Source organism: Squalius cephalus, assembly GCF_949319135.1.
Source record: "Squalius cephalus genome assembly, chromosome: 18".
Classification (NCBI taxonomy): domain Eukaryota; kingdom Metazoa; phylum Chordata; class Actinopteri; order Cypriniformes; family Leuciscidae; genus Squalius; species Squalius cephalus.
Window position 1 is genome coordinate 35,486,775 of NC_137139.1, and position 72,089 is coordinate 35,558,863.

The window sequence follows — 72,089 nt, forward strand, 5'->3', positions numbered from 1 at the left end:
CTATAATAACTTGTTAAATAGTTAATAAACAGTACCAGTAAAACATGTGGGTTTTCCTGATACTGTACTTCAAAATGTAACTGTAAAAATTGCCACACAGAATAAAGTAACTGTTCAAGATCCATTGGTAACTTATAAAAATAATGTCATATTTGCATAAACTGTCACTACCGTATATCCCGACACTAGCACATTAAGATAAGCTATGAAAAAAATCATTTTCCTCTGCCTCTTTCTGGTTAAATAATGTTTATAGATGGGTTACAAAGTATTTATTAAGTAAAAAGACTGTTTGCTAACAGTTAAATGACAATTAACTAAAGATTAAATAACTAACAATTTCCCATCTATTAATGATGGTTATTATAAAGTGTTACCGAAAAGATATGTTAGCATTTCCATATTTTCATATTAGAAGGGAAGGGATGCAGCTGCTTTCACAACTACCAATGCTTAAAAACATCCCAAGCTAATGTTTGATGCACGGAATTTATTGTGTGGTTTTCCTAACCCCCATTTGGTAAATAGATTAGGCTATCACGGTGGAATAGTTAGTATAGCATGCTATGCCACTTTCATCAAAATCTATTACAAAGCTATAGCAATGTCATGTCATTAAATACGATAAACAGTGATTCTGGAACAGATCTGCGTCTTCCTTATCCCGTTAAAAAACATATTACAGTATGAAACCATATTCCGTCCGTTCGAAAAAAAAAGTTGCACTAACTGTTTGTTACAAGCAGCATTTGCCGTCAGGCAGGTAGCTAACATAAACATATTTTTGCTAGCCTACCTGCTGCAATATTACACCATTTGTACAAGACAAGTAGAGCTATTTTATCCAGTGTAATTTATCACTTTTTACCACTACCTTGTTTTTTCTTTTGTTTGATTCCTTTCTCTTCTTTCTTTTCTGGCTTCCTGAAGCATAATTCCGCTTCATGATGACTGCCCGAGGAGGTTTTGTATTTTGCCGGCAGCAGAGATCACGTGGTTGGCTGGCTGCTGTCAGCGACTACCCTTGAGGGGGATCCCGATAACAGTGTCATTGCACTTTTCTGCATTGACTATCAAAGGGGCGCTCACACAGTTTGTCGTTGCATTTTATTCTTAACCAGTCGTTGTCTTGGGGCCCCAGGCCAGCTCGGGGCCCCAAGCAATTGCTTGGTTTGCTTGCCTTGTCGCGACGGGCCTGCTTGTACGATGTCTTCCTTTCTCAGGAGCTTGTAAGAATTTTCTCCGGTTACATCCTCATCCGCCCGGCAACCAAACAGCTCCTGAGTGACAGAGGTCAGGACCAGCGGGAAGATGTGTTCGGGATGACCTGTGGGGGAAGGAGTCACTGAGATCAGGTTTATAGAAGTAATACTGAACAGGGTTATGAAATTGGCTGTATTATATGTCAGTCAAGGCAAACTAAAAGCTTGTGAAGTTAAAGCTGGTTCATCTCAGTGTGGATTTATCACAGTGCAAACACAGTCACAGCTATAAAAGCAGACGTGTGTCACATTCATCAGTAAATCCGGAGATATCTGCTCAGATCCAGGAACAGTGAACGTCAGTAAACACGGCTCATCTTAATGACGGTGTGGATGAAGCTCAGGGACACAAGCCCCTCAGAACACGTCTATACAAACAACCTCCTCAAAGTGCCGCTTTTCTGTCAAGTCGAGTCTCCTTCATTTATACAGCGCTTTAACAATATAGATTGTTTAACAGCAGCTTTACAGTGATAACAGGAGATTACAGTAACAGAGATTGTTTAGGCTTTACAGCAGCTCTAGAATAAAGTTATTGTCCAGATAAAGTTAGTTTTGATTGATTCACTTCCATTGCAAAGATCATTAGTTATTAACTTAGGCCTCGCTAACACACACCGTTCCAACAGAAGACAGAAACTTTTAATGCGTTCTGGCCGTTCATTCACACGATAACAGTGTTTGGAGCTCGAGAACACACCTTGAAATAGTTTCCAAAGATGCAAGCGTTGAAATTTTTTTAATAAAGTTAAAATCTCTGTGTAAACTTCAAAAATGTGAATCTGTGTAAACGCTGACATGCGTATTACGTGTTCAGTCTATAGGTATGAGCGTTTGAATATATATGTGCGCTGGCGTGTAGTCTTACTCTACAAATTGACCTCAACAAATTCATTGTCTGGCCTTCAAAATTTATAATACAGAATTTTTTATCGCTTCCGCATATCCATGTGAACTGGAATTAAGGCCATTGCACACCGAGTCTGAAATTCGCATCCGAACGTTAAAAAAAAAATTCAACCTCACGTTATGTCAATCACGCTTGCACACTGTCTACGAAACTTTCGTCCGTAATAAAAAAGTTCGGATCGGGTTCGATTTTCTGCGTTTTTCGCATCCACAGCCAGTATTTTGAGAGGTTTTTTGACAATTCAGAGCCACCGTGACCGTACAAGCGAACGACAAAATCCAGCTCAGTTCTGTCTGCCCAGCGCTTCCGCCGGCCGTGTGTGTGTGTGTCCATACCATAGACCAGGGATGGGCAACTTCGGTCCTGGAGGGCCACTGTCCTACAGAGTTTAGCTTCAACCCTAATCAAACACACCTGATCAAGCTAATCAAGGTCCTCAGGATTACTAGAAAATTACAGGCAGGTGATTTTTTCAGGGTTTGAGCTAAACTCTGTAGGACAGTGGCCCTCCAGGACCGAAGTTGCCCATCCCTGCCATAGACTGTAAAAAAAATACCATACCAAAAACTCCATACCTATATTGCCAGTCTCTGTTCAGGATCGATTGGTTCACGGAAATTGGTGGTCTTCTTTTTAATATGTGGCTCCAGTTTCGCTAGCAAAGCATCAAACTGTTCCACTGACATTCTGAGGTAAATTTTGAATCGCTCTGGATAATTTCGCAACTCCTTGATAAGGAGGTGAAACTCTCCTTCCTCTCGGCGCAATCTCAGGATTGGATGGACCCAATATTTCCTCTTTCTTTTTCTCTTTTTAAGAAGAAAGAGGGCAACAAAATCATCCTCACTGCTTGACGAATCCATTTAGTATTTTTTGCGTTTTTTTCCGCAAAGGTTTAATAAATACGCATCGGACTCAGTGTGCAAGGTTTCTGTGCGTGACGAATTTTAAGGCTGACGAACACGAAAAAACGCATACAAAAATTTCGGACTCAGTGTGCAATAGGCCATTATCACGCTGATACGTAGTACTTCCGCATTCAGTGATCTTTGTGCACTGCCACTTCCAGTGAATCACTCATCACTCTGGCGAACCCACAATGGACGACCCTAAGTTTAGTTATACTGCATCCCTGGTAAATTTACCCAAAATAACTTTTTCTGACGTACATCGACTAACTGAACAACATTCCATCACAGCCCGCTCCAAAGTGGACAAGGGATACAGTTTCTTTTTCGAGAACTTCATCTACGATTATGAAGGTGAGTGGCTAACGTTACTAGCTAGCTAACATAACATTGTGTAGCCAGGCCTTTTCCTGTCTGGTTTTCCCAGTGCCTTCCCCTTTTCCCTGTCCCACTGTGTAGTGATTCGCCCTGCCACTAGTGGCGCTCTAATGAAGTCATGGCGCCTTTACGGCACTTCCTGTTTCACCTCCGATGCTCCCAGCTGTGGACTGTGCTTTTCGGGTGATTACAAGACCCACAGAAAACTAATAATAACTTTGTGGAAATTAAACGGAAACTTCTCAGACTCGACGGTGAGTTTCTAACACTTATTACCGTTTGCATCCTTTAGTGTGAGCGGCATCATTTGTGTTTAAGTGAGTTTGTTTGTTGGAATCGTTACTTTCGGTTTCGCAATGTTCTATAGTTTCAATGTTAATTCTCCCGAGGAGGACCGCTGTTTGAGCCTTGATTTTAAGAGTTTGAGAACTCAAACTTGAATTTTATTATTATTTGCGTCTAGTGTGATGTTTAAACTGCCCTCACATTGATTGGTGTACGGAAATTCTTTTCCGTTCTTTAGTAATGTGAGGTTGTTTGAGCGCTAACATGTGCTAACGTCAGTGCTAAGTAAAGCCATTTACATATATAGAGAATTGGTACTGCGCTAATGTTATTGCTAACCAGAGCCGTTTTTTTGTGAAGCGGTGATGAATTTATGTTGCGCAACTGAAAAAAACCCTAAGAAACTGAGAAAGTGTTTTAATTAGGATTTAAATTATTTACTGTGAAATGAAATGTATGAAGTATTGATGGGATTTACTCCTGAAATGTTACTAGTAACTGAACTTTATTATTTTTGATATTTTTTGATATTTGTGTTTATGGTGTGTTTTTCCTTTGACCTTGTTTAGGTCAGGTTTTTTATTACCCCTACTGATTCCTCTGCAAGAGGTGGCGAGCCGATACTGGTAGGACTTTTCCTTTTTGTTTTTCCTTGCCATTGGATGCCAGAGCTGGATCCCAACATAAAGACTTTTTTTTTTTTGGTTATTTTGAACCACTGACTGTATTTTAAGTTTTTGGACAAGAACCGTATAAATCGAACTGAATCATGAGTTCTGAACATGGACCAGATAAAGGATCATATGAACTGAATCTTGCTCTCTGAACAAAGAGTGCACAAAAGGACTTTTTTTTCTTTTTCTTTTCCTCCCCTTGTTTTTTCCTTTTCTTAACCCTCTGAGGTCTGAGCTGTTTTCTGGGCCCTGGAGGTGTTCTGACATGCTCTGACATTTGTGGTTATTTCTGTTACTTGTGACATTTTCATGGCTAAAGTCTAATTACACTGTATTCAGCACAAACTCTGCTACAATAATATATCAGCAGCATGTATGTAAAAGTTTGTAGTTTTGAGATAATGACATTTATGCGTGGTTTGTGAAAATACAAAAATAAATTCTCACTGAAATAAGGTCATGAAACCCATACTGATTATTTCTTCACAAGACTTTTGAAAATTGTATGACGTAGCCTAGAATATTTGCTCTAAAACTATGTGAGAATCACCCTGACTGCTCATTCAGAGAAGACAATATATTGATTTAAAAATTTTACGACGTGTTTTGTGTGATAAAGCAATATGCGAAGGGGCGGATCATCTCATTAATATGAAAGCTTTCCACACCTGAGAAAGACAAAGAACCTCCCTAATGGCCCTATTAGGAGCTTATCAGGGCCCATCATTCTGACCACCCTTGCACAAAGAATGAGGAGATTTAAAAAAGAATGGCTTTTAAAATTGTTTGGATTTATTTACAACACAACATAATCCAAAGATACACAACAAAAAAGTACCATGTTCATGTACAGAGACATGTACTGTGAACGTTGAAGTCAGCAGGACTCAGTGACATCTAGGCCCTGAAAAAAAAAAAAAAAAAAAAAAGTGAACATACTGATATCAAGAGAAAGGCCTGCACGATTTTGGGAATACATTTTAGATTTTTCTTGTTAAAATTGCTTTTTAAAATTCACAGAATACACACACACACACTCACACAAATGTTTCCAACAATATATTATATAATGAACACCATTTGTTGTGCCTTGTAGGTATAGGCTATGCGCAGTGCTGCATAAAATAATAACAATATAGCAGCCTATATATATTTTCAAAAAGATTTCAGTAACAACTAAGCTAGAGAAAAATATATTGATTATCATGTTACTTCAAATGTTTCCATCCGTTATGATGATATGAAATGAGATAATAATAAAAACATGCAGCCGTTTGGTGCGTTTTGCTTTCATCCAAAATATGATACAGTACATTCAAACGCGATCGCGCAGGAAAATATGATACATTCAAACGCGATCGCGCTCAAATATAAAACATTATGGTTACCATATACATATCTACGTTTGAGCAGATATCCACAAACACAGTAACAGTAAACACGGGTCTAAATATGATAATATTCCCCATATATCTAGCAACAGTTCAACTGCAACGTGACATTTATGCAACAATAACAAACTAATATGTAAGAATTTCTTACCTTACACCTTTCTTGTCTTCAAATCGCGTTCTTTTTCTTCTGAGGTAGCCTACATCCAATGTAAGCTCAGGCACGTCTTTCAAACTCGACGAAAAGTGAAGTGAAGTGTTTTGTTGTTGAGGTAATGAGCGAGACGCGGTCCATGTGGAGATTTGCATGTGAATATCTTTTGCGCGAGTGGGCGTGGCCAAATTAACTGTAATGAGGAAGCGTTTGAGAAGCTGGACATCTTGTTGGTTTTATACAAATTACTTAAACAGAGAATAGGGGAGCGCGGGGCACAACCTAACGCGGGGTTAGTTGTAACACGCTTGTTTTAAATACTTCCGCACATGCTTGGATGACGAAACTTCGTTTATTTACTAGTTGCCATATCAACACTTATAGAAAAAAAAAATCCGCCAAATTTTTTTTTTTTTTTTTTTGGAAGATATCCATAGACATTTACTAAACCATAGCAAAAGTAAATTTCTTACTTAAGTTAATTTTTCATCTCTATTTTTTGTGTTTATTTAAAATAAGACAAATCTGATATTATTTTAATCTCCAAGATGTTATTTAACAGTTGAGATTTAATTGAGTTATTTAATGCTTCGCTAACTAGCAGAAGACACTAGCAGGGTTTAAATCCCAGTTGTGCAGGCGGGGCATGTTGTAACACTGCGTTACAATGTGCCCCTATTAGAAATATGCTATTATATTCTATACTTTTATTAATTTTATTGAGAAAACGTGAGAAAAAGGTGAATAAAGACTGAGAGTCAATGTTCAGAAATTACTAGTTATTTATTTGTTTTGAACTATGTTGTATAGCTGTGTTTTCATGTGTTCGTAGTCAAAACTCAAAAATGAGTTTATATTTAATTATTAAAAATTGCCATTATTTTATATGAAAAAGTTTTTTAATTGTATTTTATTTAGAAAATATTTTAGTTTGTTTTTTATATTTTTTTTATTAGATCAGATAACATTTTAAGCTGCCATATGGTCATGTTACAATGTGCCCCACACATGTTACAATGTACCCCACCTATGGGGCATGTTGTCACATTTCACTTCCAATCTTTCGGGGTATATCAAGAAAAAAGTATATACCGTATTAATAAAACAAAAACACATAATTGTACTAGACATGTGGGAAATTAATGTGGGAAAAAATAAATACTCTGAATCATAAGTAGATTTACACAAACTGAGAAAGTCAAAAAGCGTTAGGTTGTGCCCCGCTCTCCCCTATTTGTTTTCGTTTTGAATCCGATCATTTAAAAGTACACACTTAAATGTTTATAAAGGTGTATGGCTCATAAATGTGTGACAAGTATTCGCTGAGTTTTGTTTCAGTTTATAGACGTGCTCAAGAAAAAAAAGTTCACCGCGACAGAGAGGCAGAACGCACACCCTGTTTATTTTCTTTATTTTACAAAAGCACAATGTTTTGGTTTGATTGTAAGTGGACACATACAAAAGGAGAAATATCACAGATTCTTTTTTTATATTTCTTTTTTCTGTATGACTATAAATGACTGAGTAATTTAAGTTTATAGTGCTACAATGTGGAGAAAATCCAGCAAAACGCGCCCGCGCGTTTGTCAACCTCAGAGGGTTAATAAGAGGCCAAGGAGTGTGGCCATTGTTGTTATTGGTTGTTGTTTTTTGGTGTCTGTTGTATTGTTTTATGTGTTGTGCGTCAGTTACAATTTGCAAATATATATTTTTATATGCATTCTAATTTCGGTCATTGGTGGTTTATTTCTTGTTTCATTCACAACGAGCTCCTTAGTGAACCAGCGACTGTCAGATGGTTGTTGCAATACTAAGCCCTCTTTCCTGCATTAATTCTCGCAGAAGCATTTGTTACAATTGCATTAGTAACGTTAGGTTAGCTTATCCTAACGTCAGTTTGGCGTCAGCTCAGATGTTCGTATGGTTATAAGGTGTTTAACCTACGTCAAACACAACTAAAGTAAGATTATTCACATTTAAATGAGGCTGAGTCAATACTACAGAGTCCGGGAAGTCATCACAATCCATTCCCCCGTGGACACGGTTTATGAATTTGTGGGTACAGATTTCAAAAACTGAAGGCACGGTTTACAAAATCTGAGAGCGTGGATTATAAACTCGTGGATACGGTTTATTAATCCGTGGGCACGATCATTTGTTAAACCGAGGGAACAGTGAGAATTTGTGAGTACGGTTTATAAACTGAGCGAAAGGATTGCAAACCGTCGCCACGGATTGTTTTTTTCTCTCCGACAGGTGACTTCCCAGGCTCCGTACTATTCACCCATTTCATTTGTATTCTGATAGGAAGAAAGAAGAATCCACAAATGCATTAATTATAGTTTTGTCTACCAGTGTCCAACATCATTGGCAGGGCGGTGGTTGTCAGGTCTAGGTGTTACAGGTCGATGAGGAAGAGAGAACAGCCCCATTATTTGAAGGTTTTTTTAGGAAGCTAAGGCATAATGGCAAGAAGTTTAACCCCTTCCACTGTTGCCTGTTTACATTAAGTTAGTCAACAGCCATGTGCAATAAATTGCTATACCTTTGTGACATACGTACGGAATGCAAATATCAATATCATGATAATGTGACTTTGCATTTAAATTCTTTAATATCCTGTTTGTTGAATCCAACATGTTAATGGTGTAAGGGGTTAACTACTCTACTGCGGTTGCAGATTTCCTAGAATTTTTTGTTAATTGAAATGCTCTTTCTTAAATTTCTATATTATTCGCAACAAGATTTTCATTTTAGTTTAACTTTATCAACTAAAATTATTAGTGTTGTGTCTTTAATGTAGATTGTTTTCCAAGCTGATGCAGCCGAACTTCAAGAAACCTCATGCAGCTGTACAGCAGGCAAGGTTCTGTGCAACCATCTAGTGGCCTTGTTGTTCCAGAGTGCCCATTACAGCATGTTGCAGGTGAGGGCTGTGGTCTGGGATAATGTTTACATGGGCAGGTTGATTGGAGTGACACTGGTTCTAGGGGTCTACTTTTGATTGTTAACAAGTATATCCTCAATCCCGGTTTGCTGTTCTATCTCTTGTTCTGCAGTTGAGAGCTGTACCACCGCCTGTGGCCTGCACAAGCTCTCTGCAAACATGGCATCGACCAAGGACAAAGGTAAGATTGTAGCCGCGCATTGCTGCACCGCATTGAATAGACTTCCAGTCTATTTTTCAGCTGTGGCATGAGCTGCTCCGCGTGCCACCCTTCGCTCCGCGAGCAGTGTGTCCCAAACGTTACACCTGGGAAACACTTTTCATGGAGCGAAGCGTGGTGCACGCGGCGGCTGAAAAATAGACTGGAAGTCTAAAGCGGTGCAGCGCGAGGGGCTGCGCAGCTGTACGTTTGGCTACATTAACATGGGGGTGAATTGGAAGCGTTGCCACTCCACGTGGCTACCGCGAGCGGTGTGTTTACACCATTACAAGCAAGATACTATTACAATCATGGCTACTTGTTAATATCATTCCCAGGGGATCCATGCAGAGCCGGTTCAGGACTTGGTTGTTAGGAGACCAAAGCCATCTGCCAGGGAGTGTATGCAAATCAACACTCTATCAAGCATACACGGGTAATGTAACTACTGTAACTAATATCATACTGTTGGCTGCCGTATAATACATAATTGTATCTTGCCACTTTTATACACATAGATTATGTAGCAAATATAACACTGCAGTGAGCAATTCTCCAGAAAAACTCTTAACATCAGAATTGAAAACCAAAACAAGCTTAGGGCTGGGTACCGACCGAATTGCCTCGATACTATCGAGTATTGAAAAATTACTTGTTTTTCGGTACCAGATTTCGATACCTAAGTGAAGAGATACCTTGTTGATCACTCTGACAGTGTTTATATTGCAATAATGACATACTGAATGTACACTGCCGTTCAAAAATGTGTTGGTTTTCAGAATTTTTTTTCAGTAAGGATGCATTAAAGTGATCAAAAATTACCTCAAGTCAAGTCATCTTCATTTATATAGCGCTTTTAACAATGTAGATTGTTTCAAAGCAGCTTTACAGAGATAAACGTATAATTTAAGGTAACAGAGATTGTTTTGGCTTTATAGCGGTTCTTTAAAGTTATTTTCGAGCTAAAGTTAGTTTTGATTGATTTGCTTCCGTTGCAACAATCATTTGTTATTAAATTAGGGGCCGCTAAGACGACACCATTTTCTCTACACAGACTTTAAACGCGAACCTGTGAGAAACGCTGATGGCGTTCACATGCGCATCATGAATTAATTCTATAGTTATGTGCGTTTGAATATATGTGCGCAGGTTTGTAATTCCCTACAGACCAAGTCTAAACAAAGTACAAGCTGCAAGAGATGTGTAGATAATTTAACTCTTACTGTTTTTAATTTTACATTTCAGGATCCCTCCCTGACCCGCAAGTGTTGTCTCTTGGGAAAGGACTGAAAAACCTCAGGCAGCAACCACTAATATCCTCAGTGCTGCTTGGCTTGTCTCAACTCTCCATGGTCGACTCCAGGTTCGGACCTGTGCCGCGAGGTTCACCCCTGTCCTACCAGTGTCCTCCTGTGGTCAAACACGGAAATTATGTCCAACACCCAGATACACCAACATTCCCTAAACTGCCTTTAGAGGGGTCAACATTTCCCACTACTTTTCCAAACTTTGACCCAAACTCCCAACAGTTTCTCCATTTGGACAGCTTAACTGTGACGCACGAGATGGCAGCTGAGAGAGAGGAGCAGACACATGAGCAGTCTGAGTGCCCATTATGGCAAGCCTTACGCAAGCCTAGAGTGACAGCTAGTAGGTTCTATGAGGTTAGCCATGTGAAAGGGCCTTCTTCTGGCCAGACCCTGGCAGGGCGGATACTTAAGGGAGTAGGCCAAACTCCCGCCATGAAGCGGGGCCTTGAACGCAAGCCACAGGTACTGGAACAATATTCAAAACATTTTTATGTAAATGTCTCACGCTGTGGATTTGTTATCCATCCTGATGCTCCTCACCTCGGGGCCAGCCCCGATGCAAGGGTATATGACCCTAGTGCAGTTCCCTGTTTTGGGCTTGCTGAAGTTAAATGCCCAGACATCTCTAGCATTTCTGAGGCAGGACATGTAAAAATGGTGAATGGTCAGGCAAAACTGAAGCAGAATCATAAATACCACTGGCAGGTTCAAGGTCAATTGGCAGTAACTGGATTGAGTTGGTGCGATTTTATAACAGACACTGAGGGAGACTTCACCGTTGAAAGAGTCTGGAGGGATGATGAAATGATCAAAGAGATGAAAAAAAGGTGGACCTGTACTTCTTTGGCACGTATATGAATGTGTATCTTCAACAGAAAGTGAATTGAACTGAATGAATAAAGGATTTTATTAATTTCCTTTTTCTGAGTACATTATTTACAACATTATTATATATTTACATCATTTTGAATACTTTCAGGACAGACTGACCTGAATTGATTATAGATGAATGACTTCTCATTCAACTATATACATCTCATTCAATTATATACATCTCATTCAATATATACAATGTTTTCAGTATACAGTTAAATGCATGTGATCGGGGGAAACACTATTCAACAGGGATGTAGCCTTTTAAATCAAGTGGTCCCTGGAAGTTGGTCATCACACAGCAGACGGTCCACAGCTGGTTGACTGTCCCAGACAAGGTTAGAGGGACAGTATGTTGCCAGATGCGGTATTCCTTGACTCTGCGTATTGCCCTTTCCACGAGGATTCGAAGTCGGGCGATTGCTTGTGTTTTTAGAGCATCCTCTTTGGTGAACTGCGCTGTGGTTAGAGATGAAATAAGTTAATTTCTATTATTTCAGTGAGTGCCTCAGCACTTTATAAACATTTGTCTGCACATCTTAATGATTATCATTTTGGTCACAGTTTTAATTTGAAATGTTCATTCTTTTCATGCCTACCTGTCATCTTGAAGGGTGGTATAACCAGCGTTGCCCCACGGTCAGCTAGCAGCTTCTCGATGGTGAAACCCTTGTCTGCCATGCAGCCATCTCCTGGCTCCAGTAAGTCGAGCAGTCCACTTCGTTCAGTCAGCTCTCGGTCAGAGATGGAGCCGGTGAAGAGACTTGACACAAAAGTCACAGCACTACATGGGGCAATTCCAATTAATCCCTTCAAGGTTGTCGTGTTTTTGTACGATGAGAAAACCTCTGACTGGAGAGTGAGGGATGATGGATTCTGGCATCGCACCTCGGTGCAGTCGATGATTACCCGAACATCTGGACTGTACTGCACAAATTTGCTTGGCATGGTGTTCTTGACTTGCTGTTTACTCATCCAGATGGGAAGGGAGCCAAGGAGCAGGTAAAGGTAGTTGGCCCACGTTATAACAACACGGGAGACAGTGGACACACTGACCTGAAACATGTCAGCCAGCACCTTCTCTTGCAGGCCTGCAGCAACTCGGCAGCAGAAAAGAAAAAACTCATCAACCAGTTGCAGTCTACGCGTTGGACTGGGAGAAAGGGGTTCAAATGTCTGTCCCTTTTTCTGAGCTTTCGACCAATAAACCACCATGGAGGCAGATGGTTGAATAGCCTCCCAGAAGTCACAAAAAACATATCTTGAAGTGAATCTTGTGTAAAAAAGGATGTCCTTGTCTGAGACACAAAATCGGTGAAAAAACACTTGACTCACTTTCAGCTGTGACAGCTCTGTTGTCAGCTCCTTGATTTCATCTTCCAATTGCTGTGTGCGTGCAGCAGCAGCATCCAGTGCACCTGTATGAGATGAGAGAAAACATTTATTTATTTTGTCTTTGACTTGCATATTGGAAGTAGTTTGGACCTCTAAAGCAACATGAAATAGCTTTTTATAGCTCAATATACACCTTTACGTTTAACCCTTGTGTGGTGTTCATATTTTTGTTATTCAGCCAGTGTTCGTGGGTCTGGTGGACCCACTTAATGTTTGGGTTTTTAATTCAACATAAAAATTTTATGTTAAAATACTCAACAGATGTTTACTTCATCCCAATTACAAGCAATATAAACTGCATATATGGTTAATATTTTCTCTTTACCTTTGTTAGATCACATTTAAGAATTACAACTCTGTGCGGGAACGGCAGGGAAACACAAAACTCACTCTTGCACTCACACACTCTCATTCGCGCGCGCGCACGCACACACACACTCGCTTGGATATGTGGTTTACGGGGACTTTCCATAGGCGTTATGATTTTTCTAATGTACAAACTGTATAATCTACCCCCCTACACTAACCCTACCCCTAAACCTACCAATCACAGAAAACTTTTTGGCCTTTTTTGAATGTCAAAAAACACCATTTAGCATGTTTTTTTAAGCCGTTTGGTTTATGAGGACACAGATGTCCTCATAAACCACATTTCAGAACACAAGCAAGGCGGCAAACAATGACATACCTGGTTTAGGAGCAGAACCATAATCATGTTCAGTCATCACCACCGCAGCTGCGACCTCCTCCATCGCCTCTTCCTCACATGGCAGGGACTGCTCCAGAGGAAGGGCTGGGCAAACGTCATGGCCTAAGCGAATTGATGCTCTTTTATAAGCGGACTCCCTTCTTGGCAGTCCCCAGTTGTTCCACTGGAAACGGGAGGGCACAGACCCGATTTTCAGACGCTTGATGCGACCCCGTTTGGTAAAGTTAGCCATGTCAGCTAACGCTAGCCTGCTAACGTTAGTGTAGTAGTCTGATTCACTAAAGTGCCGGCTACAAACAAACGTGCTACCTTGTTTTATTTTAAAGTTTGGCCCTTCATCCCGGCGAACCGCTTTAATCCACTTCTTCCTTAGACTCAATTCAGTCGGGAATCCATGAAAACTTAAGTAGGGTTGGCGTTGATTGTTAGATTTACAAAGTGGAACAGAGCAGTGACATCTAGCCTTCGTTTCAGCCATTGTTGAACTGCGCCGGAAGTGGACATGCACAGAGTTGACAAACCCCGCCCATGAAACCCGGAAGCGTGATAATCCCCTATGACCTTTATTCTGATAACGTTTTATCTGTACAGACGGAAGGGAAGGAGCGTATACTGTCTCCGAGCGTCTGGAATCACAAACGGTTACTACTGGTTACGGAGGCAGAGACTCGTGTGATTGACAGACCGCACAGCCAATCCTTGTGTTGTTTAGCGGTAGCCCCGCCCCCCTTCACATGTTGACTTGCTGGCACTCATAGATATAATATAATATAATAGGGACGTTTCTCAATATGCGTTCTTGTCTGTACTTGTGTTCTTGTGGACTTGTGAAACGTCATCAGTCACTATAGTACTGTCCCAATACACAAGTTTGCATTTTGGCAAGAACGGTTAAAAATCCCGGAAGTGTTCTTGACACGCCCATCAAACCGAGGATGCATAGGTTGGTAACTTGTGTGAACTTGACGGCAGAAATATCCCAGCATTCATTTCGGCATTCGAGGAACGAGAGGTCAATACAGCAAGTCGTTTTTCTACAAATTCGTATGCTATTTCATCACTAAATTCACTTCTGAGAACATTTGATGCGAGAAATCAACTGTGTACGTTAGATTTCAAATTGGCATTTTTCGAAAATTTATGGCGAATCGAAAATGCGCTCAAACGTTTTCGGAAGTGAGAATCTCCAGCGTAGGTAGCTTTATTGTTATGAATATACATTACATAGTGTACAGTAGAGTAATCTCTTGAGCTGAGGGTAGGCTTAGGCGGTAAAGCCTGGCTGTTATCGTCAATAATTCTCGTTATGTTTGGGTACTGCAGACGGCGTCTGTGCGGGGGTATTATTGCGCAATACCAGCAAGAACACATCGTCTCAAACTGTCAGCAGCGTTCTGTGTGCTCGTCACCTTGTGAGTTCATTCTTCCAAGAACAACTAGCAAGAGCGTTCTCCCCAAGAACACAAGTCCGTTCTTTGCATTCTTGGTTTTGAGAAACACCCATCATGTCGCCTGGGCTACGGCAGTTCATTGGAACGAATGCGTCAATAGAGCCGCCATCTTGGAACAGGGGAGCCCCTCCTCTAATGCATCAGCGTCAATGTAGGCAAAGGTCTAACAGAAATAAAATCACCATAAATCGTCATGAATGCGATTTTCTAGTTTTTATGGTTCATTCCAACGGTCAGACATGTATTTATCATTGAGTCCAGAGGAAATTTTAGGTTTTGATAATAAGATAATTATTTATTTTTCAAAATATAACTAGTAGGCCTAAGTTTATTAGTCACATTCTTCCACTTTAGTAAACTTAGAATAAACTATCACTATATAATATATATATAAATGAGCAAAACTTGGCCACTAAATATTTAATATTCAATTATTTTAATGATCACAATTAAAGTTTTCATTTTATTAAATTGAACAAGCGCAACATTCAGCATTCAATCAAATATTCTAAAAGATGTTTTTATTAATAATAATGTTATTTCAACATAATATCTCGTTATTTCGACATAATATGTGTGCGGGCAACAAGCAAGATGTGCATTTGTAAATCCGGTGACGCGTGCATTGATTTTTATTAAAGGAGAACTCCGGTCAATTTTAACATTGAGCTCATTTTTTTGTACATTTGGAGTGCTGTCAGTACAGAGAACAACGACAAAAATCGGTGTTGCCTACACCGAGTTATTCTATTTTTAAAATTTGCACCCTGTTGACTTCAATGGGGCAAGTACTAAACCTGCTTTTAGCCTCTTAACATCCTTGATGTATCATTACAAGTGCATTACTCGATTGCCGAGTTCACACGCGTGATCATAGGTAACTAAACCTATGCGCGTGAACTCGGCAATCGACTACTTTGGACTTCAACCAAAAACAGGATGTAAACACAGGTATTTGCGCTAGCTTAAATAACATCATTTTTATACATATCTTTCACATCTACTGCAGTCAGATTCACTCGTGTTCACTCAGAAGGAATCACTCACATTTTCTGTGCACTTGTAATGACACATCAAGGATGTTAAGAGGCTAAAAGCAGGTTTAGTACTTGCCCCATTGAAGTCAACAGGGTGCAAATTTTAAAAATAGAATAACTCGGTGTAGGCAACACCGATTTTTGTCGTTGTTCTCTGTATTGACAGCACTCCAAATGTACAAAAAAATGAGCTCAATGTTAAAATTGACCGGAGTTCTCCTTTAATAAACTTCTGACAGTGTCGACTCGGCTGCAGAGATGAAGTTGACGATCGCCATCTCTGTAGTGAACGCGCCTGTAGAGAGAAATGCACATAATGGATTACGTAATCAGAGAGTAGCCCTTTTCTTTCGTTTTGAATTATTTTGCTTAAAGACTATTCAAGCTTTGTGTATTTGATGTATTTCTCATGTCTGTGTGAGGCACACACTGAGTTTCGTTAAGTTGGGATGAGATGCGCTCCAGTTAACGTGCAATGCAAGTGACCGCGCGCCTCTATGATTATATTAACAGGCAATTTGTTGATGAATAAAATTGATTAAATTTAAGATACAATTTATACAAAACGAAATTCACTTTAAAGAAAGGCTTTAAACAGTTGACCTTTTCACAAATTCCAGTGTCCTTCCACACCTCCATCCCCAGTTTGCAAGGAAGAAACAAGCCGTGTGCAAAACTCACACATAGCCTACATAAGATTTGTGGAATTCTATGTATAGGCCTAATAATCATGGATGTACTGTTTGAAGATTGACAGGGAGAGGACAAGCATACTATTGGGACTGTACTTACAGGTTACAAGCGTCACACTGTTTTTTTCCATTAAAAGGTTTGAGTAGCCTACAATCAGTAAAAAATCAAAAGTTAGGAACAACACAGCACAACAAAGCCAAAAGTGGGTATTGAGGATCAACTCCTGCATATTGTACATTTTAAACACAAGGGTTATTTCAAATAATATCTAAAGAGTACAGCACATTCAGTTCATTTTCTGTGCGAGAATCACAGTTCATTTTCTTCCTCCAAGCAGAGAAATGTACACTTAACTTATAAAAAAAACAACTTGACTACTACCATCCACAGAGTAAATGTAATCCCATGCTGTCTGGTTAAGATTTCGTTCGTGTGAACATCCATACGCAGCAAAAGTCAAAAGTGCCAAAAGTCCGGCATCATCCATGAATTCGAAGTACAGGCGGAGATAGCAGCGTTACCTACTTCCTATGACAAGACCCCTGTTCAAAGATGGCGGAGGTTTTGACGCATGTTTAGAACCCCAAGGCGACATCTAGTGTATATATCTATGGCTGGCACTGAGCGCGTATGAAACACAACGTACTCGGTTACCTAACGTAACCTCAGTTCTCTCTAGAAGCAGTTGCTTACGCTTAGGGCTGGGCGATATGGCCAAAAAAAAAAATCACGATATTTTTTTTTATATCAGTCAATATTGATAATTATCACGATAAAAGTCAAATCTTTATTTCTTTCAAGTTTAAAGGCAGATTTTTGCTCCTAAGTGAAAGTTGTAGAAACCAGAGCGTTAATTGTGGTTTTAAATACTCTTTATTGTCAAAACATATCAGGACAAACACTTGCCAAACTGGTGAACATTTCAAATCTGAGGTAGAACATTCAAACATTTGTCATTTTTCCTAAACAAAATAAATATCTTTATTGGACAATTAATTTCTTAGTTTCTGCATGTGCTAATTTTTATTTGGTCAAATGTAATATTCTGACTGTTTGAGTTTTATTCAACTTAACCATTGGTCATCCAGTGTCATGCATTTAGATCATGATAACCTCACTATCATGGCAAAATGTAACTTTATGGTTTCTAAGGTATTTGTATGAAAAACAGTAGCCTAAATACATTATTAAATACTGTAATTATATTCCATTAGTCCTTTAATACATTGTCTACATTAATAATATAATACAATTCAATATGTATATTCCACATTTCATGGTGCAGTTAATATTACTAGGCTAACGTTACAGTAAATCCATGGCAAATGATGGGAATTTGTAGACGGAAAAGCCTTCTGACCGCACAGTGTTTCTCCTGTTTGTCAGCGCTGTTTCATCTGCCTTTAAACTGGTTTAAATCACTGAGACACTGTGTTCTTCGCTGAATTCAAGCGCTTCTCACTGGATCTCGTGACGAGAGCGATCAGAGTAAACGCATCGGCTCTAGTGAGCTCGCGCTGCGCTGCCGTTTGGACTTTGAGCTGAGCGGATTAATGGTCCGTGTGGCGCACGGTTCAAATGAGTTTCGTTCCGCTTTTGGCGCATAAACATTATCGAACATTTATCGAACTCTTGATATCGTTTTATCGAGAAAAATTATATCGCGATAATTATCGTTATCGTTTTATCGCCCAGCCCTACTTACGCTACAGGTAAAGTCATCTTTTCTCGAGATCTGAAGCCAAAAAATTATCCTTAATTTTGTATTTATTGTCAACACAGTGCGGCAGCCAGCAGACCATAGCAAGCTGTATAAGCGTGCTCATTGGCTGACCTGCGGCAACTGCTGCAGCCTATCGGTGAGCCCCGCGTGGCGTCGCTCCCTCTACGCATCACAGCCCGCCAGAATGGGTGTGGCTTAGCGTATATAAAGACGGGCTCAACAGGCTGAACTCTGGTTTTCATTGACTGAAGCGAATAAGCTCGTGGCGCGAGCACGGCAGGTTACGCAATACTCGTTCCCTCTTCTAGAGAAAACCGAGGTTACGTTAGGTAACCGAGTACGTTCTCTTACGAGAGGTTCTCTCGTATTGCGTAAGTTGCTTACGCTACGGGAACCCCTTGTCAACGCCGTGCGTGCCAAGCATCACTGCTTGAGTCCCAGGGAAGCCCGGGGGACACAACATGCGGGAACAGGCGGCCAGCAACGCGGGCCAGCACAAGTACATAAGCACATCACAGGGAAAAAATAGAACGGCTCCGCCTGTCTATGTATAGAGAGTATCAACCCTTTGTGCAGCTGTGTGGAGAATAGGCGGCCAGCAACGCGGGCCAGCACAAATACACAAGCACATCATAGGGAATACAGAGCGGCTCTGCCGGTCTATGTAAATAGAGTCTCACCCATCTGTGCAGCTCAACCAGAAGAGCTCGTAGTGACATGAGAGTGGCCTGCACATGAATGTCTGGGCAGAACATACACATCACTTAGACTGATAAAAGTTTAGCCTCCAGGGCGGGAACTTCCAGGTTATAAAACCTCACGAATGTAGAGGGGGAGTCCCAGCCTGCCGCCATACAAATGTCGTGAATAGAAATCCCGCTGGACCAAGCCTACGACGAAGTCATGCCTCTAGTGTAATGGGCCCTGATGCCCCTCCGGCACTGCAGTTGTTTGGACGCATAAGCTGCTGCGATAGCGTCCACTATCCATCTGGACAGGCTATGTTTCGAAGCGGCGAGACCCTTGGTGCGCCCACCAAACGAAACAAAGAGCTGCTCAGAACGCCTGAAGGCGGCAGAGCGCGTGATGTAAGCTCTCAGCGCCCTGACGGGGCATAGGAGATTATCACTGTCCTCGCTATCGGATGCTGGCAGAGCCGATAGGGAGATGATCTGCGCTCTAAATGGAGTGCCAATCGCCTTGGGGATGTAACCATGTCTCGGTTTGAGGATGACTTTAGAGTCATTCGGTCCGAACTCGAGACATGTGGGGCTAACAGATAGCGCGTGTAGATACCCCACTCGTTTTACTGATCACAGAGCTATCAGAGAAACGGTCTTGAGCGAGAGGTATTTTAGATCTACGGAATCTAACGGTTCAAAGGGAAAAGCCTTCATGGCCACCAGGACCAAAGAAAGATCCCAAATAGGAACCGAAGGGGGCCGCGGGGTATTCATCCTCCTGGCTCCTCTAAGGAAGCGGATGATGAGCTCGTTCCTTCCTATCGCACGGCTGCGCGTCGGCTCAGCGAACGCTGCAACAGCCGCAACGTAAACTTTAAGCGTGGAAGGGGACCTGCCCTTGTCCAACAGCTCTTGAAGGAAGGAAAGCACCCCCGAAACCCCACACGTGCGTGGGTCCAGGCTCTTGGTAGCGCACCATTTGGAGAACACTGACCATTTAGACAAGTAGAGCCTTCTCGTAGAAGGAGCTCTAGACTGTGTGATCGTGTTCACGACCCCTTCTGGCAAAGCAACGGGTATCCGTTGATTATCCATGCATGCAGAGACCAGCGCTCTGGATGGGGATGCCAAATTGATCCACCGGGCTGAGAGAGAAGATCTCTCCTCACCGGGATCGGCCATGGGGCTCTGTGCGACAGCCTCACCAGCTCTGGGTACCAGGTTTGGTTCTCCCATTGCGGGGCTATGAGGAGCACTGAGTGGCGCATTTCCCTGATCCTCTTGATTACCTGTGGTAACAGCGATATCGGAGGGAAAGCGTACAGCGGGCGGCTGGGCCAGGTTTGGGCCAGCACGTCCTCGCTCTTCGAGAGAAATCTCGGGCAATGAGCTTTGTCTTTCGACGCAAATAGGTCGACTTCCGCTTTGCCGAAGAGGCGTCATAGTAACTGGACTGTTTGAGGGTGCAGGGACCATTCTCCCGGGGGAATGTTGTCCCTGGACAGTCTGTCTGGGCCGACATTCCTGTGGCCCGGTATATGCAAGGCTCTCAGCGAGCGCAATGAGTGATGGGCCCACACGAGAAGGCGTTCTGTCAGTTTGCAGAGGTTTCTGGATCTGACACCGCCCTGGTGATTCACGTAGGACAACACAGACATGTTGTCCGAGCGGACTAGAACATGGTGGCCCCGTATGTGTGGGAGGAAACGCTTCAGCGCGTTCTCGACCGCTATCATCTCTAGACAGTTATATGAAGGCATTTCTCCTGGTCTGACCACAGGCCAAAAACCGGTTTGCCTTCGAAAAGAGCGCCCCAACCCAAGTTGGAGGCGTCTGTCGAGATAACTTTTCGGTGCGAGACGGCTCCCATTGTCACTCCCCGCTGGTACCAGTCGGCCGCTAACCAGGGTCTCAGTGCTGAAATGCAGCTCTGAGTCATTCTGATCCGGATGCAGCCGGACACCCAGGCTCGGTGAGGCACTCGAGCGTTCAACCAGTGTTGCAGCGGGCGCATATGCAGTAGACCCAGCTGAAGCACTGCTGCAGCTGATGCCATACAACCCAGCATCCTCTGAAATGTTTTTAGAGGTGCGATGCTGCCTTTCGGGAAAGACGCGGCCAGGCGTTGAACACGGCGCGCGCGCTGTGTCGACAGCCGGGCCGTCATTGCCACAGAGTCCAGTTCTATACCCAGAAAAGAGGCTGACTGACTGGGCAGTAATGAGCTCTTGGTCCAGTTGACTGTGAGAGCCAGGCTTTCCAGATGGCCGAGAAGCACTGTTCTGTGAGAAATAAGTTCTTCCTCTGACTGTGCTAGAATCAGCCAATCGTCCAAATAGTTCAAAATCCGCATGCCCTGAGTCCTCAGGGGAGCGAGAGCCATGTCCATGCACTTCGTGAATGTACGGGGTGCTAAAGACAGGCCGAACGGCAGGACGGTGGAGGTGGATATACGGTGGAGGTGGACGGTGGATATACCTGGTGAATCTCAAGAGTGGCCTGTGACGGGGTATTATCTGAATCTGAAAGTAAGCGTCTTTCAGATCGAGGGAAATAAACCAGTCCCCCGGGCGAATTTGCGTGAGGATCTGTCTGGTTGTGAGCATTTTGAACGGTCTTCTCATAAGAGCTTTGTTCAAATATCTCAGATCTAGAATCGGTCTGAGAGGTCCATCCTTCTTGGGCACGAGGAAATAACGTCTGTAAAAGCCTGACTCGCTCAGAGAAGGCGGTACCGGTTCTATGGCCCCTTTGCACAGAAGTTTCGCTATTTCTGCACGAAGTAGGTGTGCTACTTCCCCATTCACTCTCGTCTCGGTTCGTGCTCGAAAGTGCGGGGGACGGCGAGCGAACTGCAACGAATAGCCCTGCTTTACTGTGCTCATCACCCATTCTGACACGCCTGGAATAGCTTCCCATGCTTTTGCATGTGTGGCTAGGGGCAGAATGGCCTCCGGGTTCCGATCGCCGTCTTCTGCGGGCTCGAGAACCTGAATCGGAGGCTCGCGCTCTCGGTGCTCGAATACGGCGGCTCGCAGACAGCGATGGCTGGCCGTTTTACATACGATGTCCCGGTGGCTTTGGACGGGGAGCATATTGTGCAAGGAACGGGGCGCGAGAGCGGCACCGGAGGGAAAATGCTTGTCAGTAAGTGTGAGCGCTCGCGAGCGGGCACAGGACTTACATTCGTGATGTGACCGGCAGAGAGTGGCCCTGTGACAGAGTGAGCAGTGAGTAGGTGTGGGCACGGGCTCGTGGGCACATATCCTACATCGAACACTCGAGCGGCTTTCGCCAGCTTTATGAGAGTGGGCTCTGTGAGAGACACGGGGGGTATAGTCCTTGTGTGCAGGGGTGAACACTGAAATGTGGGCACATTTACTGCACTTAACACACATGCGGCCTGAGCTGGACAACCAGACATTATGCTCTTTTTGAGATTTCGCTAGGTCGCCGTGACAACGGCGGTTGTATGCAGGCGAGCGGGTTGTATCACCGGCTCTTTGGCTGCGTAATACACATCTGCAGTAGCCATGACTACGGGGACTGACAGAGCGGAGAGCTTTGACGGTGGTCCGGCCGCGGCGGGACTTAACCGTCTTTTCCTCCTTTGAGCTGATAGGAGAACTTCGCGGGCTCGGGTTTCAGCGCGATCTTGGGCCGGGGTCCCCGCGGGGGAGGCGGCCTGTTGCGGCTGGTCGAGCGCGATCCAGCGCGGCCACCCTGTCGTCGCTGCGAAGACGGAGGCTGAGCTGGACGCTGGGTGGAGCGTCGCGCAGGCTGGTCCCGAGGGCGGCGTGCGGCTGAGCTCGAGCGTCGAGGCAGGAAAAGGTTCATAGCCTGCGTGGTCTTTTGTACCTCCGAGAAGCGGTCTATGATCCCGTTAACCGCTGGGCCGAAGAGGCCGGTGGGGGAGAGCAGGGCGTTCTGGAAAACAGCCCGCTCAGACTCCCTCATGTCGGCGAGAGTCAACCAGAGGTGCCTCTCTGTGACGGTCAGCGAGGACATGCACCTTCCAAGAGCCTGGGCAGCGGATTTAGTAGCGCGAAGGGAGAGATCCGTCACGCTGCGCAAATCCGTGATGGAGGCAGGATCCGGGCCTTTCTCATCCAGCTCACGGAGGAGATCGGCTTGAAGGATCTGTAGGACTGCCATGGAGTGCAAAGCTGAGGCGGCCTGTCCGGCGGCGGCGAAAGCGCGGCCGACAAGGACTGATGTAGTCCTGCAGGCTTTGGACGGGAGGGCAGCCTTTGAGCGCCATCCAGAAGGCGGGCAAAGGTGCGCTGCAACCGCTTCCTCCACAGGGGGGATGGAATTATACCCCTTCTCGGCGGCGCCGTCAACCTGTGAGAGCGCCGAGGAGACGTGAGAGTGCACTCTCGCGGAGAATGGTGCATTCAACAATTTAGAAAGCTCAGCGTGGAGCTCCGGCAGGAAGGGTGCAGTCCTGGACGTGGGTGCTTGGCGGCGGCTGTGAAGAAAACAGCCGTCGAGTCTGTTCGGCGCGGGCTCTTTAGGCGGTGACCACTCGAGGCCAAGTTGGTCGACGGCCTTGGTGAGGAGGCGCAGAAGTTCCGCATCCACGCCGGTCCGAGTACGGCCGGACTCCTGGACTGACAAGGAGGCAGAGTGGTGTGAACCGGACCATTCCTCGATGTCAGAGGCCAGGATAGAGCAGTTGTCAGTGGCGGCATCTCCGTCCACTTCATCCGCTTTGTCATTAAAAGCTTCAAGTCGAGCCCGCAGGGTCGACATTGAAAGTTCCTCGCACTCAGGGCAGCCTCCCGTAGAGAGAGCAATGGCTGCGTGCTCACGGCCCAGACAGAGAGCGCAGATCAGATGGCGGTCTCCGGTGCTGAGCGGGGCGCGGCACGAGCCACAGGAAGAGCGAGGCATTTTGATAAAAACGCCTCACGCTCTTTTAGATAGAAAGTGTGTGTCGCAGCTGCGAACAAACACAGCAGAAAAAGGATACTGTCGCCAGATAGCTCAACAGGCACGGATGGCTGAAGGCGGCGAAGACGGCCGGCTTTCTCAGATGCCTCCTAGGCTTGCTGGTTGCTTGTTTCAACGGCGGCGGCTTCTCAAGATCCAGCGATGCGAAGAGCTTCGCTGAAGAGATGAGATGAGCTCGTCTTTATATACGCTAAGCCACACCCATTCTGGCGGGCTGTGACGCGTAGAGGGCGCAAAGCGCCCTCATTGGGCGTGACGTCACACGGGGCTCACCGATAAGCTGCAGCAGTTGCCGCAGGTCAGCCAATGAGCACAGTTATACAGCCTGCTATGGTCTGCTGGCTGCCGCACTGCGTTGACAATAAATACAAAATTAAGGATAATTTTTTGGCTTCAGATCTCGAGAAAAGATGACTTTACCCGTAGCGTAAGCAACTTGCGCAATACGAGAGAACCTCTCGTAAGAGAACGCGGTTCATTTCAGTGGAAATACACTTTAATCCGAATTGATTTCAGATTTTGAACTTTATGAAAGTTTTCTCAGAATAAAGTGAATATTTCACATAAATGTGCTCATCTCTCGCCGCTTGAGAACTAATTGACGCCGTTGCCATCTGCTATAATTGGTGAGTTACTGATGAAATCATGATTTTACTGGGCTATTCTGGAACAAAAGTTGCATTTGGTTTGATTTTTGCATGAAATGCTTTGATTTCCAGACCTCTGCTCCGTTTTAAACGGCGATAAAACACATCAGATCCTTATTGAAGCCCATTTCCACCAAATAAGAAAAAATATAAATCAAGTATGAGATAAAAAGTCAAAATTATGACATTTAGTATGGCAAATTTTAGTTAGTGTGCCATATAATATTCACATAATGCCATATGTAACAACATGAACCAAATATTCAGGAGTTGACCCTCGTCATGTGACCTCATCATACCTGTGACCTCATCATATCTGTGCCATCAGACACTACAACACCTTGTGATGCCAGTAAATCACGGTTACTCACATTTGAAAGGATTTCTGGCACATAAAATCATGCTTTTGTAAAATGACATAGAAACTCGAAATTATGATATATTAAGTCATAATTATGATATAAAAAGTCAAAATTATGACATACTAAGTTAATATTATGGGACACTAACTAAAATTTGACATACTAATTTCGACTTTTTATGTCTTACTTGATTTATATTTTTTCTTATTTGGTGGAAATGGGCTTTCATAACGATCTGATGTGCCGTTTAAAACGGAGCAGATGTCTGTAAATCAAAGCATTAACGTTACATGCAAAAATCAAACCAAATGCAGCTGTTCACAGCATTTTAAGCAGAATTAGCACAGTAAAATCATGATTTCATCAGTCACTCACCAATTACAGCAGATGGCAACGGCGTCAATTAGTTCTCAAGCGGCGAGAGATGAGCACATTTATGTCTTTATTCTGAGATAACTTCCATAAAGTCGATGAAAATCTGAAATCAATTCGAATTAAAAGCGAATTTCCACTGAAATGAACCGCGCTGTGTTTCAGACGCGCTCAGTGCCGACAAGTCAACAGGTGAAGGGGGCGGGGCTACCACTAAACAACGCGAGGATTGGCTGTGTGGTCTGTCAATCACACGAGTCTCCGCCTCTGTAACCAATAGTAACCGTCTGTAATTCCGGATGCTTGGAGACATTTCACGCTGTTTACTCGGAATAATGTTTTCACTCTGAGACTCAGTGACACCATAAAGCGTTTTTATTATTATTATTATTATTATTATTAAGAGGTAAGGTTTAAGAATCATACTAAGATTATTTATATATTTAAAAACATTACATGTGGTAAATCGTAATGATCGCTCGCATGTGTAAGTTACGAGTGACAGTGTATTTTAAGTTACCAGTTTTGGGCTTTTATCTGTTTATGCTACGTTTAAATTCACAATTTGTATATACCATGCTATATGTATGCTGTAATCATTCAGTACCATGGTATTACCTTCTGATATACCATCGCTGTAACAGTGCCGTTTTAAGATTAGGACTTTTATTTAAAGGGATAACGTTAGTTCACCAAAAAATGTTGTTCATCCTCATGTTGTTCCAAACCTGTAAGAGTTTCTGTCTTCAGTTGAACACAAAATAAGATATTTTGAAGAATGTTGGTGACCAGAGTGTTAATGGACCCCACTGACTTCCATTCCAGGAAAAATAAATACTATAGAAGTCAATGGGTGTCGTCAACTGTCAGAATGTTCATTTTTGGGTGAACTATCCCTTTAAATCACATTTAAATCAGGTAGGTCTATGTGTATAATAAATTTCATTTTACAGTATTTTTTATAAATGTAAAAAAATATATATGATCCTGTAATCTGAGACTTTTTGCAAGTCATGTTTGAAAGCAAAAAGAAGTTACACATTTTAAAAGACTAAGACAAAAATCGCATACTTCACTACTATATAGTAGGCGAAAAACAGTATTTGACAAGAGAAGTATGTCCGAATTCACAGTCCTCATGAAAGAGAAGGCAAAAAGCACCCGGATAACTACTGGCGAGATTAATAATTTATTTTATTATTACTATTATTATTTTCAAATTTTAACATAAGGTACAAAGACAGACAAACTTTCAGACAATAAACAAGTTATAGTTCAATAATCAACAAGAAAAAAATATAAAGGAGCCTAATTTACAAAGAGATGTAACGTTAAAAGAAAGAAAAGAAAGAAAATATATATACAAGAGGGGGCCACAAAAATGAATAAAAGCATATTATGAAAGAATATTAAACATGGCACAAATTCTAGATGTTTTTATAGCTTTCTTATTTACAGACACTGAAATTGTATTTAAGAACAAATTCAGTTCTTGTTTGAAGATGTCAAATACTTTGTATAATTACATTTATGGATATAAAACTTTCCAATTAATAAAAGGAGGTTAATACAAAACGGTGGGTCACATGGTAATGACATCATGGAGAATGTACATTCATACTACACACACTCACATACTTTTTTAGCAGTTCTGAATTACTTATTCAAAACAAGTAAGTATATATATGAGATATCTGACGCAGCCATACTGTTTTTCGCCTACTATATAGTAGTGAAGTGTGCGATTTCGTATACAGCCTAAAATGAAACTGTTTGTCAAATACTTTCTCACCACCAGATGTCGCCCATGTGTTTTTCTCGGTTGCACAAGTGCACTGCTTACTGTACACTGAATATGTTGTATACTATGTTGTAAAGTGCAGTATGTAACAGAATCCAATCCAATTTAAACAGAATTGTTTTCATACCATGTCCAGTTATGAGCTCAGACATAAAAACACATTTTATTTTCATCCAAATAAATGTGCATGTCAACAGATGAATAGGTCATCAAGTACTTCATGCACACTGTACATTTACACACTGTGTTCAAACTGTGATAGTGTTTTTCTATTCCACTCATATTCTCTGTTTTACAGCTTCAGATGATGATATCCCACTGAAATCTTACAAACTGACTGACAGACATGCCTCCAAAGAGACCCAAGAGCAGCGGCGCCAGTAAAATCAAGAAGAAAGGTACAAGTATTCTGTCCAAATGAACAATTTCGTCTTATTAGGGGTTCAAGCATGAAATGCTGAAACCCTATTGTAATTGTAAGGATTTGTATAACTGATCGTGCAGGCCAAACCGTAAGGCCTAGAGACTTGAAACCTGGCCAGATGGTAGGCCTCAATTTGGGGACAACCTATCAGAGTATGACCCCGATTGGCCCATAGGTGGCGCTACAGCAACCAAAAGTACAAAATCGCTCATAACTCTTAGACCATTTGACTCAAGTGTGTTACACCACTGTGATCCATGGCTCTCCAATTTCGATTCATGAAAATTGGTGCGCATATGTCACATAACATTCTGATGAAGCGTGCAACATTTTATGGAGATCGGACCATAGGTGGCGCTATAACTGTTAAAAAAAGCTTTAATTATCAATATTCCTTATTTCTCTCATGAGACAGATGTAGCACTGTTGGCATCGTTTATAGCTATAATCAAAATAATGATTCACTCGCCAATGCATGTTTTGGTTTCTAATGTCTTACTTTTTTATTCTTTGCAGATAAAAAAAATGAAACCCCAGATGAAGGTGCATCAGAATCTGGCAAGTGTCTCATATCACTCTTATAGCATCATATTCAGCACTTTTTTGTTCAACGTCTTGCACCAAAAACAGTCATAATCAGATTCTCAGATCTGTAGAGCATCTGTTTCCAGCATGTGTCCACTCGCTCCTTTCCATTCAGCCAGTGTCTGTGATCAGATTAAAGATACAGAGACACACACACACACACACACACACACACACACACACACACACACACACACACAAGCACGCAGCCAGACCTCTTTTGTTCCCAGAATCCAATTTCCCTACTTGTCCTATGCACTACTGTGCAGGTGATGGGAATGTTCAAGACACTACATCATAAAAATGCACTTTGACAGCGTTTTGTATTCTGTTTACAGAACAGAACAGAAAGAAAGAGATCACAAACTCAAGTTTATTTGAGAAGGTCTGACCTCTTCTGGTCAAAGCAGGTTACTGCATCATCTATCAGTAAAATTAGTCATAAACCATCTTAAAGGGATAGTTCACCCAAAAATGAAAATTAGCCCATGATTTACTCTCCCTCAAGTCATCCTCGGTGTATATGACAATCAGAGTTATAATAAAAAATGTCCTGGCTCTTCCAAGCTTTGTAATTGCAATAAATGGCTGTTTCTGTTTTGAAGTCCATAAAAGTGCATCTATCCATGATAAAAGTGCATCTATCCATCATAAAAGTGCATCTATCCATCATAAAAGTGCATCTATTATCATAAAAGTGCATCTATCCATCATAAAAGTGCATCTATCCATCATAAAAGTGCATCTGTCCATCATAAAAGTGCATCTGTCCATCATAAAAGTGCATCTATCCATCATAAAAGTGCATCTATCCATCATAAAAGTGCATCTGTCCATCATAAAAGTGCATCTGTCCATCATAAAAGTGCATCTATCCATCATAAAAGTGCATCTATCCATCATAAAAGTGCATCTGTCCATCATAAAAGTGCATCTATCCATCATAAAAGTGCATCTATCCATCATAAAAGTGCATCTGTCCATCATAAAAGTGCATCTATCCATCATAAAAGTGCATCTATTATCATAAAAGTGCATCTATCCATCATAAAAGTGCATCTATCCATCATAAAAGTGCATCTATCCATCATAAAAGTGCATCTGTCCATCATAAAAGTGCATCTATCCATCATAAAAGTGCATCTATCCATCATAAAAGTGCATCTGTCCATCATAAAAGTGCATCTGTCCATCATAAAAGTGCATCTATCCATCATAAAAGTGCATCTATCCATCATAAAAGTGCATCTGTCCATCATAAAAGTGCATCTGTCCATCATAAAAGTGCATCTATCCATCATAAAAGTGCATCTATCCATCATAAAAGTGCATCTATCCATCATAAAAGTGCATCTATTATCATAAAAGTGCATCTATCCATCATAAAAGTGCATCTATCCATCATAAAAGTGCATCTATCCATCATAAAAGTGCATCTGTCCATCATAAAAGTGCATCTGTCCATCATAAAAGTGCATCTGTCCATCATAAAAGTGCATCTATCCATCATAAAAGTGCATCTGTCCATCATAAAAGTGCATCTGTCCATCATAAAAGTGCATCTATCCATTATAACATACGGACATACGGATTCCACTTATGTCTAAAACGCAACTTGTGACGTCGGACCTTCTCGAAAGTAGCGTAGTGCGTCATGGCGTAGCGTAAATATCAGCAGAACGTCGCATTACTTGCATAAGTTACACTTTAGACTTGAGTCGAATCTGAATGAGCGTTTGGCCGGATGCTAGTTATTTTACTTTATAAAGTTTTAAATATGAATTACTTTTATGATGGATAGATGCACTATTATGATGGACAGATGCACTTTTATGGACTTGAATGGTTGGACTAACACCCATTCACTGCCATTATAAAGCTTGGAAGAGCCAGGACATTTTTTAATATAACTCAGATTGTATTCGTCTGAAAGAAGAATGTCATACACACCTAGGATGACATGAGGGAGAGAAAATTTTTCATTTGAAGTCTAACACGGCTTGTTCAATATCCCAGACAGCTTCCTTTCCATGTTTTCTAAAGGGCACGTGTGGGTACGTTAGTAGACAAAGTGCAATTATGTAATTATATGGGCTATAAATCCATATGAGTTTCCATTGCAGTAAAGCGCCAGCAGCTCCTCTGGATTAAATGACCCGAACGCTGTCGCTCGTATCAGATGTTACCGGCAACATACTTCAATGTTCAGATGGTTTCTGTTGAGAGAGATTATGATAATGGTGATATCTGGATTTCCAGTAATGTCACACACAAAATATAACACACACAAAAAGGATAGTTCACGCCAAATTGCTTAGCAGAATCTTAACAGCTCCGGTCACCATTCACTGTCATTTTATGCTGTAGATGCTTTTGTACGCTTAACTGCAGGTCAATCCTTTTAGACTGTTGAATATCTTCTGAACTAAAGGCCGGGTCTCTCATCCATTGGGCATCTCTCAGATGTCGGTTCAGGTTCAGTAAGGAAAGCTGATATTTCTGCTTGAATAACACACTCCTCCCTCATTCATCTGTCAGTAAAACACTGGACAAAAAAACTGCTGTGAGCTTTTGGTCGTGTCACACCTGTATGATAAAAAGTGTGAAGATACTGGAAATATGGCAAATAATTCTGCGAAGTACTTCATCTTTCAATAATGTATTTGTCTCTTAGCCTTAAAAAGAAAGAAAAGTCTCAAATGAGATCACTTTAATATCAGCGCCGAGATTACACAGAGATCATTTGGAGACTTTTTCTGAGTATCCACCTAGTAATCACCCACAACAGCCTGGCAACTGCATAGCAACCCCCTGGCAACCATTCACAACAGGCTAGTTGCTGCATAGCAACCCCTTGGCACTCTAGCAACTTCAAAGCAACCCCCCACAACTCTAGCAACTGCATAGTAACCCCCTGGCAACCACCCACAACACTCTTGTGACTGAATACCAACCCCATGGCAACCATTCACAACACATTTTAGCAACTTCATAGCAACCCTCTGGTACTCTAGCAACTTCATAGCAACCCCCATGGCAATCACCCACAACACTCTAGCAACTGCTTAGCAATCCCTTGGCACTTTAGCAAGTGCATAGCAACCCCCTGACAACCACACACAACAATCTAGCAAATTAACAGCATAGCAGACCCATTGTAAACCACAATTCTAGCGACTGCATAGCAAGCCTTTGGCAACCACCCACAAAACTCTAGCAACTGCATAACAGGTAACCATAACTCTGGCAACCCCTTGGCACTCTAGCAACTTCATAGCAACCCCCTGACTGCCACCCACAACACTCTATTGATTGCATACCAACCCCTTGGGAACCATACACAACACTCTAGCAACTGCATAACAATTCCTTGGCACTCTAGCAACTTCATAGCAACCCCCTGACAACCAATCACAACACTCTAGCTACTGCTGCGCAACCCCTTGGCACTCAAGCAACTTCATAGCAACCCCCTGACAACCAACCACAACACTATAGCTACTGCTGCGCAACCCCTTGGCACTCAAGCAACTTCATAGCAACCCCCTGACAACCAACCACAACACTCTAGCTACTGCATTGCAAACCCTTGGCACTCTAGTGACTGCATATCAACCCAATGACAACCAACCACAACACTCTAGCTACTGCTGCGCAACCCCTTGGCACTCAAGCAACTTCATAGCAACCCCTTGGGAACCATACACAACACTCTAGCAACTGCATAACAATTCCTTGGCACTCTAGCAACTTCATAGCAACCCCCTGACAACCAACCACAACACACTAGCTACTGCATCGCAAACCCTTGGCACTCTAGTGACTGCATATCAACCCCCTGACAACAACAGCCCATAACACTCTAGCAAATTAACTGCATTGCAAACCCCTGAAAACCACCCACAGCTCTCTAGCAACTGCCTAACAACCCTCTGGCAACCATACACAACACTCTAGAAACTGCATAGCAACCTCCTAGTAACCACCCACAACACCATATACCTGCATGGGAACCCCCTTGAAACCACCCACAACACTCTAGCGACTGCATAGCAACCCCATAGCAGCCACTCGTAACACCCTAACAACCCCCTGGCAACCAATCACATCACCATAACTGCAAGTTTTGCATTTGCATTCACATTTTCTTAAAAACATATACAAAAATAACTCCTCCAGGCATTTCAAAAGAAATATTTCAAACAAAGACAACAATACACAGTCCACTGAAATCCATGACATCTCCTGAGCTATGAGAGACAAACATTAGAGTAATAACCCTTTGCTCTGGAATGGCATAATCTCTCATTCATTTTGTCTGGTCTGAAGAATTGTACTAAATGTGGGCGTTTTTGAAGTTAACACGGAGATGATAACGTTTTTCAAAAATTTTCACCGCTTGCACCTTGGAAACTATTTCAAGGTTTGCGTTCTTGAGCACCAAACAAAGACCAGATCGTGCAAAGACCAGAACGCATTAAAAGTTTCTGTTTTCTGTTAGAACGGTGTGTGTTAGCGGCCCCTAAGTTAATAACTAATGATCTTTGCAACGGAAGTGAATCAATCAAAACTAACTTTATCTGGACAATAACTTTATTCTAGAGCTGATGTAAAGCCTAAACAATCTCTGTTACTGTAATCTCCTGTTATCACTGTAAAGCTGCTGTGAAACTCTATATTGTAAGCGCTGTATAAATGAAGGAGACTCGACTTGACAGAAAAGCGGCACTTTGAGGAGGTTGTTTGTATAGACGTGTTCTGAGGGGCTTGTGTCCCTGAGCTTCATCCACACCGTCATTAAGATGAGCCGTGTTTACTGACGTTCACTGTTCCTGGATCTGAGCAGATATCTCCAGATTTACTGATGAATGTGACACACGTCTGCTTTTATAGCTGTGACTGTGTTTGCACTGTGATAAATCCACACTGAGATGAACCAGCTTTAACTTCACAAGCTTTTAGTTTGCCTTGACTGACATATCATACAGCCAATTTCATAACCCAGTTCAGTATTACTTATTAACCTGCTGATCTCAGTGACTCCTTCCCCCACAGGTCATCCCGAACACATCTTCCCGCTGGTCCTGACCTCTGTCACTCAGGAGCTGTTTGGTTGCCGGGCGGATGAGGATGTAACCGGAGAAAATCCTTACAAGCTCCTGAGAAAGGAAGACATCGTACAAGACATGAAGACCAGAGCGGCTGTGTCCGACTTCAGCCCCGTCAAACTGATCGTGCTGGTGAGATTCACAAACACACTCTGAACCGGTTCACGAGCCTCAGCAGATCAAGCTGATTTAACAGTTCAGAAGCTGAAAGCAACTCTATTTACTGCAAAAAGTGCTTTTCTTACTCAGTATTTTTGTCTTGTTTCCAGTCCAAATATCTAAAATCAAGATGCATTTACTAGATGAAATGAAATGACAGTAGAAATTCTATCTAGTTTTCTGATAAAACAATATATAAAAAATTAAGTGAGTTTTTGCTTAAAAAAAGCTAAATGATCTGCCAAAGGGGTCAGAAAAATGTTGTTTCTTGTTTCAGATAATTTAGCTTTTTTTAAGCATCAACTCACTTAATTTTGATTAATTTCCCCAGAAAACAGGACTTAATATCTTATGACATGTTACTCATCTAGTAAATACATCTTGATTTAAGAATTTTTAGATATTTGGACTGGAAACAAGACAAAAATACTAAGTAAGAAAAGCATTTTTTGCAGTGTTCCATCTATTCTTTACTGTTCTTGGTTGCACTTTATTTTAAGGTGTCATTGTTACAGTGTAATTATATATTTAAGTACTGAGTAATATTAATTAACTACATGTACTTACTATAGGGTTAGGGTAGGGTAGGGTTTGGTTGAGGATTGGCTGCATGTAAATATGCATGATTTACTGTTATTACTACGGTAAGCACATGTAACATATGTAACAAAGACACTACTTGTTCTTTTCTGCAGGAATACCCTGAAGATGAACTCCTGCTGGTGTTCGACAGAGACTTCACATACGGACAGTGCTTCTATCTGGTGCTCACAGTGGAGGCCAAAGAGAACATGATGAAGGTGAGCGATGGATGGATGGATGGATGGATGAGTTGATGGATGGATACATTGATTTTGAGATTTTGAGATTGTTGTTTGAGCTATGTTGTGTGTGTAGTCTCCAGCACAGGCTGATGATGATGAGAAGCTGGAGGAGGATGAAGAGGAGCAGGTGATCGAGCCGGAGACTCCCGAGTCTCATCCGTGGATCTCTCTGGGCAGTGAACAGGAGATCGAGGACGAGTCGATCACACAGGCCAGACCCAGAGCAAGAGATACTTATAACAGCCTTTAGTGTCTCTCTCTCTCTCTCTCTCTCTCTCTCTCTCTCTCTCTCTCACACTCTCTCTCTGTCTGTCTCTGTCTGTCTGTGTCTCTCTCTCTCTCTCTCTCTTTCTCTCTCTCTCACACACTCTCTCTCACTCTCTCTCTCTATCTCACTCTCTCACTCACTCACTCACACTCTCTCTCTCTCTCACACACACACACACACACACACACACACACACACACACACACACACACTCTCTCACTCTCAAAAGGAAAATTGAATGATGTTGGGGTTAGGGTTAGGTTAGTGCCTGCCCGAAAAATAGGAGAAACCTTTTATATATATATATTTGTTTTTTTTTTTTCTAGAAACGAGTGTTTGCGTTTCTAAGATGCTATTTCACGTCTTGAGACTCTGTTTTTTAAATCCATTGCGCTCCTCCTAGCTGCTTTTTGTTATATGTTTAATGTTTTTGTAAATAAAGTGGTGTTAAAGTGAAAAGTGTCTCCAGCTCAGGTATAAGATCTCTCGAATGAAGCAGCACACTCCGGTGCGTCTCTCTGACTGGAGTGGAGGATACGTGGAGTGTCCCTCATATGAGGACAAGAGCTTCAGCATCACACGGATGGAGAGAGACACGAGCACTCAGGCCTGCAGAGACACCACAGACTCGTCCACGCAAACACTGTGGTACACACACCTCAACACACTCACATCGTCTACATGTTCTATGATTGGCATGATGCGCTGAGAGATAGTTACGTGTTACAGGAAATCCCCAAAGAACATGTGGACGCAGTACGAGCCCCGAGAGTTCAGTCCTGAGGAGAAAGAGCAACACCTGCAGTCAGAAGACCTGAAGAACTTCGTCACATCTGTAGAGACAAGGTCAGTCAACAAGCTGAACGTCTTCTGTGTTATTCTTAACTCACTTCTCTGTTTCCATACAATTTGGTTCTAGCTGTTCTCAAATTAAAATTTGCTTTATTGGCATGACTGTAAATAATACAATATTGCCAAAGCTTGGAATACAAATGTAAATATATCAAAAAAAAAAAATATATATATATATATATATATTTTTTTTTTTTTTTTTTTACAATGTTACGCACTTCTCTGGCGTCTCTCAGGTTTGAAGTGGCCCTGCAGCAGAATCTGCTCTCAGACGTGTTCTGTGACGACTGGGCGGCCCTGTGTGAGGACGACGGTGTGCCGACGGGGAAGACTGACACTCAGCTGAAGGAATATCAGACCTTCATGGACCTGCACTTCAGCGGAGAGAAGAGCATCAGTCACGTGCACTGGCATCCCTCCATCAGCGGTCAGCGCCACCACATTCTTGTTCCAGTCAACAAATAATACATACCTTTAATAAATCATTTAGGGTAAAATGGCCATAGTGCAAAATAAAATAAAATAATAAAATAATAGTAAAATAAAATAAAATAATGGTCAAATAAAACAGAATGAAATATCCATAGAACAGAATAAAATATCAATAGTGCAAAATAAAATAAAATAATAAAATAAAACAAACAAAACAAAATAATAATAAAATAAAATATACATAGTGCAAAATAAAATAATAAAACAAAATAAAATAAAATAAAATAATAACATAAAATAATAGTAAAATAAAATAAAATAGCCATAGTGCAAAATAAAATAGTCAAGTCAAGTCAAGTCAAGTTTATTTATATAGCGCTTTTCACAACACAGGTTGTATCAAAGCAGCTTCACAGTAATAAATTAAAACAATACATCAATGTTTGTTTCTAGTGGAACGTCCACGTTTGGTAATGCTGATCAATAGTATCGTTGATTGATTAATTAAATTAAATATTCCCAAATATCCCCAACTGAGCAAGCCAAAGGCAACAGTGGCAAGGAACCGAAAAACTCCATCAGGACCTAATGGAGAAAAAAAAACCTTGGGAGAACCCGGGCTCAGTCGGGGGCCAGTTCTCCTCTGGCGTTTATGAACTAGAGACCGGATTTAACTGTAAGATTAAAAGTATTATATGAATGCCTGGCTGAAGAGATGCGTCTTTAATCTAGTTTTAAACTGGGAGAGCGAGTCTGAGCAAATAAAATAATAACATAAAATAATAGTAAAATAAAATAAAATGGCCATAGTAAAAATAAAATAAAATATCCATAGTGAAAAATTATAATAAAATAAAATAAAATAAAATTTCCATAGTGCAAAATAAAATAAAATAAAATAAAACAATAACATAAAATAATAGTAAAATAAAACAAAATGAAATAGCCATAGTACAAAATAAATAAAATATACATAGTGCAAAATAAAATAATAAAATAAAACAAAATAAAATAATAATAAAATAAAATATCCTTAGTTAAAAAGTTAAATAAATATCAAAGTACTAAATAAAAATAAAAAAGTACTAAAATAAAAATAAAATAGTCTCAGTGCAAAATAAAATAAAATAAAATAATACTAAAATAGACATACAATAAAATTATAAAATATGTGTGTGTGTGTTTTTTTTCCCCTGCATTTCCCCTTTATTCTGCATAATAAATGAGTGTTTTCAGGTGTGATTGCTGTGGCCATGACGGAGAGACTGTCTCTTGAGGAGCGGATCGATAACTCCACTAAACTCCTGTTAAACCCGTCATACATTCTCTTCTGGAGCTTCACTGACCCCGTGAACCCACAAGTAATCCTCATCATCATCATCATCCTCAGTATATATTACGTATACAAAAGTTCCCAGTATAATGTTTACTGCAGTTTGAGTGTGTGCCGCTGTAATGGAGACAGGAACGTGAGCAGAAGAACAGATGTGAACTCAATCCACTGTTTGCTTTGCAGTTGCAGCTTGAATGTCCTGAAGATGTTCTCTGTTTCCAGTTCTGTCCGTCAGACCCGAATATCATCGCTGGCGGCTGCATAAACGGCCAGGTGCAGAATCAGCTCAGAAATCTGCTCTTTTCTCTCTCAGTTTCATCTTCCACTTACTGGACTTTAACTGTTCCACTCTTTTATTGTACATTTGATCTCTCATGCATCTGAGTAGATTATTTAATTATCATTTTAAAGGAAAGACACTATAGATAAGTCCCCCTGTAGTCAATGATTTCATCCCTTAAAACTCATATTTGATCACCAAAATTACATATTTAAATGTTTTTTTCTTAAAATATCTTGAATGTAACTCGACACCCTTGCCTTATTTAGTATGCGTGCTTCTATGAATATGCAAATGAGCCCCGCCTCCACTCACTCACTCAGCTCAGAGATCCACTGGTTGACAATCACACGTTGATCTGATTGGTTACAAGGTAGTTTGTGACGTCAGAAACACCAGCGATTTCAAAGCGTGTTTTTGAGACTGTCTTTGGTTCACTGCAGTTTTAAGGAGAAAATACTCAGCAATGCTGTCGACTTATGAATTTACACATGCTTTGTCTTAAAGCGTATTAAAAACACCACATAGACACATAAACAACATTAAACGCTGGATTTACACCACAGGGGGACTTTAAATGTTATACATATTTTCCCCAGTTGATCAATCAGAGTACATTAAGAAAGTATTGTATAGCAAGTTTTTCAGAATGTAATGTTTAAATGTGCAAATCAGCCATTGTTTAATTAAACATGCACTAATTTGTATACACTTCCAGAACATAAATCTGAAGCCGGGTTCAAATTATTATTATATATTCATACATATATCTCTTTTTATCACTCCATAAATCATAAAATACTGTCAACAGCAAAAAAGAAAACACATGTTTTAGGAATAAGATGTTATATAAATCACTGTGAGTGATATATGAACAAACCCTTCAGTAAAAACCTTCAGAATATAGACAGGAATAATAAATCTCTAAATTATGGTGTTTATGAAAGTGCATAAAAAAAAGGCTTTGCCTGTAGTTCCCTTTCGTGTAAAGCACTTAGAATAACCAACATGTATGAAATGTGCTTTATAAACACACTTGCCTTATGATGGACTCTCAGCAGAGATGAAGCTGAATCTGGACCATGAGGCTTTTTAAATGGCTTCAAATCCTCTTCTCCACAAAGACCTAAAACAAACCAAACACATGATTAAGTTCTGCTCATATTAATGTTCAGTATAAGTATATGTGCATCTTCTGCAACGTTAACACTTCTGCAACGTTAACACACGGGTACTTTCGACTCATGACATGCAGGAGATCGACTAACTTTTGTTTTGTTTACAGGTAGTATTATGGGATATTTCAGCACATGTGGAGAGACTACAGGACACCTCTAACAAACTAGTGAGTTACACACACACACACACACACACACACACACACACACACACACACACAGCTGTTATGTGTGCAAACAGCAGTTCACAACGGGTCATGTGACCACCAACAATCTGTTTAAAGCTCATTTAATGAACTGACGTTTAACTGATACCTTATACAAACACACTTACACAATCACAGAAGACGAACCCTGCGGTTATTAAGAGCATGTGTGTGTTTGCTAGCAATACTTTGGGAACCGTAGTGTGTCCAGATGTGCTAAATGTGACGAAACCTGCCTTTGATGACTTCCTCACATGTAAAGATGACATCTAAATAAAGACTGTGTTTCTAGTTATTATTATAGCTTTATATAAAAACAATACTAGATTATGGTATGTGCTCATTCAGATACATTATAAAAAATAAAAAAACAGTAAAAGACTGTAAAAATGCTATGGTAAAAACCTGTATTGGTAAGTTATTGGTAAGTTCCCTTACTCTGTACAGTGAAAAACTGTAATAGACCTAATGGGACGTTTCAAGTAATCTTACAGTAAAATACTGTATAACTGTAAAATGTAAAATCTTATAATATACAGTAAAAAAACGTAAATTGACATTCCCAGAATCCTATGTGTGACAGCTCACATTTGATGGATTTTCATTGAAAGTCTTAGTTTTCTTATCACTTTTTATGTTGTTAAATTAATGTTTAAATTGTAAATGTTAACATTAATTAAGATTACTAAATGCTGTAGAAGTATTTTTCATTTTTCATGTTAACAAATGAAACTTTACTGTAAAGTGTTGCCCTTTTTTTTTTTTTACACTGTGTGCAAATTAAATATGTGCATGTTTTTCCAGGACAAAAACGGTGTAATTCCCATGGTCCGGTACTGCGCTGTGTCTGGGATAGAGAACGGACACAAAGCTCCGGTCACAGATATTCAGTGGCTGCCAGAAACATTCGAGGTGAACGAGGTTTAAAAACAGAAACATGTAGCGGTTACACTGCAAAACATGCTTTTCTTACTCAGTGTTTTTGTCTTGTTTCCAGTCCAAATATCAAACATTTCTTAAATCAAGATGCATTTACTAAAGTAGTGAAATGACATAAGATATTATGTCCTGTTTTCCGGGGGAATTCATCAAAGTTAAAGGGGTCATATAATGCCCTTTTCACAAGATGTAAAATAGGTCTCTGATGTCCCCAGAGTGTGTGTGTGAAGTTTTAGCTCAAAATACCCCACAGATATTTTTATATAGCATGTTAATGTTGTCACTTTTTGAGGGTGAGCAAAAATGCCTCGTTTTGTGTCTGTTCCTTTAAATGCAAATGAGCTGCTGCTCCCGGCACAGGGGGCGGAGCTTCAAGAGCTTGCACTCACACACACATGCACTGAAAATTTAAAAAACTTTTAGCCTTTTATGTTCAAACCGGAGTCAGACAATGATGGAGAGACTCAAGAAGAAGTGACAACATGTAGACAACATTTCTGAATGGTTAGTTGATGAATTTATGTAGTTTGTCATGATAATCTATAAATCGTGTTCTGGGGGCGGGGTTTATGTAAATTTTAGGGTTGGTGATGTCACTAACCCGGGAGGAATGTTGTGTAGTCTCTACCAGCCGTTTGTTGTAGTCCTTAAAAAGCGATTTCTGTAAAAGCAAATATCTCCCTTTGCTCTGAACTTTGAGCGTTGTAACTTTGCAGATGTTGTTTATGCTCAAACAGCAACATTACACACTAACTAAAGTTAGAAAAGTCAAATCATAATCAACCACCCCTTTAAGTGTTGATGCTTAAAAAAAGCAAAATGATCTGCCAATGGGGAGAAAAATAATGTTGTTTCTGTCTGAATTAAGATTATTTTTCTGACTCCATTGGCAGATCATTTTGCTTGTTTTAAGCATCAGCTCACTTAATTTTGATTAATTCCCCCGAAAAACAAGACTTAATATCTTATGTCATTTTACTCATCTAGTAAATGCATCTTGATTTAAGAATGTTTCGATATTTGGACTGGAAACAAGACAAAAATACTAAGTAAGAAAAGCATTTTTTTTTCATTTAAGAGTTTTTAAGATTTAAATTTAAATCGCACTGCAGCATTTATTTTCATCAATTTCTCACTCAGGTGTCCAGATTCGGGATTCCAGGGGAAAACGCGAGTCGTATGTCCGTTCAGATGGTCACATGTGCTCCTGACTGGTGCTGCGATCTACACTAGATGCACATACACATGTTTATGCTCTTGTTTAACATCAAACTCACTCCTCAATGTGTGTGTGTGTGTGTGTGTGTGTGTGTGTGTGTTTCAGCAGTGTGTTATTCTGGGATCTTCGACCTCCTCGTGCCACGTCTCAGTCCCTCACGGACGTGAAACAGAAATCGGAAGAAAAACCCCCGGAAAACCCTCATGGTGTCCCAAATACATTCAAACACCTCAACCTGACCTGGAAACCCTTTATCCGAGTATGTGATGCACACAAACACACACACTGCGCTTAAAGTATTATTATTTTTTTTATTTATTCATTCTTATATAGCACAGTTTAATGCAACACGGGTTGCCCAATGTGCTTCACAATAAAGAAGAAACGTCAATAGATAAAGATAAAAATACATAGAATCACATTAAAAAGACATGATTTTAGTGATTTTATACATTTGTAATCACTTGGAACAGACCTATGACATCGTGTCACATGCAGTTTATTTAAATTAAAATGATCTCATGGATGGTCATAGTGGCACTGTGGCGGTGGCGCCAGGGATAGGGCCCGTCATCGGTGCATGCAGCTATATTTTTTATTTGATTTTATATACAAATTATTTCAATTATAATTTATTTCAAATAAAATATTTCCTCTTTTTAGTAATTATTTTATTTTTATTTTTGTTATTAGATTAAAATAAAAAAACATTTTTTTTTTTAATAAATGTTTTTTTTTGTTTTTTTTTACATTTTATGATGATGATGCTTTTTCTTTCCAGAACTCACATTAAATCACATTAAACAGACATGATATTAGTGATTTTAGCCTAAATTTGAAAGTAATTATAGATTTGGCTGATCTAATTGAGATGGGAAGATCATTCCAGAGTTTTGGACCCACTCGGGAGAAAGCTCTATCGCTCTTATGTTTATATTTTGTCCTGCTGACACACAGAAGATGCTGATTCTCCGATCTCAAGGTTCTGGGGGGAGTTTATGTTGACAACATGTTGGACATGTACAAAAGTTGGCATGAAAGTGAAGTTGTGCTGGTCTTTTCTTCTCTATTTGTGTCGTATATCCGAGAGAAACGCTTGGAACAAGAACAAATGTGGGCGGGGCTTGATTTTGTCTGTGAGGAATTGATTGGATGGTTGTGGTTTGCTATTGGCTGATCTCATGTGAGTGACAGGTTGCCCCGCCCACATCATCAGAGAAGAGAAGAGGAACTTATTCTGATTCAAGATTACCAGGAACATCAATTTAAAACAATAATGATGTGCACCGATAAAACCTTTAATTTCCGAAATACTCCATAAAAAATAAGAATTGTCAGTTTATGGTGACTTTAATTCTGGACCATCACCAGTTTACTTCTCGCAATTCAGACTTTCTTCTCAGAATTGCACGTTTATATCTCGCAATTCTGACTTTATAACACACAATTGGGAGATAAAAAGTCAGAATTGCATGATATAAAGTCGCAATTGCGTGTTATAAAGTGAACTAAACTGATGATGATAAAGTCTTTTTTTCCTTAGAATTGGACTTTATAACTGGCATTTTTTTGAGAAAAGATGTCTGAATTGCGAGTTTATTTAAACATTAGAAGTAGAATTAAACATTTTAAAAGATAATTGCTATTTTTATCTCACAATTGCAAGTTTAAATCTTGTAATTCTGACTTTATATCTTGCAATTGTGAGATAAAAAGTAGCAATTATCTTTTTAAATGTTTAATTCTGTGGTGGAAACAAGCTTCCATACATATCGCAATTTTGACATTTTCTCTCGAAAATTCTTTGTTTAGAACTCACAATTATGTTTTTGTTGTTGTTGTTGGCAATGCAAATATGCAAATAAGAACTTTAACCAAGGCCGAGTTAAAGGCGGGGCTTCCACCATGTCCAGGACACTCAATTTTTTGTGACAGTATATAATATTTAAAATTTAAAAATAATAACATTAAATTAGTTATGCAAATAACTAGAGGCATAGTGCAGTGTATTGAATTGAACTGAATTGTGCTGGATGATGACATGATTGTTTTTTTAAATAATTTTTAATCATTTGTTTCATAATCGATGAATTTAATGATGAACTAAAACGGATGAAATATTTTATTTAAAATTAAATGAATAAAACTGCGAAGGGAATAATGATACTATTGTCTTTTTAGAGCTGCTTTACAGCAGAAATTAAATTAAAGTTATAGATTCTGTTATTTTCCTGTTTATTACTGTGAAGCTGCTTTGTTTTATATGAAGTGCCTTTAAATCAGGTTCACTCTGTCTACTGTAGGTCTCCTTACCAAAGATCGGCTCTAGTGGCGAGTACAGTCCTCTGAAGTTCAGCTTTCAGGACAATACAGTGGACTACGTTACCGGTGAGACACCAGCCCTTTTTTAGATTTATTCGGTTTCTATTTACAACCTGTTTTTGCAGCGTTGAGCTATGTAGCCAATCACAGACATATCTGTTGAGCACATGAACCCAAAAGAGTTCTGCACGCTTGCGAATCCTTTTATTATAACCAACAAAACACAAGTTTAAACACAATGTCAGTAAGAGAGTAATTGTACAGTATAAACAGCTTCATCGATTATACATTGATAGTTTTCACATAAGTAGAGTTTTGTATACCTCGTGTTGAACTGAAGAGCAGAAACACTGACTCTTACACTGAACACTGACTCTCTGGCACAATTAACCTTCAATTCAAATCTTGATTTTGCACAAATTTAATTTAGAACAAGATATATATATATATATATATATTTTTTTTTTTTTTTTTTTTTTTTTTTTTTTTCATACAAACAAATTGTTTAGGTGTTTTTTCTAAATAAAATAATTACTAAAAAGAGGAAATATTTTATTTGAAATAAATTATAATTGAAATAATTTTTATATAAAATAAAAAAATATAGCTGTATGCACCGATGACGGGCCCTATCCCTGGGGCCACCGCCACAGTGCCACTATGACCATCCATGAGATCATTTAAATTTAAATAAACTGCATGTGACACGATGTCATAGGTCTGTTTCAAGTGATTACAAATGTATAATTTCAATCTCAAAATTTTGTACTTCCAGAAATATTTGTTAAGGTCAATTTATTAACCTAATAAATAAACTAAATTATTATAAGATAAAAACAAATAAAACACTAAAAAATATTAAATATTTATTTTAGAATAAAAATAAACAAAGTAACTAGTTTTTAAAACAAAAACAATCAAGATAAAAAAAACTAAATATTTTATCTTTACTAAAAAAAAAGTTTGAATATTTGTTTACGTGCATGTCATGTGACCATTACCTGATATAAGAGAACCGTGATTGATTCATGATGACAGATTGTTCATTTCAGGGTGAAATAATGCATTATTGTGCGACTCCAAAAAGCGTTCAGTCAGTTTCTACTCACCTTTAATGCACATGTTTTCTCTCTAGGTGAGAAACCCCCACAGGACACAGATCGGGAAGAAGTGTGTGGATTCGCACAGCTCCGGGTGCCGTCGGCCAAACAGCAGAAACCCCTGGAGAACATCAGCACAAAACTATATGTGGGGACGGAGGTGAGGCGCTGATCTCTACGGAAGATCCCTGAACCGCAACGTAAAAAAAATAAAATAAAAAATTCGTAAAAAATTTATAAATCTAAAATTACGAGAATAAAGTCTAAATATTTCAAGATTAAAGTCATAATATTTTGAAAATAAAGCCAAAATTACAGGTGCTAATCTACCAACATGGCATTACCATTAGTCTTAGGACGTTACAAAATATATACTGCGCCGGAATAGACTTTTCAGACTGGATGGAGTTATCCAGCTTTATATCTGAGGAAATCGCGGGATCCGGCCAAATGATTGGATACAGAATTATGCACTTAAAATGTATCCAGAAAGGATTTATGATGAAGAGGGAGACAGTACAGTTACTGTTAAAGGGGTCCTATAATGCCCTTTTCACAAGATGTAAAGTAAGTCTCTGATGTCCCCAGAGTGTGCGTGTGAAGTTTTAGCTCAAAATATTTTTATATCGCATGTTAAAATTGTCACTTTTTGAGGGTGAGCGAAAACGCGCCGATTTTGTGTCTGTCCCTTTAAATGCAAATGAGCTGCTGCTCCTGGCACAGGGGGCGGAGCTTCAAGAGCTTGTGTCCTTTTACCTCACACACACATGCACTGAACATTTCAAAAACTTTTAGCCTTTTATGTTCAAACCGGAGTCAGACAATGATGGAGAGACTCGAGAAGAAGTGAAAACATTTCTGAATGGTTAGTTGATGAGTTTATGGAGCTGATGTGGAGTTATCTTCTAGTCATTGATTAGCATATTCTGTCTTGATAATCTATAAATCGTGTTCAGGGGGCGGGGTTTTTGTAAATTCTAGGGTTGGTGATGTCACTAACCCGGGAGGAATGTCGTGTAGTCTCTACCAGCCGTTTGTTGTCATAACTTTGCAGATGTTGTTTATGATCAAACAGCAAAATTACACACTAACTAAAGTTAAAAAAGTGAAATTATAATCAACCACACCTTTAAGTGTTCTCGACCCTGATGTCGTTGCCTATAGACGAGCAACACTATCCTGGTCCAAACTATATGTGGCACGTTCACTCGTACGTGTCTTCGTGCTCATCTATAGGTGTCCTAAAGACTAATGGTAATGCCATGTTGGTGGATTAGCACCTGTAGAGTTTCCTTTTGTTGAAAGGCAAGCCCAGAAAAAAGTGAAAAGCTACTGCATTAGATCCATGTCTGAGGCAGTTCGACTTGACGAGCGCATTTCTTTACTAAAATAAATAAATAACTTCAACGAAAGACTGTATTCTCGAAATATTTCAAATTAATCTCGAAATGATACGACTTTATTCTCGTAATTTTAGATTTTTGTTGTGGTTCAGGGCTTCCGTAGATCTCTGCACGGGCAAAACATGCTTATAAAACACACATCAACCCCTTTCCATCCACTCAACTATATTATGGCAGAGGAATAATGTATTATGATTGATTATTAGGCTATTGATAAATTGAGTCTCTTTTAGGACGGAGAACTTGTTTACACCGACTGGAAAATGGAGAAGGACAACGACTCAGGACGACTGTTCAGTAAGTTAACATCCAAACAACACATTTTTACACACACTCAGATGAAAACATGAATGATTTAAGATGTGGGATTAAATTCAGAGGTCAAATGTTTAAAGTGATAATTTGAGTTTAATTACTATTGTTCACTTGATCGAGAACCTGAACCTCCGGCTGTTCCCGGGGGTCCCAGCTTGAGGAAAATCAAGATTAAATCATTTTAAATAAAAAATAAAAAAGCATCTTCTATTAAGTGATACATATTAAAGGACATATTTCACTCACCTTTGAGTCGTTCCAAACCTGAATGTGGTTTGGAGAATCTTCACTGCTCTTTTCCACACTAAACTTCATAGTGAAGAATTATTAACTTTCTGTATAAATATTTATTTTGCACAAATTTAGTTAGAAAATATATTTTGATGTCATACAAAAATTTTTCATTATTATATACATGCAGAAAACACATTTCTGGAGTTCAGGAAAGAAAAAAAACTCATCATCATAAAAATAAAACAGTAAAAAAGATGAAATATTTTACTTGAAATAAATTAAAATAATTAAATAAATTGAGAATAAAAACAAAAGTAAACATACTAAAGAGATCAAATATTTTATTCGAAACAATTTAAAATAAATAATTTGAAAATAAAATAAAAATATTTTATTTAAAAGAATTTAAAAATGTAATTGAATGAATACTTTTAAAATAGAAATAATTAAAATAAAACATTAAAAATATAATATATTTTAAAACAAATAAATAAATATTTAGAAAAAAAACAATCAAAAGTGAAATAATAAATATTTGAGTTAAATTAAATTAAAAAATAATTATATACTTTGAAAATAAAAACAAAAATAAAACATACTAAAAAGATAAAATATTTGTCAAATCATTTAAAATAAATATATAATTTGATTATAAAAACAATACTAAATACTAAAAAGATTAAATATTTTATTTAAAATCAATTCAAATTCAAATAAATAAAAACAATCAGAATAAAACACATGCTAAAAATAATAAATACTTTATTTGAAATAAAAAAAAAAATGAAAAAAATAATTTTGTTAATCTGCATTTCATGTGACCTTTAACGGAATTTGTGAATGTGTGTATATATTAATATTAATGTAAATTCTCAGGGGGACTTCAAATAAATATTTTAGCTCTAAATACTTTGCATGTTATTTGGAGAATCTTCAATCAACTCTTTTCCACACAAAACTTCATCTGACCACGTCTGTCAGGCTCCACAGTGGACAAAAGCAGCATAAAAGCCAGATTAAACACCTACCATTTTACTGTAGAAGATGAAGATCTCCAGCAAACAGAACAACACTAAATTAATTAATGAGCCGCTTCTCAGACGATGACGAATGTCAATAAATCAGGACTTCTGAAACTCTGAATCATTCGTTCATCAAGCTGGTTGTGGTTTTCCCAGAAACACAGCTCATCGTGAAGGATTTTGGCAGAGATTGAACCTAATTTGATCAAACCACCACCTGTAAACCGAGGCAATTACAGAGTGATTTCCATCAATATTACAGGATATTAAGTTTCATTAGTGCAGCGTGTCTGAACTCATTTACTGTGAGCGTTCGATCTTAATGAAGCCTGTCATTTCTTTCTCGTAAGTCCTGTTGTTCCATTCATCTCTTCTCCTTTTGGCACATGCTTTTCACACCCAGTGCACTATTTGCTTGTTGTCTATTGTACATACGGTTATATTTACGCATATGAATGTGGCAGATTACATTGCATAATTTTTTTTCTGGGAATCGAACCCATAACCATGACCATGCGAAGTTGCGAATGCCATGTTCGAGCGACAGCACATGATATAAGGACATTAAAAACAAATTTTGAGATAAAATATTTACTTAAAGCGCCAAAGATTTTAAGTTAATATCTAAATAATTTAACAGCATGCCACACCTGCAATGCTGATAAAAATGTAGGTTAAAAAAAATCTGAATAAATATTTATTTATTTATTTTGCACAAATTCAATGAGGGAGAAAAGCATATTTGTTTGAATAAAAAAATATTTTGCAGTTTTTTCTTTAATTATACATACAAAAAACTTCGTAAAAATGTAAAAATCAAACACTAAATACTAAAAAGATAAAATATTTTTTAAATATATTTAAATTAAAATAAATAATTTGAAAATAAAAACAATCAAAATAAAATGCGGACTAAAAAGAAAAACAATAAAAATACTAAAAAGGATGAAATATTTTATTTAAAAAACTAATTAAAAATGTAAATTAGTAAATACTTTTAAAATGAATACAATCTCAATAAAACACGTACTAAAAATAAGAAATATTTTACATTTATAGAAATAAATTACATTTGAAAAATAATTTGAAAATAAACAGTCAAAATAATGTACTAAAAAGATCAAATATTTTTTTAAATAAATTAAATGTAAAATAAATAATTTGAAAATAAAACAATCAAAATAAAATACTAAAAAAGATGAAATATTTGATTTGAAATAAATAATCAAAAATTTACGATTCTCTGAAGGTAAACAAATGAAACATTTCATCTTTTTTAGTATGTCTTTTATTTTAAAATTATTTTTTTATTTTGCAGTTTTTATGATTAAATTAATTATTAGCTTTTCTTCAACTCACAAAGCACATGAGACGCGACACGTTACACACAAATATTGGGTAAAATTTGTAATTATATTGCACTATTTTTATCAATACACCTCAGAACTGAAATATATTTATAAATAACATTTCGACTCAATTTTTGCACTGACCTTGTCGCAGTGCATTCTGGGATTGCATTCTCTGTAGATTTTTTCTAAAAGAAGATATTTTAAGAAGTGTTTTTTTTGTCAAAGTTTTTTGAACCTCCGTGTTCTTCAAAATATATTTTATGTTCCACAGAAGAAAGAAAGACGTACAGGTTTGAAAGCACATGAGGCTGAGTAAACGATGACAAAGTGTTCATTTTTGGATCTGATGGTTTATTTTTGTTGATTTTATTATTAAATGTTTTATGCAAAAGTTATTTTTCATGTGTGTTTTCTGCCAGGTGCCAAACCCACGCATCAGTTCCCTGCACACCACACTCTGGTGAACACCGTGAGCCGCTCTCCGTTCTTCAAGGACATCATCCTGACGGTGGGCAGCTTCAGTTTCGCCATCTGGAAAGAAGGGGTCATGGTGAGGTCACGGCACAAGCACATCAAACGGACAAGAGCATCTGTGCTTATTCTTTAAGAGCCCTATTTTAACGATCTAAGCTCATGGTCTAAAATGCACGACGCAAGTGTCCGAATCCACTTTTGCTAGTTTAACGACGGGACAAATGGTCGGTGGTCCCGGTGCATGGTCTAAAAGGGTTTCTCTATTCTCTTAAAGATTAATGGGTGTGTTTCGGGCCCTTATTGTAAAGTGCTACCATAGAATAGAATAGGCTTATAATAGAATAGGCAGTAGTTCAGAATCAGTTTTAGGTGGAGTTTAGCATGTGCTGAATGATTTGGTCTCACTTCTCGTTTCAGAGCGGCCCGATCCTCATGTCGGCCTGCTCCAAGATCATGTGTACGATCGGTCACTGGTCCCTGTCCCGGCCGGCGCTCTTCTTCATCGGGAAGGAGGACGGGAACATCGAGGTTTGGGATCTGCTGCTAAACACCCACGAACCCTCACAAACCCAGAACATCAGCACCGCCTCCATCACCTGCATCAGATCCAGCAGCTCCTCCGGTAAGCTGATCACTAATGCACCCTACAGAACGCATCACGGTGAACTGTATGACGTCATTACATAGTAGACGGGAAATACACTGGTGTATTTTTATTTATAAAGTCCTGTTAGGTCTATTACCCAAATATCTGCAAGAGTTGCTGCAACCAAATTTCTGTCAGGACCACTATCGTCAAATACGATTGACAATTAGCATACAGTTTGGATTGGCGGTATGGTTCTGTAAGAACAGTCTAGCATGGATAAGAGCAGCAATAACCCTCATTAGGGTAAACAGAACAGAACCAACATGAATGTATTAGAGATATCATTAATTCAAGACTTTAAAGTACAACATAATTCGAGAACAAATCCTGACTGGAGACAGGAGGAGCTGGGGAGGGAGGAGGGTAATGCGCTCCTGAGAAACGCGAGAGCTGCTGATATACTGAAGGAGCTTATATATGAATACAGCGATGGGTGTCGTATTCCTATAGGTAGACGTGGATCAGCTTATGAGAGCTTGACTAACGTGACTTGCCAGAACTGACGCTACTTAGCGCTTGATGTTAGTACATATTCAACCCGATCATCTAATCATATTTGTTTGATTATCCCTAGAAAAAAACCTGTCTATGGTCACTCTCTGCTTTTGGTTTCGCTGCCCCAAATGATTGGAATGTGCTACAAAAGTCACTTAAAGGTATAGCGGAGGATCATCTTTCCGAATTTTAGATAAGACCCGCCCTCTCCACTTTTTGAAAAGTTTGATTGATTCACCAGAATGATTGACAATTAGGAGGACCAATAGTATAGGTCACCCACCCGGAAGTAAAAAATCCTCCGCTATACCTTTAAATTGGAGTCATTTATTTAAAAAACTATTAGGGAGTGTTTTTATCACAGCTTGTGAATGTTTTAAATGTGTGTGTGTGTATTGTAATATGTTAGTATGTCCTTCACGAGATCTTAATTCTCCTGCCAGGCTGTCGTTGAAAATAAGAACTTGTTCTTAAGTAACTTGACTGGTTAAATAAAGGTTAAAGACCAAAACTCCTGAAGTCTAGAGGCCAGGATTCAGCACAAAGAACTTAAAGGGGTCGTGACGTGGATTTTTTATTATTATTTAAATATGTTTCTCCAGGTTCACTTATATTGTTAATAAAGTTTTTTTGCACAAACAAACCCCCAAAATACACTGCCATTACACTGCCATTAAACACTACATCGAGACCCATCTGTGTCATCTTCTCAGTTCTCACATGCGTCGTGGCGCTCTCGTGAACTCACGTCCCTTCAATTCATTTAAATTTTTCATTTAAATTTTCCATTTTATCCCTTCAAACTCATATTATCCCAGTTGTATCCCTTCACACTCATATTTGATAATTAAAATGACAATTAAACATGAATAATTTGTATGTTTGTTCATTCTTAGCTCAAATTAACTAATGTGGTTTACTAATGTTAACAAATGAAACCTTATTGTAAATTGTTACCGAAATTTCTAAAGATAAATTCCAAGAATATTCTTAAGAACACATTTTTTTTCAGCACTCTGCATCACATTTTTAATGACCTGTGTATTTTTAAATAATTAGTTTTAAAGAGCCAGTCTCAGAATGGATCAGTCTGTTTCATTCATTTGAGCTTTTTGAACAATAAACCATGAGATTTATACTAACTAAAATTAATAAATGCTTTGAATATTGCTCATTGTTAGCTAATGCATTAACTAATGTTTAAGTCAATACTTGTATCCCTTCAAACTCATATTAGATCATCATAAAATGACATATTTAAACATGAAAATAATTTGTATAAACTTGATTTTCACCAACTAATATTATTGGTAATTCCAATTTTTTTCTCTTATGTACGAAAATAGCAGAAGACTTGTATTCTTAAGAGTGTTTTGTGGACTGACCCCAGGACAGATCCTGACGTGTCCTGTTTCTCTCCCGTAGGGAAGCATCATCTTCTGGCGGTCTCAGACCGTATCGGGACACTACACATCCTACAGATCCCATGGACCCTGCGCAAATCCTCCAGCAACGAGGTGAGAATGTCATCTCATGTTCAGCTGGACAACTATCAGTACTGAATAAAATACATAATTCATCTATTCAGTTCATGGACTCTTTTCACAGACTGATGACGCGTTTCCACAGTTATTAACATTGTAAATTTATAGTATTAAACTTTGTGTTGTCATTAAAGGTGCAGTAAGCGATTTCTGAGAAACACTGTTGATATTTGAATTGATGCCCAAACAAACACGCCCCTGCCTTTATTGCCCCGCCCCCCCCAAAAACAAATACGCTAGTATGCACAACAGGCAACCACTAACAGCTCGCGCAAGCATGGATGAATCAGCTGTGATTCAACAGCAACGGCATACAACAGCGCATCTGGCTTCTGTGAAACATAGCAAAATGTTACTCGCGTATGGAGCAGAAACAACGCAACCTTGGTGTCCGTGTTCAAGCCTTCCCACTCTGTAATGTCTCTCCAGTGCTGGAAAGCTTTTCTAACATTGGTGCGGCTCCTAAAGCTCTTGCCTGATCATTACCCTTCTTCTTCCAGTGATATTCCTCTGTCCTTTTCCTGTTTTCTAATGTCTCTCAGTAATCTCTCTTTCTACAGTCTTTCTTCCAATTCTCCCTCTTGCTCACTCTCTCTCCTCCCCCATCATGTGTCGACACGCCCCCTACTGCTGATTGGCTAATTCTCTCTCCTCCCCCATCATGAGTGGACACGCCTACTACTGCTGATTGGCTCACTCTCTCTCCTCCCCCATCATGAGTGGACACGACCCCTACTGCTGATTGGCTCACTCTCTCTCCTCCCCCATCATGAGTGGACACGCCCCCTACTGCTGATTGGCTCACTCTCTCTCTCCTCCCCATCATGTGTCGACACACACCCTACTGCTGATTGGCTAATTCTCTCTCCTCCCCCATCATGAGTGGACACGCCCCCTACTGCTGATTGGCTAACTCTCTCTCCTCCCCCATCATGAGTGGACACGCCCCCTACTGCTGATTGGCTAACTCTCTCTCCTCCCCCATCATGAGTGGACACGCCCCCTACTGCTGACTGGCTCACTCTCTCTCCTCCCCCATCATGAGTGGACACGCCCCCTACTGCTGATTGGCTCACTCTCTCCTCCCTCATCATTAGAGGACACGCCCCCTACTGCTGATTGGCTAACTCTCTCTCCTCCCCCATCATGAGTGGACACGCCCCCTACTGCTGATTGGCTAAGAGAGTGTAGTGATCGGTCTGATTTTTTTCTCCTATTTACGCAGCCAGGACTATTGTACAAACACAATATTTATTTCAGCACACACACAAAGAACAGACATCTAGCAAATATTCACAAAATTGTTTGTCTAGGTGTTGATTTAAATTTTCAACAGAAAATTTCTTCTAATCTCGGAAATGTGAAAAGAGTCCATTTCAATAGATTCTGGGATTGGGATTAAAAGAGAAATTTAATGTTGAAATTAGGTAGCTGCATAATATTGCCAGAACAGACTTCACATTGTGAGCATGACTAAAAATGCAATCAATGTAGGACTAGGATTTCTAAGTGAGATGCATGTATAAATGTTCTCTACAGAAACAGAACGTGAGGAAGTACTTCGAAAAGGAAGAGGAACGGCTGGAGTACTTAGAGAAACGGCAGATCAAACACGAGAAACACAAGAAAGAGATGGAAGCTGAACAACTGAAGAAGAAGACGGTGAGAGAGGAACATTCTAGACGTGTTTAGAGGAACATTTACCCGGGTTTTTAATAGTTAACTAAAACTAAAACCATGAAAAACATTTTCGTTACTTGGAAGAAAAAAAAAACATTACCTGAAATTAAATAAGATATAAAAAAACTAGTTTCAGCTAGTTGCCCAAGCAATATTTCTCATTTTCATTTAGTTTAACTAATGAAAGAAAGAGGATTAATGAAAACAGAGGTTTGGAGCTTAAGGGCGATGAAATGATAATTAATGTTCTGGTGAATTATTCCTGTAATTATTCTTGATGATTTATCCTCTATTTCTATGTGCTTTGAGATTATGTACACTCAAAAAATATTTAAGCATTAATTTAAGATTTAAATGGAATACATAATTCCCATCCATTTGGATTACACAGTTTTAACATAAACAGTCTAATAAACTTAAGGCGATGTGTATTTGTCAGTCATACATCAATGAAACGGGTACGATTTATGCACTCAAAAAAAACATTATTTCAAAAATCATAAAATGTATTATTAACTATTTGCATCCATTTGATTCCATTTAAATAATATTTTTTTCATTAAAATTAACAATTACATTTATTCAGTTCAAAATTATGAACATGGTTAAAAATATCTAAAACTGTATATTATTTATATATAAAATATATAAAAAATAAAACCTGTGGAACAAGCAACATTTAAGTAGTTAAAATATGTGACATTGAAGCAAATTGGTTTTGTTGATGGTAAATACACTGCTTATTGTGTATTTAAACACATTCAGTTTATTAGTGCTATTACAGAAATCTGCTTTTGGGGACATCCTGATTTGTAAAAACAGCATAAAAAAATAAAGTAAATAATTTTTTTTATTGTAAAAATGCAGAAAGTTTTCGGTTAGGGTTAGGGTTAGATTATAGTATTTATGACTAGCTGCTTATAAAAACAATAGAAGTCTATGTCCCCTTTTAGATAGCTGTGCAAACGTGTGTTTAAGCTCACAGCAAACACAGATGAAACCCGCTGCTCTTCAGCTGGAATGTGTGATTGAGTTATTCCAGATCTGCTCAGACTTGCTGAATATATTTACTAAATATGAAAGTATGCTGCTGTCTGTGCCTCTGAGGGTCTAAAACACACATTTGTGTTTCACACCCCGCGGGCACATGATGCTGGAGGCTCTCTTGAGAGATTTCAAGACAAACACTTAATGTTTCTGATTTAAGGCAAGACACTACAGGCCAAACTATTGTTTTTTCATGTAATGGTGAATTTTGAGATTTTGCTTCTTTAACAGTGGACAGAAAACATCCAAAATACACATTTAAGTGTTTATTTTATTGCACTTCATCCGTAGATTTCTGCATCTGTAGATTTCGATTACGCTACATCTTTAAAGAGTTCGTCCTCCACTTCAGCTGCAGTGATAAACACCAAAATTTACAGATTTATTCCTGTCTATATTCTGAAGGTTTTTACTGAAGGGTTTGTTCATATATCACTCACACTGATTTTTATAATATTTTTATTCCTAAAACCTTTTTCTGACTGTTGACAGTATTTTCTGATTTAAGGCAAGACACTAAGCCATTGTTTTCATGCACTGGTCAATTTTGAGATTATGAGATATTTTACTTTGCTTGTCTTCTTTTAGATTAGTGGAAAGAAAACATCCAAAATACACATTTAAGTGTTTATTTTATTACACTTTCTATAAGCGTCTGTAGATTTTAGTTATGATACATATCTTTAAAGCTTGTGAGTTTGTCCTCCACTTCAGCTGCAGTTACAAACACCAAAATTTACAGATTTATTCCTGTCTATATTCTGAAGGTTTTTACTGAAGGGTTTGTTCATATATCACTCACACTGATTTATATAACATTTTATTCCTTAAAACTTTTTTTCTTTTGGCTGTTGACAGTATTTTCTGATTTATGGAGTGATAAAAGATATATTCAAAATCCCCTCAGTAAAAAACGTTAACTCTAATATGTCAACAAAATCAATAAAGCTTTATCTAATGTTCAGATTTATGTATGTAAATTAGTGCGGATTTAATTTGATTGCATATTTAACATTCCAGAAAACTTGTAATACAAAACAATTGTACTGTGATTAATCAACTGGGAAAATATGGGGATATCTATTAGTTAGAATTATGAGCATATTCACCACTCTTCCCTTGAATGCTCATTTGTAGTGTTTTCCGTCCTGAGTATTCCAGTAGATATCATGTCTGACTTCCAGACCGTTTCCTACTTTCAGCATCATTGCTCATTTCTCAGGTGTTTTAGGTCTCACACTGTAAAAACTGCTCATTTTTGTCTTGTTGTCCAGTACAAATTTGTAAATATTCTTAAATCAAGGTACATTTACTTGAGAAGCAAATTATGTTTTGTTTTCTGAAAAATTTATCAAAATGAAGTTGTAAGAAAAATCTCTGCCAATGGAGTCATAAATATAAGCTTGTTTTTCCACTGAATTACGTTTATTTACCTGAACGCATTGGCAGATATTTTTCTTATTTTAATCATAAACACCTAATTTTATTACATAAATGTGGTGCTCTTCGGTCATTTCTGGAAAAAACATTACATTTGTTTTTTTTTTGTTTTTTTTTTACTCCATTGGAATGATAAGAAACTTAAAGTTTTTGCACTTGCAATGTGAACACACACCCATACACACACACACACACACACACACACACACACACACAAATCAATGACATGGTTAAACGGTCCTGAATTATTAATCTTTTTTTTTTATAACAATAAGCTTAAACTTAACACTTTTTTTAAAAACTTTTTTTTCACTTCTGCAATAATCAGCCAAGCGTCTTTTTTAAAAGTCTGTGCTCCAAAACATTCGAGATTTATGACAGTTTAAGTCGAAAATTTATTTTCAGATCTATGCTCAAAAAGTGAATAAATGGATTATAAACTACTGCAGAAATATAATTTAGTACCATAAAATCCCCTAAAAATAGAAAATATTAAATAAAAAACATTATCGAACTAAAATATAGTACATTCATTTCATTGACCAAAGGGTTAAGAATGTTGTTCTGGAAAACAAGACAAAATCAGTTTTTTTGCAGTGCACACTGCGTTTGATCGTTTAGTCTAAACGTACTGACGACTTTAATAAACCACATGAAACGCTGGTCTGTATAAACAGCTGTAGTGTGAAATGGGCTTAACTTGTGTGAGTTGTTGTTCATCAGGAGCCAGTGGTGCCACTGAAACAGGACGAGGAACTGGAGGCGGAAGCGCTGAAGGAGTATGAACAGTTTCTGGCTCTGGAGAAGAGCATTCTGAAGAGCATGGGCCTCCTGACCGAAACCATAGACCAGTCAGACCTGTAACACATTAGGGACATCTTCATCATCATCATCACACAGTACAAGAATCTAGAATCCACAGCTGAGTCGGATGTTCTAATAACAAGATTAAACACTGGTGTTAGTAATTAGTTAAGTTCTTTGTTCAATCAGAATGACAAACTAGATGGGTTTTAATGTTCAATGTAAATCATTCAGTGTTGTTCAGTGTAAACTTGCTTTTCAAAGAATCTTAACAGAATGCTAATGGATTGTTTGGAACGACATTCCAAATCTAATAATAATTTTAAATGCATTCTAAAGGATCAAATAAGAATCAGATGAGGTCAGAAATTCTGATTGATTGGTTCCCAAATATTAAAAAAAAATATATATATATACCATTAGCAAAGCATTAGAATCCTTTAGTTTTTGACTACTGTAGCTAAAACAATGTGTGTATTAAAAGCATTAAAACGCAGTTTCCTCAGAAGGGCAGATGGTGTGTTTGATATTGTGACCTTGAAGACTGATTCTTCCTCCGGTTACTCGTCTGAGTTCATCTTTATTTCCCATCAGTGCTGTAATCAAACACGCTCTTAATTCAGCCGCTTCCCCTCCGACAGATCATCTAGAGCCGGTTCTCTGGTTACATGCGCACACATTCAGGCACTTCATGTACAGTATTGATCAACTTCAGCTCGACTCGTATCGATTCATGACAGACTCTAAACTTCTTTCTCAAGAACGTTCGAGACAAGAATCACTCCACATGTGATGCAGGTTTGGCCGATGTGACTTTCATAAACGTGCATCTTATGAATTTCAAGTCAACTTTATAAAATGCATTTCTATAGGTCACTTGTAAGGTTTTGGCGTCCCTAAAGTAACTGATAAATGTACAATTTCATACTGTATACTTTTTTATTTGCCATTTAAAAACATCCCACTGATGAAGAGCAAATTTCTATCTGAACTGTTAATCATTACATATTTGCATAAACTGAACCTAATGCAATAATTTATGTGAGATTATTCAAGCGCAGTATGCAAATTAGTATGCATAAATGTTTCAAATAGTAGGACAAAACATTACTTTTGAAAGAGGCGTTTTCCTCTCAAAAATACACTACCGTTCAAAAGTTTTATTTGATTAAAAATACAATAAAACAGTATTGTGAAATATTATTCTAATGTAAATCATCTGTTTCCTATGTGAATATATAGTAAAGTGTAATTTATTCCTGTGATCAAAGCTGAATTTTCAGCATCATTACTCCAGTCTTCAGTGTCACATGATCCTTCAGAAATCACTCTAATATGATGATTTGATGATCAAGAAACATTTATGATTATTATCAATGTTGAAAACAATTATTTACATTTTTATTTCAGGATTTTTTGATGAATAGAAAGTTCAAAAGACCAGCATTTATCTGAAATTGAATCTTTTGTAACATTAAACACTACCGTTCAAAAGTTTGGGGTCAATAAGAATTTGTATTTTATTTTTTGAGGGAAATAAATAAAATAAATCAATACTTTTATTCATCAAGGATGAGTTAAACTGATCAAAAGTGACATTAAAGACATTTATAATGTTAGAAAAGCTTCTATTTCAGATAAATGCTGTTCTTTGAAAACTCTGTTCATCAAAAATGGTTTCCACAATGTTTTCAACATTGATAATAATCATAAATGTTTCTTGATCATCAAATCATCATATTAGAGTGATTTCTGAAGGATCATGTGACACTGAAGACTGGAGTAATGATGCTGAACATTCAGCTTTGATCACAGGAATAAATTACACTTTACTAGATATTCACATAGAAAACAGATGATTTACATTGCAATAATATTTAACAATATTACAGTTTTCTTTTTTTTCCTTTTTTTTTTGGGCATTTTCAATCAAATAAATGCAGCCGTGAGCAGAAGAAACTTCTTTTAAACACATTAAAATCTTACCGATCCCAAACTTTGTGCTACAACGCTCACTTTGCATTCCAGTTTTGGAAGCAAATGTTGCAGATAATGAGTCAAGAAAGAGAAACCACAACTGATGATTTCTGACCCATTCCTTACACTGGAAATGAAGGTCAAATTGTGCAATGCATTATGGGATGCTGTTTTTCATGCAGTGTGCTCTGTTAATATTCTGCATCTCTTGAATCGCCTTAATGTATGAGTGTGCAATAACACTAATTCACAAACTCATACATATTGTGTGTGTGTTGCATGAACCGAACAATCCCGTCTTCTGTTCATTCTCCAGCTGCATTAGTCTCTATCTCATCGTTTTCTCTCCTTAATCTGTTCCTGTTGGGCAAACAAAGGCAGTTTTGACTAAATCTGGCCGCGTGTCAACACCGATAAAGCTTTTTTCTCCTTTTTTCTCCGTCTGATACTCTGATAGACGTGTAATTTACAGACTTCTAGAGCGCAATCTGCAGATTTTACAGTGTAAATGTTAAATGCACAGTGATGACATCAGAAGGATCAAACTCAACAAATCGCACGGCCAATCAAAGGTCATCTCTTCCAGGCAGCCAATCACAACGCTCGGTTTCACATCAAAGGGATTTGACTGGGCCAATCGCACGTCTGAAGTGGAGCCAAATGCTGAAAGACATTTCAGAGAGGTATGGATGTTTATCGTAGACAGCAAAGCAGGTGTTTCTGAAGACGAACATCTGATCAACTGTATTCAGCACAAACTCTGCTACAATAATGTGTGAGCAGCATGTACGTAAAAGTTTGTAGTTTTCAGAAAATGACATTAATGTGTGGTTTGTGGAAAAAAAACGAGGCCATAAAACCTATAGCTACTGTTTTTTTGTTCACAAGACTTTTGAAAACTGAATCACGTTCACTGCGCAAAATGCTTTTCTTACTTAGTATTTTTGTATTGTTTCCAGTCCAAATATCTAAAATCTCTTAAATCAAGATGCATTTACTAGATGAGTAAAATGACATATTATGTCCTGTTTTCCAGTTTTTGCTTAAAACAAGCATCTGCCAATGGGAAAGAAAAATAATGTTGTTTTTGTTTGAATTAAGATTATTTTTCTGACCCCATTGGCAGATAATTTTGCTTTTTTTTAAGCATCAACTCACTTAATTTTGATTAATTCCCCCAGAAAACAGGACATAATATCTTATGTCATTTCACTCATCTAGTAAATGCATCTTGATTTAAGAGTTTTTAGATATTTGGACTGTAAACAAGACAAAAATAGTCTAGAATATTTGCTTCAAAACTATGTGAAAATCATCCTGCCCACTCATTCAGATAAAACAATATATTGCTTTTAAATTCGAAGGCTGATTGCGACGAAGGGTCGAGGCCTACAAATGCATCCTACTCTCCCCGGGCCGTGAACGATAGAACGAGTGGATCCTTCACAGCCTATCCCAAGGGCCAAGATTCATTGCATGCCAGTGTTTTTTTGGCAAAGACTCACCTGATATATCAGACTGATGATGACTGAGCTGCCGTGACAGATCGCCAGCTAATGTTCCACTGACAAATTACAGGAACCGAAATGTGAATCCGCAGAGACTCACTGTAGCCTGACCTTGCTTCGATCACATGACCATCTGTGAAGATAAGCTGCTAAATATATCAAGGCATTTAACGAAAAACAGTCGAGTCATCAGGGGCTGCATGAAAAAAACTTTAATGTGATCATATACTTCTCAATATCAGTACAAATAATATCTGCTTTAGTCGCACGTTCATCTTAGCACAACCAAACTTTTACAAAAACCAGGAAAAACAGGAATGTTTTTATCAAAGCAGCTTACAAGTTTCCTTCTTGCTGACCATGGATCGGTCGAAATCCCTGATCTCTGTACGACAGGGAATCTGATCCCAAATCAGGCTTCAGGAAACCAGATTCAACACTCTAAAGGTGCGGCCACACTGGATTTACATCAATGCACATTTAAAAGCATGCATACTGAAATCTGCAATCTGGAATAGATAGTTAGCATTCTGAATTTAGCATGAGCATCTCATTATCAAATGAGAAGTCCATATGCAAGACATCATATATCCAATTTATATAGCAAAAAAAGTATGTACTTCATACTTTTGCATACTTAAAATCTAGTGTGACCGCCTTACTGAGAGAAAACTGAGACCACGGCCACCGAACAAACCTCCAGTCGACTGCCTTTATTTGCTGGATTTGGTGACGTTGGCGACGTTTACTCAAATTTATTTTTAACAAATCCTTTATTTATATCTTTTATAATGAGATTTTCAAGCAGACTGTAGCATTTCAAGCTGTGGAGACCGAAGCACAATCAGAAAACGAACAACCCGTGTACAGATTCAGTCTTGGATTCACAAGAACTGCAAATTTACAACCGAGCCGTAAATGTGAGCAGCTGCCAAATGGAAAAAAAAACAAAACAAAATTAGAATTTCACTGTAATCAAAATGATCTCTATCTACACGCATAAATACATCCCGCTGTAGGATACACTGAGAAACACTTTATTTTTGACCGTAAAGCTTTTGACCATGCAATGCTCAAATTTCCTGCACTTTCGTGACCACAAAATACTCAAAATCCATACTCATTCTGTGACTGTGGGTTATATCATTACATAGACCCAACAAAATATATATATATATATATATATGTATTTAAGGCTGATCTACAGGCCAAATACTACAAGGTAGCTGACGAACATTTAAATATGCACAAACTGAAGTGTACGTCATCGAAAATACATATTCCAACTATATTCCTATATACATACATGTGTCTGACAAATACTGATGAGTTTGTATCCCTGGACTGCTGAGAATGATGCATTTACAAATATAATGATCAAAAGTGGGACTGCTGTCGTCATGGTGTTATCATGTTACCACGATCATCACAGAGGCCATTTAGATTGCCCTTTTAATTTTTAAGTTAAATTTTGTGTTAAGGGTGCGCCCATCAAAAGCAACATAAACATCAGCAATTTTAAGTTATTATTAATAATTTTTTTTCATCATTAAAGTTCTGCCTAACTATTATTAAATATTAAATTGACTATTTACTACAAGCATATTCATTTTCCGCTGTCCATAGCTTAAGCAGGATGTTTGAAGTAATTTTACAAGGAAAAAAACTCAAACATCTGCTGTTTTTATCTCGACTGCAACCTCAACTAGACCAGCAGCGTTAGTCGCTCCCTGAATGAAAGTGTGTTCGGTGTCTGTGACTGCTCTTAGAGAGCCACCTTCCAGCAAAGTTTATCTCCAAAACATCTACCTGAAAGTTAAAAGATTGTAGTTAAAGACCTTGATTAGAATTAGGTGCATTTAATTAGAGCTGGAGCTGAAGGTGGCCTTCCAGGAGCAGGACTGAACACCTCTGGTTTAGGGTGTAAGTGTTAGTACAGGATTAGGGTTAGGATATAACATCCAGAGATTAGAAAGTAAGGTGCAGGGATCTCAAACTACTAGCTAACACCATCTCAGTAGGTAATTTGCATTCGAGACCCCTGGTGAAGTGTTCAGGGTCATGGGGGTAGGGTTAGGGTAGGGCGCTCAATCCTGCTCCTGGTGATCTACTTCTTTAGGTGATCCCCAATTAGCTGGTTAAAGTGTGTTTGGAGGGATGGAACTTAAGTCTATAGGAAGCAAGATCTCCGGGATCAGGACTGGACACCCCTGGTTTAGGGTGTAAGTGTTAGTACAGGATTAGGGCTAGGATATGACATTCAGAGTTGAGGGTCTAAGGCTCAGGGATCTCAAACAACTAGCTAACACCACCTCAGTAGGTAATTTGCATTCGAGACCCATGGTGAAGTGTTCAGGATCATGGGGGGTAGGGTTAGGGTAGGGCGCTCAATCCTGCTCCTGGTGATCTACTTCTTTAGGTGATCCCCAATTAGCTGATTCATGTGTGTTTGGAGGGTTGGAACTTAAGTCTACAGGGAGCAAGATCTCCAGGATCAGGACTGGACACCCCTGGTTTAGGGTGTAAGTGTTAGTACAGGATTAGGGTTAGGATATGACATTCAGAGTTGAGGGTCTAAGGCTCAGGGATCTCAAACAACTAGCTAACACCACCTTACTAGGTAATTTGCATTCGAGAATTCTGTCATCAATTACTTACCCTCATGTTGTTCCAATAATATTACCCTTATTTTAATCTTTCCCATAAGACTTTCGTTCATTTTAGGAACACAACTGAAAATATTTGTAATGAAATCTTTGAGATTTCTGTCCCACCATTGAAAGTCTATTCGCCTAAAAACTCTTACGTTTCAAAACGTTTATAAAGAGATTGTAAAATAAATTAACTGGGTGGTTTAATCCAAGCCTTCTGAGGAGACACGCAAGAACCAGTGAGGTTTGTTCTCACGCGTCAAGCAAGTACAGTTGAGCTTCGGTTTATGTTCGCTGATAGAAGTCTTATGGATTTGGAATGACGTGCGGTGAGTAAATGATGGCAGAATTTACATTTTTGGGTGAACTATCCCTTTCATTAGAACTGGAGCTGAAGGTAGCCTTCCAGGAGCTAGACTGAACTCTCCTGGTTTAGGATAAGGTTAGGATAAAACACTCATAGTTTAGGAAGTAGAGTGCAGCGATCTCAAACTACTCGTTAAAACCACCTAACTAGGTAATTTGCATTTGAGACATCTGATATAGGGTTAGGGTAGGGTGTTCATTCCCGCTCCTGGTGATCTGCCTCTTTAAGTGAACCCCAAAGACCTTGATTAGCTGGTTCAAGTGTGTTTGGAGGTTTGGAACTGAAGTCAACAGGAAGCCGGATCACCATGAGCAGGATTGAGTTCCCCTGGTTTAGGATCTGGGATGTATCTGTAGTACCTAGTTCTCCCACCGTAAGGCTTTACACCTGTACCTGAACTAGCCATGCCTCTACCAGCAGGCCCCATAAGTGCATTGGTTTTCATCGTAATGTTTTGTACCTCTGTAGAAAGTAAAAAGCTCTCGCTGTCCTAAGCACCACCTTGACACAATGAAGGCACCTGGCGCACCCCTCAGGGTTCAATGAGTTCTTCTCATAAGAAGAAAAACAATAACGCGATCAACAACATGGAGACCAGGAGACAAACAAAAACACAAATCAGAAGTGAGGAATGTCTTCTTGTACATGCATCCCAAGTGTGCATGGGAGCGAGAACGATCCACAGCGCTTAAGCTTGTAGGGAATCACCACCATATTTCCACTGTTCTGGTAAAGAGTCAATAACCTACGTTGAGCTTGTTCTTGTTGAGCTCCCTCTCAAGGTTGCCAATGAGCGTGTCGATGCTCTCCTGCAAGTCCCGTAGGTTGACCCTGTTGCTGAGTACTGGGCTGATCTCCTGGATCTTCATGTAGGCCTGGTAGGTGTGCTCTTTGGGTCTGTGCTCCTTGTAATCGGGGAGGATCTGATCGCAGGGGCTGATAGGTAGAGGTTCCTCTACTTGTAACCTATCCAACTCTCCTGTATCCTCTTCCTCACTCAATTCCTCCTCTATCTGCATTTCCTCAACCCTCTCCATTGCCTCATCCACCTCGCGAAACTCTTGTTCAGGGACCACATCTTCAGTACCCTTTGGTAAATCCTCCTGTACTGCGTTCAGTGGCTCTTCACTGGGAACGTCGTCATAGTCGGCCTCCTCCAGGCAGCTCGGTTGGAGGTACGTTTCCCGGCATCGGCTCCAGTCTCCGGCGTAACGGTTACTGGGACTGTCCAGACGTCCAGGTCTGGGTCGCAAAACTCCAGCCATGTCCGCCTCAGTCAAATTCAACACCTGTGGACGCTCCTTTCTCCTCCTTACGGCAGCCGTCACCACTGGGAGCGACTCCATCGGGGCAGGAACCGGAGATGAAGATTTACCCTGAGCGTCCACAACTAAAAGAGAAAGAAAACAATGGGTTTATTCATTTGATTACAAATTAATGACACATTTCAGATGATGAGAGAATGTATGGAATAACCAGTGTTGGGGAATGTACTTTGAAGTAATTATTTTACTAGATTGAAGCTATTAAAGGAGGCAATATCTTTGTACACATTAAAAAAAAGATTTACTAAAATGAACTTTACTAGCACTACTTGATAGAGAGAGGAGAATTTAGGCATTTAGACTTTTAGTTAGTTACTCCCCAACACTGACAATTACATATGGGGTTTTTCCATAAAAAATTCAAAGCATGCAGAACAAATGAGACGGATGCCACAAGACCCTAAAAAACTCAAAGATCCTAACTACCGACACCAACCCAATTTGGCTAAACCTCGAATACTTTTTGTTGAACTCTGTTCCCCCAAAACACAACCTTCTATTAAACTACCACAAACGTTGTAACTCTGGCTGATCTGGTGAAGGAAAGTGGCACAACAGAGGCAAGCTATCATTATTTTTAGCTTCTATTTGAACAAATCTGCATGCTAGCAAGATAATGAGATCATGAAAGAATAGCAGAAGACACGCAAAGCACACCCGTTAATCCAGTTTACCTGCCCCGATCTAAACCCTCTGGTGATTTTAGCTGCGGCCTACATGTGATGGGACGAGTAAAATAAACAGACAAGCAAAAATTAATATGCAATCTACAAATGAGAGCTAAATGATTAGATATGTTGCTCTGAAGTCCAGAGTATACTTGATACTTTATATTTTTGACAGCGTGCGCGAACACAGGCGGTCGGCGCATGTGCTCTAAAAAGTTTCTAGAGTGTCTGCGCTATTTCACTCCAGAAGTTATTACAGATAAAAATGTCTTTGTATTCTTTTAAACGAATGTTGGCAGCTCTCACTTTACCCCCTTACTCAAGTCTGTTGTTGTTGCAGTCTCCGGTATTTTGTTGTTGTTCCTTTTCTTTAGTTTTGTTTTCTACTGTGAAACAGTGGTCCGGTACAGTGTTGCCATCTTGTGGAACAACTGATTAGTGCAAAAATGAAGAATACCGCAGTGCTTCAGCCTTAAATTATGTGTTTTTTGGGGGGGGTTTTAACAATACAAGTACTTAAAGAATGGGCTTAAGGCAAGAATTTCTATGTACACATAACCTGTTAAGCATATGTGATGGTTTTAACTTTGATTAATGATGTTAGGTGATTACCTAAGCTGAGTTAACTATGTTGTTTTGTTTGAAATAGAAATATAATTTTTTGGATATAGACGGATTTTGAGAGTTCCTGAGGTCAACAGCAAATCAAAACTTTTCTTTTTTCTTTTTTTTTTAAAGCATAAACCTAAGAAACAGGCATAACACATAACAAAGAAGGACTGCCACAGCAAAACTTGAAAATCTTAGCACTTTTCATAATACATATCGTTTCAAGGCAGCTTTACAGAGCTTAGATTTGATGTGTGGATATTTCTTACTGAAAAAACAAAACGTGATTTACAACACAATCTGGAATTTTCTCATTATCATGGTACATACAAATATGGTGGGCTGCTTTTTATGTTAGTAAAAACGTTAATGCAAAACTGACTAAAAATACAATATGTGCACATCATTGCAGAAAATAAACAAACTAGTGCTGGACAACGATTAATTGCGATTACTTGCATCCAAAATAAAAGTTTGTGTTTGTATTTTGTATATATAAATACACACATATGTATGTATATATTTAAGAAATGTTTGCATGTATATACTGTATATATATATTTATACATAATTTATATTATATATAAATATTTTATATATAAATTTTAAAAAAATCCTAAATATATACGCATGTGAGTGTATATATATATATATATATATGTACAAATTAATCATACACGTACACACACGTATATTATGTAAACACAAACTTTTATTTTGGATGAAAGTAATCACGATTAATCGTTGCCCAGCACTAAAACAAACACATACACACTGCAGAACATGCGCGACTAAATCGTGTGCCCATGTAGAGACACACACACACACACACACACACACACACAGTTTGACACACAAGCAGACAAAACGTCCTCCGCCCCATGGCCTCATGGGAGTTCTCCACGCCTGACGAAGGCTCTTTTATACAGCGAGAGGCCAGTAAACGGGCGATTGTTCTGCTGAGTTGAAGGTTAAGACAGGAATGTGTGTAATTATAGACTGAGGTTTAATGTACCGTTCCTCCGTGCTGAGAGAAGTCACACACACGGAGGAGACGAGACCCCGAACGCACAACAACACAACACACACGCCTGAGCCTTAAAGAAACAGCGCACCTAAATGTTACACTTAAAGGGGTGGTATAATGCCCCTTTTCACAAGATGTAAAATAAGTCTCTGATGTCCTCAGAGTGTGTGTGTGAAGTTTCAGCTCAAAATACCCCACAGATATTTTTATATCGCATGTTAAAATTGTTACTTTTTGAGGGTGAGCAAAAACGCCTCGTTTTGTCTGTCCCTTTAAATGCAAATGAGCTGCTGCTCCCGGCACAGGGGGTGGAGCTTCAAGAGCTCATGTCCTTTTACCTCACACACACATGCACTGAAAATTTCAAAAACTTTTAGCCTTTTATGTTCAAACCGGAGTCAGACAATGATGGAGAGACTCGAGAAGAAGTGACAACATGTAGACAACATTTCTGAATGGTTAGTTGATGAATTTATGAAGCTGATGTGTAGTTATCTTCTAGTCATTGATTAGCATATTCTGTCTTGATAATCTATAAATCGTGTTCAGGGGGCGGGGTTTATGTAAATTCTAGGGTTGGTGATGTCACTAACCCGGGAGGAATGTGGTGTAGTCTCTACCAGCCGTTTGTTGTAGTCCTTAAAAAGTGATTTCTGTAAAAGCAAATATCTCCCTTTGCTCTGAACTTTGAGCGTTGTAACTTTGCAGATGTTGTTTATGCTCAAACAGCAACATTACACACTAACTAAAGTTAGAAAAGTCAAATCATAATCAACCACCCCTTTAAAGACACACTTCAGAAGTTAATCAATCACCGGTTTATTCATGTACACCATATTTCACTTTATTTATTTTAGTATTATTATTATTATTATTAATTATTATTATATTTCACTCTACATCGTTCGTGCTCAACCAAAAACAACTGCACTTCCGGGAACTTCATAATAAGAGTCCCCTTCTTCCTTTCGGTAAACAGTCATGTGTAATCTTAAACTATATTCCGCACAGAGGTGTACATGTGCACGAACACATTATTTTAATGTCTAAAACTTAACACTAAACACGACAATCCTTATGCTAATGTTCTGAAGACGTATGACATCTTCTGTGGAGGATGAACACATCTAACTGTTAAAAGTTTTAAAATTTTAGCAGAAAACTGCAGGCCGGCCTTAATCTGAGCAGGTGACATTAAAAAAGAGCCAGAGCTGAACACACACACACACACACGCACTCTTGTATATGTGGTTTACATATGAGATGTCCTCTCAGAATACCCATCTCATTATACACGTGTCCTCATAAACCATAAGAACACACACACACACACACACACACACTAAACCTTCTGATGACAGATAACAGATTTATAAATTATTCTCATTACAAATTCGAAAAGAAGCACCATAAAACTATCATAACAACATTCAGCCTCGCGTCTCTTATTGTGTTTCACGGAAGAAAGCAAAACTGGTCCGAAACAAACGTGTGTGAATCTCACATAACGTTTATTATAATGAGAGTAATGAATAATAACGAGTGCAGTGTTCTCACCGGGCCAGAGCTGGAGATAATGATAATGAAGCGATGTTGATTATAATGAGAATAATTAAGTGATAATGTACATCCAGCCGGTTGTTATCTCAGAATAAACCCTGACAGGGGGATCAGGATCAGGTCTTCATCAGCCTGAAGGGGTTTACTCTAAGATCACACACACACACACACAGAATAAGGAGTGTATTGTTCTCACCGGGCCAGAGCTGGAGCAGATAGTGGAGCACCTCGATGTGCTTCTTGAAGTGCAGAGCGCTGGCCAGCTCCTCGGAGTCGATGAAGACCCGGTTCCCGTGACACGACGCCTCCTGCCTCTGGCTGAGCAGAACCGGCCCGAAACACACCGCCAGGTTCTGGCAGGTCATCTTGTTCACCTCGTGATGCGACGCCACACGCTTCAGGTGATCCAGGAGCTTACGCAGGGTCGCCTGGTGAGCAGAAACCACAGCTGAAAACCACACTGGAGTAAAAGTGCAGATCCCTTACAGCGAAAATACGTCACCAATTCCAATCCGACTCGAGTAAAAGTCTTACACCGTGTCCTGACTACACGCGACGCGATAAAGCTTCTTCTCCATGTTGATCAGAGTGTGTGTCCTATCCAGCCGCGACGGCGACACGTGACGATTCTATTCTAGAAACGGTTTCTATTTTTCTGCGACGTCGCGCTGGAACAACAAACACAAAGTGTGGCGATGATAATCTCAGGCGCTGTTTATGTGCTTTATTTAATGTTAAAAGCTTGTAATGTGACTCTGAATATCATTTAGTGCTCCAGCTTTGAGGCTGTAAAAGCAACAGTGGATAATTCACCTCAGATCCTGAAATTAAACAAATGGAAACAAGAACGCTCAAACTGTGAACAAACAAGTGTATTCTTTGACAGAGATTGTTTTAGTAACTCAGTCGCCTATGTGTTTGAATAATGTTTAAATGGTGTAATATTTGTGAATTAGATTATGTAGATACTTATCCATTTTCTTGCGAGTGCCGTCAAGATTACTCTCTGGTGCCGCGAGACTCCGCCCACACACTGTTCTGATAGGCTGACTCCACCCACACACTGTTCTGATAGGCTGACTCCACCCACACGTTGTTCTGATTGGCTGACCCCGCTCACACACTGTTCTGATAGGCTGACTCCACCCACACGTTGTTCTGATTGGCTGACCCCACCCACACACTGTTCTGATAGGCTGACTCCGCCCACACGTTGTTCTGATTGGCTGACCCCGCCCACAACCTGTTCTGATTGGCTGTGGGTTTTGATTGATTTCAATGCATCTCGCAGTCGCGTCGCATCTAGTGTGGACAGACAAATTATTTGTTGCTGGAATCGTATCGCGTCTGGTTAGGACACGGTGTTAGAGTAGGCTATCTGATTTTAACAGTACTTCAGTATTTTACTCACACTGGCTCAGAGTCCTGCACGGGTTCGGGTACCCGCGGGTATCCGACGGGTGACCCGCAATTTTTTCTCAAACGGGTGAAAAATATCCAACTGTGTCGGATACGGGTGCGGGTCGGGTCGGACACGGGGGAAACACGGGTCTAAACACGGGTTTAAAACAATCACATGCAAACGTAAAAATGCATGCATATTTTTAGGAACACATCTACAAAAAATATGCCTGTATTTCAAGTTGATAAAATAATTTTAAATCCACATCAGTTTATTTGTGCCCACGCGCCACGCCCTCCCAGGAATCTATAACGTTACCTAGGCTACTTTCACTTTCAAATTCATCATAACCGCGCGCGCGATTTTTGTTTGCAGTCGTCCATGGATGCTGAGGAGCTGAAGAAAAGAATAGCTAGTGGAGATTGTAAAGTTGTCGACAATACGTCATCAAAAATCAAGTCCAGGAGAAATCTGGAGTTATCTGAAGAAAATATTGTGAATGGCTTATTTACTGCATGCATTTTCGTGTTGGATAGCCGCAAATGTGGAACTTCGTCGCTGAGGAAGCACGCAGATAACTGGTAACGTTAACAAACCAAGCAGTTCTATTGAACAGTATTTTTCAATTTTAACACTGTTAAGTATGTGTGGTGTGCAGGGCGCGTTTGAACCCAAAATTGTCAAATGTAGGCTAGACGAAATGGCGTGGCAGATATAGTGTTGTAGCCGCGTCTGTTCGACTGGTAAAATGTTATTAGGCTACTCAGTTTTGTGGAAACGTTAGCCATGTTCTTCATGTATCGGCCTTTTGACAGCTTCGGCTGAAGTTGTCCTTGTGTTAATTGTCGTGTAATAACTTCTGTATGAACTGGCAATAAACATTTTTGTAAATGTGTCTATAATGTGATTGGCTAAACTGATTTTATTTCGGGTGCGGGTCGGGTGTCGGTTCTATTTTAAGCGGGTCGGGTCGGGTGCGGATTTGAATTAGTGCTGCTGTCGGACAACGGGTCGGATGCGGTTTTAAGCACTGCGGGTACGGGCGGGTGCGGATTTACAAAATCAGACCCGTGCAGGATGCACCTCGACACCTTGAAAATAAACAACTGATTTGTAAGATGAGAAATCGTGTTAATTTTCTAATATCAAAATAAAACTGAATATTGCAATAAATCAGGGTAGACACGACAGCCTCTTAAACGCCTGCAAACTCTCGAGTCTCAGTTCAGCTCAAGTGCACAAAAGGCCACAAGTAAACCAATCTGTGACCCTGGACCACAAAACCAGTCACATGGGTCAATTTTCTGAAATTGAGATTTATACATCATCTGAGAGCTGAATAAATAATCTTTCCACTGATGAGTGGCTTGTTATGATAGGACAATATTTGGCTGAGATACAACTATTGTAAATCTGGAATCTGAGGGTGCAAAACAATCGAAACATTGAGAAAATCTCCTTTAAAGTTGTTCATTTATGTTGGCGATTGTGCAGCATTCACTCACAGAAACACAGATTTTATATATTTACGGTAGGAAATTTACTAAATATCTTCATGGAACATGATCTTTACTTCATATCCTCATGATTTTTGGCATAATAGAAAAATGGATAATTTTGACCCATATAATGTATTGTTGGCTTTTGCCACAGATAAAGGGTCACACATCCTTCAAAACGGTTTATTTATAGCAGATAAATAAATGAATGTTAAGTAAAGTTAAATAGTCACAGTGTACTTGCACTGAAAGCGCTGGTTTCGGCCTCATCATGACCTCATCTCCTAAATCAAACACCTGATTCAGCAAATACCTGCTAATGCACACACACACTGCTAATGTAGAGCGTCATCGCTGACCAGTGTGAGTAAAGGCGAAACACACAGATACAGTTCCTTCACTGTACCATAATATGTTTGCAGATATTGAGGAAACATTCTCGTGAACACTTCTACAGTTATTTTACTCTGAAATCTGCGTTTCCAGGCTGGAATGTTTGTTATTGTTTTGGTCTGTGATACTGTACGTTGCCAATTTTCATTGTCCATTCGCTCGTTCCTGTTGCGTGTCTCAAACTGGCGACCCGTGTGAGCGTCGAGTCTGCGGAGGCGGGGCGGGAGAAACCACGATCTCTGATATTTTGATTTGGACTGCAGTACCTATGTCCACCATTAGCTGTCAATCTTAC

The 72,089-nt window shown here is 39.2% G+C and overlaps 3 protein-coding genes across 4 annotated transcripts in view; 1 reads left to right on the forward strand and 2 right to left on the reverse strand.

Annotated features, from left to right (window-relative positions):
* Window positions 1-11,522: 11,522 nt before the first annotated feature.
* On the reverse strand, window positions 11,523-13,691 carry LOC307145805 (uncharacterized protein). The gene is made up of 3 exons (XM_079849372.1): window positions 13,375-13,691; window positions 11,891-12,709; window positions 11,523-11,750 (listed from the first exon to the last, which is right to left on the reverse strand). Exons 1-3 carry the CDS (start codon window positions 13,625-13,627, stop codon window positions 11,533-11,535), a joined length of 1,290 nt encoding a protein of 429 aa, XP_079705498.1. The 5' UTR covers window positions 13,628-13,691; the 3' UTR covers window positions 11,523-11,532.
* Window positions 13,692-25,709: 12,018 nt separating this feature from the next.
* On the forward strand, window positions 25,710-56,868 carry dnai3 (dynein axonemal intermediate chain 3; the record flags this gene model as incomplete). Its single annotated transcript, XM_079848270.1, has 23 exons — window positions 25,710-25,725; window positions 27,419-27,518; window positions 28,061-28,102; window positions 33,185-33,369; window positions 34,092-34,196; window positions 34,294-34,443; window positions 34,958-35,136; window positions 35,218-35,334; window positions 35,577-35,767; window positions 37,009-37,133; window positions 37,289-37,378; window positions 38,671-38,730; window positions 39,574-39,681; window positions 40,849-40,922; window positions 41,033-41,186; window positions 43,231-43,315; window positions 44,385-44,509; window positions 45,986-46,049; window positions 49,095-49,225; window positions 49,567-49,771; window positions 51,719-51,810; window positions 53,377-53,499; window positions 56,728-56,868. The coding sequence occupies exons 2-23, from the start codon at window positions 27,467-27,469 to the stop codon at window positions 56,866-56,868; spliced, it is 2,598 nt and encodes an 865-aa protein (XP_079704396.1). The 5' UTR covers window positions 25,710-25,725; window positions 27,419-27,466.
* Window positions 56,869-60,490: 3,622 nt separating this feature from the next.
* The window catches only part of syde2 (synapse defective 1, Rho GTPase, homolog 2 (C. elegans)), a 44,583-nt gene continuing 32,984 nt past the window's right edge, over window positions 60,491-72,089 (reverse strand). For both annotated transcript variants that reach the window (XM_079848253.1, XM_079848252.1), the window contains exons 6-7: window positions 68,697-68,928; window positions 60,491-64,701 (exon numbers count right to left, since the gene is read on the reverse strand). In XM_079848253.1, coding sequence (XP_079704379.1) covers window positions 64,049-64,701; window positions 68,697-68,928 — 885 coding nt within the window. In that variant the 3' untranslated portion in view covers window positions 60,491-64,048. The remainder of the gene's footprint in view (window positions 64,702-68,696; window positions 68,929-72,089) is intronic.

What these genes read in the sequence shown, in the direction of transcription:
- LOC307145805 (XM_079849372.1), bottom strand. Translation starts at nt 13,627, where the DNA reads ATGGCTAACTTTACCAAACGGGGTCGCATCAAGCGTCTGAAAATCGGG. An exon ending in TGGTTCTGCTCCTAAACCAG is followed by an intron (nt 12,710 to 13,374) that starts GTATGTCATTGT and finishes CATCTCATACAG; the next exon opens with GTGCACTGGATGCTGCTGCT. An exon ending in ACCACCCTTCAAGATGACAG is followed by an intron (nt 11,751 to 11,890) that starts GTAGGCATGAAA and finishes CTCTAACCACAG; the next exon opens with CGCAGTTCACCAAAGAGGAT.